Source organism: Quercus suber, unplaced genomic scaffold (genome assembly GCF_002906115.3).
Source record: "Quercus suber isolate HL8 unplaced genomic scaffold, Cork oak 2.0 scaffold_51, whole genome shotgun sequence".
NCBI lineage: Eukaryota > Viridiplantae > Streptophyta > Magnoliopsida > Fagales > Fagaceae > Quercus > Quercus suber.
The window spans coordinates 1,486,111-1,558,199 of NW_027069516.1; the positions used below are offsets into that span (position 1 = coordinate 1,486,111).

General features: G+C 34.0%; 4 protein-coding genes across 6 annotated transcripts; 1 reads left to right on the forward strand and 3 right to left on the reverse strand.

The window, feature by feature from the left end:
- The first annotated feature begins 246 nt into the window (after positions 1-246).
- Positions 247-5,834, forward strand: LOC112020306 (transcription factor HY5-like). The gene is made up of 4 exons (XM_024052868.2): positions 247-455; positions 576-774; positions 5,315-5,471; positions 5,589-5,834. Exons 1-4 carry the CDS (start codon positions 374-376, stop codon positions 5,658-5,660), a joined length of 510 nt encoding a protein of 169 aa, XP_023908636.1. The 5' UTR covers positions 247-373; the 3' UTR covers positions 5,661-5,834.
- Positions 5,835-11,768: 5,934 nt separating this feature from the next.
- Positions 11,769-23,022, reverse strand: LOC112020206 (pectin acetylesterase 10). Its single transcript, XM_024052770.2, has 12 exons — positions 22,655-23,022; positions 20,551-20,633; positions 18,568-18,697; positions 18,373-18,446; positions 17,092-17,178; positions 16,882-17,006; positions 16,738-16,798; positions 14,006-14,059; positions 13,812-13,889; positions 13,176-13,281; positions 12,875-13,020; positions 11,769-12,026 (listed from the first exon to the last, which is right to left on the reverse strand). The coding sequence occupies exons 1-12, from the start codon at positions 22,899-22,901 to the stop codon at positions 11,919-11,921; spliced, it is 1,299 nt and encodes a 432-aa protein (XP_023908538.1). The 5' UTR covers positions 22,902-23,022; the 3' UTR covers positions 11,769-11,918.
- Positions 23,023-28,347: 5,325 nt separating this feature from the next.
- Positions 28,348-31,455, reverse strand: LOC111992106 (thioredoxin-like 3-2, chloroplastic). Its single transcript, XM_024023916.2, has 5 exons — positions 30,915-31,455; positions 30,282-30,356; positions 29,212-29,278; positions 28,542-28,559; positions 28,348-28,458 (listed from the first exon to the last, which is right to left on the reverse strand). The coding sequence occupies exons 1-5, from the start codon at positions 31,265-31,267 to the stop codon at positions 28,354-28,356; spliced, it is 618 nt and encodes a 205-aa protein (XP_023879684.1). The 5' UTR covers positions 31,268-31,455; the 3' UTR covers positions 28,348-28,353.
- An 18,873-nt stretch (positions 31,456-50,328) lies between these two features.
- Positions 50,329-62,867, reverse strand: LOC111992087 (amino acid transporter AVT1C). 3 transcript variants are annotated; one of them, XM_065771939.1, is made up of 13 exons: positions 62,704-62,867; positions 61,676-61,904; positions 59,182-59,489; positions 57,427-57,641; positions 56,630-56,653; positions 54,483-54,663; positions 53,598-53,817; positions 53,061-53,196; positions 52,491-52,514; positions 51,604-51,745; positions 51,252-51,295; positions 51,062-51,124; positions 50,329-50,699 (listed from the first exon to the last, which is right to left on the reverse strand). In XM_065771939.1, the coding sequence occupies exons 2-13, from the start codon at positions 61,864-61,866 to the stop codon at positions 50,601-50,603; spliced, it is 1,647 nt and encodes a 548-aa protein (XP_065628011.1). In that variant the 5' UTR covers positions 61,867-61,904; positions 62,704-62,867; the 3' UTR covers positions 50,329-50,600. The 3 variants fall into 3 exon arrangements, with proteins under 3 accessions (XP_065628011.1, XP_065628010.1, XP_065628012.1); XM_065771938.1 differs by having other exon boundaries at positions 61,676-61,912; XM_065771940.1 differs by lacking the exon at positions 62,704-62,867 and having other exon boundaries at positions 61,676-62,065.
- Positions 62,868-72,089: the final 9,222 nt, after the last annotated feature.

The following is a 72,089-nucleotide window of genomic DNA, read 5'->3' on the forward strand; positions in this document are numbered from 1 at the left end:
CCACACAGCCTCCGGATGAGCTACATTAAACTTCTTTTTTAATATAATCAAATTAAGTGAGCTAAAATTCACAATTTCACACACAAAATTTATATTAATTTTCTCACAATTAGGGCAGCACGTGCCTTGCACGTGATTCATTTAAGCCCTAAGAAAAGTACAATCAATAGTATTTAATTCACATATTAATATGAAAAGGAAAAAAGTGGCGGCTTTCTATATATCAACGTGTTCGTTTATGAACCAAAACTTTGCCTTTCCAAGATGACAAAAAAGTCCAAGCAAAGACGAGAGAGAGAGAGAGTTCAATGCTACTACAACACACTCATTTCTGATTGAGTCAGGCCATCGCTGAGATCATTGAGAGCTAAAGATGTCTCTTCCAAGAGCTTCAGATAGCAATAACAGCAACCCTTTCCCCCATTCTCTCTTTCCACACAAGCAGAGCAAAGTAGGTTAGTGCATATAATGTATATATTTTTCATCAATATTTGTTTATATTCAAGTCCTTAATTAATTATTATAGAATATATATATATTTATATTTTTTAGCATTGGTTAATTTTGATTTTCAGAAGAGAGTGATGAAGATTTGTTCACAGTTCCAGACGTGGAAACTCCACCAACTATGAATTCTTCTGACATCTCTAATGTTTTTGGTAATAATAAGGAAAATAATAGTGCAGAGACTCAGCACCACAGTACTTCTGGGTTATCTGGTAAGCGTCGCAGGGGAAGAAACCCTGTTGATAAAGAATACAGACGTCTCAAGAGGTATCTTAATCTTCTTTTTCTGTTTAATTTTTGGATGAATAAACCCATTTATAAATATATATCAGATTATAATTATATAGCTAGCTTTTATTGTACATGTTTTTCTTTTTCTTTTTTTATAGCATTTAACCTTAAAAAAAAGGGAAAATCATACGATTGCTTTTAGTATTGCAATGGATTAATTTTATGGTTCATTTGGATTTTTTTTTTTTTTTTTTTTTCTGGCTAAACGATGGCAAAAATACAATTATTGTTAAAAAAAAAAAGTGAAGTTTTAAAAAATTATACATATAAAAATAAGTTAACGAGGCAATCTAAGACCCTTATACCACAAGAATCCCTGGATTAGAAGAACAACTATAAAAATGTCTAAGCCTAATTAGGAGGAGATTAACATATGAAAGCTCAATAGTAAAACAACTAGAACTTGTTTAGATCCACAATTTTAATTGCGTCTTGATTAATTTTAAGCATAACACACTTAATGTGGAACATACGTGATTAGCAAATTAATTAATCAAAGCATTCAACAATTGCATGAATGAACCAATTAGTGCAAGGCAAATATGTAAAGGGCAGTAGGGAAAAGATACTCAAACCCAAAATAACATGGCGATGTGTTATCGAAGAAGAAAACTGAAGAAATCGGCGACCCTCCAAGCCCAACTGATCCACTAGTGAATAAGTTAGAGTACAAGGATAACCAAAAAAAAACTTTTCAAGCCTAATCTATGCAAAGTACTTGAGCTCTCCAAACTCCAGCTACTAACGGACCTCTCAGACTCTTGTCTTCACTAGCATTCCAGATCTCACAATACTGTCCGATTGCACTACCAAGCCTCACCGACTTATTTTGGCAAAGACCCAATGCTTCCCAAACTCCAAAACATTCTTTACACTTTGAGTGGGTGTGGGTTGTGTTTGAGTACAAATCTCTTCTTAATGTATGATAATAGGAGAGGGAAAGGAGAAGAGACTACAAGGATTTCTCATTTAAGGATGAGTAGCTCTCTCTAAAAGGTGGGTGTTGTGGAAACCTCTCTAGGGTTTTCTTCTAAATAACTTGCTTACAATTTTGTGGTAATGAGCATATATTTAGTATGAGTGAAGGGTATAAGAATCACACTTAAAATCCCAATTGTTAGGTTATCTTGCGGGTCATCTCGCGGGTTGGCCAAGTTGCAAGATGCACCTACTCTTGAACTTCCACATGTGCTCCTCACATGACCTTTCGCGAGTGCTGCAGTTGCAAGCCAAGTCATGAGATCAACTTCTTCAGCAATTTTCACCAACTTAATACTAAACTCATTACAATTGAATCCCACAAAATACAAGGAAATAAATTAATGCAATTACAACATTTTTTGTCATGAAATAAAGCCAACATAAATGTTACATAAAAATCTTAACTTTACAACATATAAATCTGATGCAGGGAATGTGATGGGTTGTTTGTGTATGGTTTAGAAACAATAAAATGGCTGAGTTGCTTAGAACACATTGATAGGTGGATAAGTACCCCTGCAAGAACACACAGTTCCAAATAGCACACAAAGTCTAACAATTCATTTACATACAAAAATTGATATACAAAAAGCTTACATTCTACTACTTACATTGGTTGTTTGGCATTGGCAGCCTTTAGATGGTTGACAAGTGTCTAAATCCTATCGGCTAATGCTTAGGAGATCATGTGACTAACTAACTAATTAGTTACAAGAGGATTAGGATATAGCTACTTGAAATTCCTTGCATCAAAATCGATTTGAGGTAGTCCGGTATATGAGTATCAGACAACCTAAAGGACATCAGTAATTATATGTCATTTTCAGTCTATGTCATAACTACCATTAGATATTTTGTAGAAAATCAAGATTAATCTCCCCAGATTTTTATTATGAGTCTCAACAGTGTGTTTGTTGCAAGAACAAAACACACATCATCCACAACCTAAATACTTTGATGAAATTGATGAGAAAGAGAGAGAGAGATGTTTCTCAATGTGTTGTTCTCTATAACACCACACATGTGAAAATCCTATAAGTTGCACAAATAAGCCTCACCCTCCTCTATATAGACAACCAAAGGATACGAAGTCAAGAGATACAAACTCTTGGGCAATAGATTGGATTGAGCCCACTACTGGGCATACTCTAATTGTTTTCAGTTTGACCCAATATTTCTAACACATTTATTAGAAGCTTTTTGAGAGTGCAATGCCTAAATAATTAAGTACTATTTTAGACTCCAAATTTTAATTACCGTTTAATCAGTTTTAAGCTAATTACAATTGTACATGGTATTGATTTGGTACGGCACTAGATTTCTATCACGGCATTTACACACCAATTAAACTTGGTGCTTAATAATGAGAAAGTAAAGTTGCAGAAATTGACAGTGCAAGAGAAATATATGTAGATTTTTTTAACGTGGAAACCCTCTATATTTGGAGAGGGAGAAAACCACGGGCACAAGTCATTTGAATATTCCACTATATTTAGAAAATAGTTACAATGGGGTATTATGCTACAATGGAGAAAGAGTGAGGATAAACAATAAAGATAAGAGAGAAAGAGAAGGTGAGAAAAGGCTTCCACGGTAGAGAGAGAGAGAGAGCTGGTCATTTGTTCTCCTTTTCTTCCTTGAGCCCTCCATTCTTTTATAGCGGTGGAGGTGGGTATGTGTCACTTTGCTAATGGGTAAGGTGTTGCCTTCTCATCGGAGAAGGACAAGGTAGAATCTTGACAAAATAGGACAACTTGCATTTGGTGCTTCTTTGACAGGAGTGCTTGTGCTTGTGCTTGTACTGCACGCAATAATGGTGCTTTGACAAGCTGGCCTTCTACTATAATATGGCCAAAACTAGTAGCAGGCTGGGATTTGTTGTGCAACTGTAATAGTCCTTGACTGATTTTGTCATTATTTTTACCCGCTATCTTGGACTTGTGGACAATAACCAATGGCTATATACTTTTTCATTTATATATATATATATATATCTATTTATCTTTCTTTTCTTATTATCTGCTATGCCTTGGACACGTGGTGATGGTGGATTGGCTCATTATTACCAACCTAACACCACCCCGTACAACAATTAAATCGGAATTTACACAATTAACCAAATTAGCTAAGCATGGAACTCAACAATTACATGAATAAACATAATTAAACAATGCAATATGTAAAGGGTAGAATGTAAAGATAAGCAAACCCAAGATAACACCTAATGTGTTTTTGAAGAGGAACCCCAGAGTACTTAGAATGAAAACCTCTCCGTGGTCTCCCGAGTAGGAAGTGATTTACTAGTGAATAAGTTAGAGTACAAGAATACATAAAAACCTTCTAAGCCTAAGCTATCCAATGCACTTGAGACCTCCAAGTTCCAGCTACCAACATAAATCTTTGAGTCTTGTCTTTAACTAACTTTCTAGATCCTGCAACCAAACCTAATTGCACCTTCAAGCCTCAATGGCTGAAAATGCGTTTCTCTAATGTTTCCCAACAATCAATTCACTCACAGCACTTAATTGATGGTGATGTTTGTAATTGGGTTAATCTCCTCTCAAAGGTATCGCAATGGTGAGAGGTAAGAGAGTTGATTAAAATTCTCTCAACTCTCAAGTGGGTGTCTCTAGGTCAAAATAGTGAGAAATGAGTGTATATATATGTGGTATAAAAAGGTACAACATGTGATCCAAAAATAATAGAATTCTTTCTAGTGCCAAGCCACTCATGAGACAGGCTGTCTCACGAATTTCCTATTGATTGCTTTCTGAAACTTCTCACGTGTAAGTCACATGCACCACTCATGAGTTACTTGGTTTGGCGAGTCATTTCACCAGTTAGCACGACTAGCTGCTCTTCTTGTAATTTCTAACCCAACCCAATTACAAATAAAGCCCACAAAATACATAAACATTAAGCATGAAAATACAAGGAAATAGGCACGGAATAAAACCAACACAAAACAAGGAATTTACAACTCAACACTTTTCTATAATTCTATAATTTTGTGGTTAAAATTGTGGAAATAGGATGAGACACTTTTAGTGGTTATGATATTGATTCTCAAGAAAAAAGGTTGGTAAGAACACGAATTAGGATGTGAGACAATACTTATAATAGCTCATTTCTTATCAAATGGAGTCATAGATCTATATTAATGTCGTGACTTGTGTAAATGATTTAATGAGTCAAAACACTAAGTATATGCTAACAAGATAATTTTTAATAGACAATTATATAATATATTTAATAGTTATGTGAGCTGTTTAAATCATTTAATAAGTCATGTAATTGAAGTGTATATGGAAGTCTTTTGAATGGCCATGTAATACATTGAAGAACATTCCTTCAAATTGAAGGAAACTTTATCTTGTAAAACAAGTGCTAAGAAGATGGTAAATAGGCCATCATATTCTTTGTCGAAATGCAAATGGTTTCTTAAATACAATAATCATTCAACACGATCAGATAAGTGTATTGGCCTTGCTGAAAGTATGGTGAGTGATCCAAAGCATAATCTCCCTCTTAATAGGTTGCTAAGGAACAGGGTGTCTGCTCAACAAGCCCGAGAAAGGAAGAAGGTATATGTCACTGACCTGGAATCAAGAGCCAAAGACTTACAGGACAGGAACTCGAAATTAGAAGAGAAGATCTCAACTCTGGTCAATGAAAATATCATGCTTAGGAAGGTGAATATCTCGTACCTGTCTGAGAGCTTTATTTACACACACACACACACACACACACACACTTGTATAGAATCTGTGTCATGTTTGCATATATAATTTAAATCCATTCTTCAACAGGTTCTTATGAACACAAGGCCTAAGAATGATGAAAGTGTTGAGCCGAAGCAGGATCAGTTTAGCAAGAGCTGAGAAGCATAAGGTGTTTGTTACTTTAGGCCTTTCGAGTTAATAAATTTTTATTAAGGATTCTCATAGACCCTTTAATTTAGACAAATGTAAATCATCATATTTCCTAAACCATATATGTATAAATGCAAGACACAGTTTATTAATAAGATCAGTGGGTTGGAGTATTTCTCTAAATTTATTTGGTGGTTAAGATAAAGCATGTTTTGTTTCTGGGATAAATAAGATTTTTTCAACTAGAAAAGGAGAAAAAATTTCAAATAATTTCTATGGATGAATAACTAATAATAAGTTCAAGTAGGAATTTTTTTTTTGTTGAATAAATAGCTAATGATGAAGCAGTTGATTAGATTATGGGCTGATTAGATGATTGCATGACAAAAGTAGAAAAGAGGCCTGAGTAGTGCAGGGATGGATCCACGGGGGGCCGAAGAAAAAAAAAATGGAAATAAATTGGGCCCCCTAGCCCAAAGGAAAAATAAAAAAAAAAGTTTGTTAATGATTATATATTTTTTATTTCTAGAATTGTGCCTCACTCTTCCCAAAACTTAGACTTCCTCTCTTTTAATTAGTCTAACCCAACTAGAAACTACCCAACTAAAAAACTTATCAAAACAAAATTAAAAAAAAAAAAAAAAAATCTCAGTCAATCCAATATTAGAGTACTACTATTAAGTGTTCTAAATAGTAAATATTTAGTATTTAGAACACCAAATATCAAAAACACTATGGTATTAGATATTTCAAATGCTATATTAAAGTAGCAAAAGTAAGTCTTGGTTTGTGAAAATTATTATTACTATTTTTTTTTGTAACAATTGATACTTTAAGGAAAAAATATTATTTTGTATTTTTTTTTGTCTTTATTGGTAAATGATTGCATTTTAATTAAGAAATAATGATTTTGTGTATTTATCTTGGTTTATAGTTTGTTAGTACTATATGGATACTTATTTGGATTTTTTTTCTTCTTCCTATACTTCACCCCCCTAGCTTGAAATCCTAGGTCCGCCCCTGAGTAGCACCAACATAATAACTTCAAATGATGCGCTATAAGAGTGATAAATACATTGAAAGTAGGGGGCATCTTTCATAGCTGTTATCAACTAGAATGACACAATTTTTATTTTTCTGGGAGAAAGAGTTATCCAATTTATAAGGCTTCTTATTGGAATAATTTGAGAGAGACACTCAATTTTACATTCTGAAAGTTGAAATGTGTGATTGGGAGTGTTGGACACTTTTTGCCCACCCTTATTTACATAAATCCACTACTTTTAGTCAATCACTCATAGTTACACAAATTAACAAGTTATGAAATTGAATGTGAAAATGCATGGATATGTACCTAGTACTATTGATTGTTTACATTATTTCCGTGGTTCGGCTTGTAACCACATGTTTTCAAAATGGAGAATATTAATATGAGTCAGACTTAAATACAGTACTTAGGTGCTGTTTTTTAGGTTCCCTTTTTAAGATTCTACCATGTGGATTTTTTCTCATGGGATAGAAGTATATTTTTTAGTTAAGTAGCAACATAGCTGAATTTTAAGAGGGGAACCTAAAAAACAGTACTTAAGGTCATGTACCTAAGTGCCCGTTTGGTTGGGCTTTTAGAGCCAACTTTTACCATTTATGCGCATTTTACAAATGCTGAGAAACTTTTTGCGTTTGGCTCAGCCCAAAACGCAACTTTTTGAAAAAAGTCGCGTTTTGGGCCAAGGCAAAAAACTAATCCATGAACGCGCAACAATATGGAGCATCAGAGGTCCATAAGCAAAGGCAAACGCGCATATGTATCCGTTAGGTCTGCCTGTTTACCAAATTACCCTTGCAATATATATACCTCAGTTCTCTCACACTTCATGCTTTCTCTTGTCTCTTCTCTGCTCTGCCGTGCTCTCAGCTCTCTCACTCTCACGCTCATCTCCTCTGCTCTGCCCTCTCCGTGGTAAGTGAGCCATGAACCCGGTCTACCACCACAATCAACAAAATCAACAAAACCCATTTCAAACCCAACTCAAAATCAAACCCAAAATCCACAGAAAATCAACTCAAAATTAAACCATTAATTAAAAATCCATAACCCAAACCCAAAATCAAATAAAAAAAAAAATACAAATCCAATGTTTCAATCATCTTCATCATCATCATCATCATCATCATCTTCTCTGGAGGAAGTGAAAGAGCAGCTTTCGAATTGTCAAAAAAAAAAAAATAAATAAAAGAGCTCAGCGGTGGAACAACGTTCTGGAGGAAAAGAGAAAGAGCAGCTTTCGAATTGTCAAAAAAAAAATAAATAAAAGAGCTCAGCGGTGGAACAACGTTCTGGAGGGAAAGAGAAAGGGAAAAAGGAGAAAAGAAAAAGAGATGAAGAAAAAAGTGAAAGTGGAATGTTCTGGAGGCTAGGGAGTGGTAGGGAAAAAGGGAAAAGAAGGAAAAAGAAAAAGAAAAAGAAAAAAGAGAAGGCTACGTGGGTGGAGGAGAAAAAAAGAGGGGAAAAAAAAGAAAAAAAAAGAAGAAAGGGGAAATGTTATCACAATATTTGTATAATATTTTCACAATAAATTTTAAAAGGTAGGTTATTATTAGCTAATATTAGTGAGAAAAAAATAATTTTTTTAGAAAGAGAAAAAAATAATTTTAATAGTACGTTAAAATTAAAATCTGTATTAATTTTTATCACAATATTTTTACAATAAATTTTAAATGGTAGGTTATTATTAGCTAATATTGGAGAGAAAAAAATAATTTTTTTAGAAAGAGAAAAAAATAATTTTAATAGTATGTTAAAATTAAAATCAGTATCAATTATCACAATAATTTTACAATATTTTCACAATAAATTTTAAGTGGTAGGTTATTATTAGCTAATATTGATGAGAAAAAATTAATTTTTTTAGAAAGAGAAAAATTGATTTAAGTATATGAAGTAGTTGATTTAAGTATGAAATAAACTCACATAAAAAAAAAAAAAAAGTATGAAATAAACTTCCTTATATATACATTGTCCTTTTTGGTAATTTATCCCTTAAACTGCTACTTTTATAAGTGCTAGTCAAACACTCAGTTTTTTCAAAAAGCACTTTTTAACAGCTTTTACCAAACACTCAGCTTTTTGAAACTCCACTTTTTCATTATGCACTTTTTGAAAACTCCACTTTTTCATTATGCACTTTTACAAAAAGCTGAAACAAACTCACCCTAAGTTTTGTCCTATTAATATTCTTTAGATTTTGTACTTAAGCCTCAGTGCTTGGTCATAACCTCAGGATGCATCTTGGTCGAGGTGTTCCTAGTTAGACTTTTACTTGCTCGGTTCTTTAGTTAGTCGATTTGTCTTATAAGGTTCGAGTGATGATATGTCCACTGTACTTTTCTAATTGTGGTATGTTAGTATTCTGAGGTGAAGTGAATAAATCACTATTATTTATTCCTTGGTTATCATAGATTTTCATTGGTCGCAATGACAGCCCATGCATAGCAACACGATTTCATGGCTTCAAGTTTCAACAAGAAACATTGCCACATTTTTATAAACATAATGAAACATAGCATAGTTAATAGCCTTGTAATTTAATGGTATTGGTTGCTCAAGACTCTTAAAGCAAATAATTAGAGTACGCTTGAACTAGGCTCAATGAATGATAACGTTGTCGTATTACCTTTCCTTCTTTTTATTTATTGATTTATTAAATGAATCATCTTATTGCTTGTACAAGGACTGTAATTTACTTTAGTTTTGAATAAAGCTTTTTTTTAGACCTCTAATACGTTGGATGGTAAAACTGGTAAAAATTTCCCAACCCTCTTTACTTATTTTATCTCACTTGAGTTTTTTCATCTCGAAAAAAGGTGATTGAGCAAGGACAAGTTTTGCTTGCCCTTTCTACCCTGAATTTCTATAGTATATGTTTATAATTTATTTCATATTTATAGATACTCTATTATCAACCACGGTTACAAACTTTTTAGCTTTACAACGCGCCCAAAAAGTCCTATAATAGAACTTCATACAAAAAAAGGTGGACATCTATTGTAAACAACTTCATGTTCTTCGTATATCCTCTCTAATTTACCAAAGGTTTATGTGGGGCCAGAAAAACAAGTGGCCTTGGCCCACTCCAAACCAGGCCCAAGGGCCCACGCCGAGGAGGCATGAGAGGTCCGAGGATGAAAGCGCGAGGACCAACTCCCGAGGAACATATCCGAGGATGACCCCGTCCTCAGACGTCCGAGACCTCGGGAGAACACGAGGAACACCCCACCAAAGGAGACTCCTTGAATATCCGAGGAGGAGGGGTCCCGTGCCACGTGTCGGCGAAGGAGCAAGCCTTAGGCGAGCTGCCACCTCTGCATTGAATGCGCTCACCTAATCCCCCTGGCCGCATTAATGGGGATGTAACCCCTTGACAGGGCAACATTGATCATGGTGAGCCACTTGAGTACGGACAAGACCTATGATGGGACGGACGGTCAGAAAAAGGCCAATGGATGATCAATAGAAGGAAGAAGGGGATAGGAAAAAGAGAACTATATAAGAAAGAGGAGCAAAACAATTAAAGGGAGGATGGAAGAGAATGACAGAGAAGGACTTAGAGGTCATGTTAGTTTCAGGGAGAGGGACCTCTTCGGACGAGTGCCGAGGAGCTACCCTTAGTTGTAAACTGGGCTCACTCCCCTTCAATGGAGGAAGGCGGGCTTGTATTCCGTTGCTAGTCTGTTAGGGCCTAAACTTTCGATCCACTCTCTAAAAATGTATTGTTGGGGAACCCTTCTAAACTGAGTCCCTACAGTTTATATAAGTGTTACCTACACAGTACGTGTGACGAGGTAGTCCCCTTCATGTTGGTCGAATAAACTCCTTGTAATTATTTAGCAGAATCATAAATAACAGGGAGCATTAAATGTTAAATTAAGACAAAACTAATGAGAATCAGTTTTGAACATGATGTTAGGCTGTTAGTGGCCCATGACAGTTGAAACCCATCACTGACTGCAGTTCAGCTTGAACATTCGTTGTGACACCAAGGTTTAAGCTTTTTGGCATCTGAAATTTACATCTTGACCCTTATTATTGGAAAAAAAAAAAAAGTATAGTGAGGTCACATCTTCTTTTACAATACAAATTAATCTCATACATCAAGAATTTTAAATTTCAAAAGCAATTATACAAAGAGTGATTCTTGGAGAATGGAATGTGATTGCTTCCTTAGAGGGACTCCAATAGTAATGGCGGTTGACTAGTACCAGATTTGATTACATTGTAGTCATGAACTCTCTACTCCTAGCATTTCCCTATTCTGAGTGTTTGTGACATTGTGTCCCTGAAAGAAAGAAGAAGGTTAAAAATGTTAGTAGCAACAAAAGCAGCAGGTGCAAACCTTAAATTGGGCTTGGCAGTACCACTCTTGGATCAAGTAATCATGGGATGGTAGGATATAGTCAAGGAGGGTCAGGGTCAATTAGAATGGGGTTTGTTCAAGCGGGTATTAAGCAAGGCACAAGCGAGTTTGCTTTGTGAATATTGTGCAATGATTGCACAAACTTTCAAAGTGGGGGTGCGGTGTGTGTGTGTCGCCAGGGACGTAGTGTTTTTCAAGAGAAACCCACACATCGCAAGATGATCAGTCAGGCAACTGTATAAAGAACACCCAATGTGCAAGTTGAATTGATCTAGCTTAGCAAAGTTCGATCTTATTGTTCCCACTCTAAGAATTCAGGACCGATGTCAGTTGTGGGTTTATCCTCTGCATCAACAAGGAATTTGGTTGACCAAATTGTTACTTTATAGAAATAGAAGAAATTGTGCAAGACATAGGACGTAGTTTTCAATGAGGTTAGATCAATGCCATTCATATTTTTTTCCCTTGTCAATTTTGCCTTTTAGAGATATATTAGCCCAATGTAAGGGCTCAAGCCCAATCCTTTTAGTCTAGAATTTAGACTTATATATATATATATGTTATTTATACATTGCCTCTTGGTTTTACTTCTTTTTTGTTAGTTTTGGGCCTTTTGGCAATCCGGTGCGCTGTGCTCACTATAACAGTTTTCTGAGAAAAGGTAGAAAGAACTATATAGATGTTTATATGAATAAATTGAATATAAGAGAAACATGAAAACATGAATTAAGCTTGCCGATCAGCCTTGATACTTCTCAGCAGGTCTTATTATCGTTACAATTGAATTATGCATTTCATTGCAATATAATTTATGAGAAGAGTAACAATAGATAATGATATTCTAGCTATTCTCTCACTTAAACACTAGATTATGGCAGGTTTTGTCACAAGGGAAAGGGCAATCAACAGCCTTAATGTCAGCTCGGTCAAAATACCAATTTCCAACAGATTCTGCAACCCCCTGCAAGTTAATCACCAACAGTGAGTGAAAATAGGCTTGTGACAAAATACTGGAAATATATTTAACATTTGGTTAGAGTGGATTTGTGACCTCAGTGGTAGCTATTAAGACAAAAGGATGGCACCTAAATCCTTCATTTCTTTTATTAGAGAAACTTAAAAGAGTACAATGCACTAGATTTCGGTTCATAGTTTCTTTTTAAAGGTAACGTTTTGCTATGCCAGCCATACGGACTATAAATTGTATTCCCTCTTGTGGTTAAGAAGAGCAATGGCCAAAAGAAATCCTTTTACTAGGTCTTACTTGATTGCACTAAAAGGAGACTGCAGCCAAATACATGATTGATTAGGAACAAAATATCATATGCTCAAGGTAATTTCTGGGTAATAATCCTGAGTTAGGTTATTTGCAAACATAAGACACTCAATATCTGCAACTCAGAGAGCCTCAGATTAAATCACCTATCAGAAAGAGGAAAGTCTAGAACGGGATATTTTCACTCTAAGACTAGAATTTAAACCTATTACTAGGTAAAAATAGACCACAGAATCACTAATAGAATAATGTAAAAGCACATTGAATACAAGAGTAAGTTACTTTGCTACAAAGATTTTTCCCAAGCAAATGTCAGCTAGTAGAATCAAAATCATCTTCTACCTAGGATTTGCACCCAGCGATGGTTCAAATTTTCCAAGACATTGCTGGGCTCCTCCACAAAATTGGTTGAAAGCCAATAAAGACGAGGCTTTTGACAAGGGCAAGAGTTTTTTTTTTTTTTCATTGTTTAGATATTTTCTGTACAAAAATTATAAGAAAAAGGAAGTAGTAGTAATTGAGATTAGACATGCCTTGTTTCCTATATGGGGAGACTTCTGAGCAAACCATGTATCCTGTCTCTCAGTCTGGCAATGGGCAAAACATGAATTTATGAATAACCCATTTTTATTGGAGCTTGAGAAGCCTTTTACGGCATTCAGCATTTGATTTCGGAAACCTATTTTATTCAAGACAGGCAACACAGATAAATGTTAATATTGCAGTTGAAGGTAATATAGAAGCAAAAAAATATAGAGTAATGAATTGGTTAACACTGACATTTGAAACTAAAAGCATAAAGAGGCTAAAAGAAAAAGAATCTAATGAAATCACCCTGGAAAAATTGAATCTGCGATAGAGTGCAATGTGCATAATTTTTTCTGCATGCATGCCAATGGCCATGAGGATCAGCTGATGGTGGAACTAAACTGGCCTGGATCTGATTAAGGGGACAAAATACTCAAGTAAGTAATATATATATATATACATATATATATATATATCAATAATTTCAAGTTTTCAACAATGGGGGAGGCAGGATTCAACCCTGATTCTCCTTATAAAGTAGAGGAGGCAATGCTATTGAGATACAAGGCTCCTGGCAATAGATCATTTTTAAATAAGACAAGTGGACGCCATGCAGCATGCAAATAGAGGCTTCAAACTTATGCAAAATCTGTGTACCACAGAAAAGACAAGGGACTGGCTACAACAATTTCTTTGCCAACATGCAAATTTTTTATAAGTGATATGAAGAGTCCAATATGATGATTCTAAAAATGTGAAGGACATATTCTTTCCCAATTTTGGACAATTACGCTACATCATGAAACCTAAGGATATATGTAAACAAGATCCACTTGACATATTCATCTGCAATTTTTATAATACTGTTGGAATAGTAGAAATTCTGAATCTTGACTAATTACTTCCTATATGGTTGAAGGATAAATTAAATGTAGGACATACCTGCCACATATCATAAGCCGCATTGACAAGAAAAAGTGGGGTTTTAATATCGGCAATTAAGTGCTGAGGGAAGAAACACTGAAAATTGAAGAAGAAAATAAAAGATAATTATTAAGATTACCAGACATAAGGGCAACTTAAATTTCCTGTGGTTCTACTAATCTAATGATTGGATTTAAATAAGAACGAATTACCAAGGTTGGATTGAGGTGGTTGGCACAACTCCATGGAAGACTTTTCTTCACTCCCTGCAAGTTATACATTTTTGAAAACTCAATGTCATGGCCATCATTAAATTAGTTGGTCATTAACACTGAACTTATGTTGTCTAAGATAGCCTAAAATAATAAAATATAGAAGATGGTAAGTCCAGCCCATGATGGGACAAATTTAAAGAATTCTTTATCAGTATTGGGATCTCACATCGGCTAGAATAATGATTTGGAGGTGCACTAATCTATTAAAGATAGTAGTCCCAATTGAAAATAAAATAAGTAGGGATGCATTTTAGTCCCTATAAATAGAGTGGTGGTATAGCTTTGTTGCGTATGTGTGAGAGTAAGAAACAAAGTTTTGTCTAGTGAGAAAGTTAAAAAGTAAGTTTTGTCTAGCGTGTTAATGTGAGGGCACATTTGGATGTGTTGGGTTTTTTGGTTAGTTTATATTTGAGAGTTTTTATGAGAACTTATGTGATTGTAATTCCAATTTTATCTCAGATGAGAAACATAAACATCATACAACAAGATTTTCATCATAGTAGAGATTTTATGAACTCTGATTTAGTTACTTAGTAATTGAGTTTTTTTTTTCCATGTTTGAGAAGCATGAGTCTTCTGATTTCTTTTATTATTTTCTGTTTGTATGAATTGTAGGGAGATTGATGGGAATTGTAGGGAAATTGACTTAATTCGAGATAGTCACCCTTTATAGAGAAATAGAGAGATTAAGAGAGAGAGAGAGAGAGAGAGAAATGCACTAATGCACTAATGCACTAAGAAATTGGTTTATTCTTCCATTTATCTCTAATTTTGAATTACAATCATGTATTTATAAGAGACTAGCTTTAATGTCATTGGCCCACATGGCTCAAGATAATTGGCTAGTTAATTCAACATGTACTCTATGAATTAAGCCATGTGTTAAATGAGTTACATGTGCTCAAATCCTAACTAACTCATAATAATCTCAACCAACTACCTAACTACCTAACTAAAGGGATTACAACAATTATTTCATATTCCTAACATTTCCCTCCCCTTGAAAACACCTTACCTACAAGGTGTTGTTGTGAAATGATACCTTCTTTAAAGGAGATCTTCCAATGGACCAATACCTTAGTGACATTTTGATCACCATATTCATGCATTTCTCTTTGACAAGTGGTCCTGTGCACATGAACGTTTCTTCTTTGTAGATCTTCAAACTATGCTTGAGTTCTTGAGCCATCAATGGTTCTTCAATCTTCAAGGTCTCATTGGTTCTTTGAACCTTAGAATGTTCTTATATACTCAAGACCTCATTTGATTCTAGAACCATTAAAATTGTTAGCGCTTGCATCACCGACTCTTGGATTACCAACTCTTGGATTGCCAATTCTTGAATCATAGACTCTTGAATGCAAGCCTCCATTGGTACATCAAGAATTGGTTCTTGGAAGATCATTATCACCTTCTTTGTTGGTTCTTTGGACTGAACTTCAAGAGCAGTGTGTACATGGATATCACCATCTACTTTAACACAAAAATCAACGTCTCCACTTGCAACTACAGCAGTAGATTCTTGGAATTTAATTTGTTCTTTGATTCCATTGAATCAAGAGATTATAACTCCTTTTCCATCATATTCTCAAGATCCTTTTACAATCTTGAGAGCTCTTCTTTCATGGCCATTTTAGATTCAATCAAGGCCTTGACTTTCTCTGAAACATCCTCGACATCCTCTTAAACTTTGTTCACCATTTGCCGTATTTCTTTCCGAAGTTCTCTTCGGTCACATTCGCTTGTCTCAAGATCGACGGTTCTGATACCAAATGTTAGGAACCTAGAGGTTTTTAGTGGGGATGGGTATGAATTGTAGGGGAATTGATGGAATTGTAGGGAAATTGACTTAATTCGAGGGAGTCACCTTCCATAGAGAAATAGAGATTAAGAGAAAGAGAGAGAGAGATGTACTAATGCACTAAGAAATTGGTTTATTCTTCCATTCATATCTAATGTTGAATTACAATCATGTATTTATAGGAGACTAGTTCTAATGACATTGACCCACATGGCTTAAGATAATTGGCTAGTTAATTCAACATGTACTCTATGAATTAAGCCATGTGTTACATGAGCTACATGTGCTCAAATCCTAACTAACTCATTATAATTTTAACCAACTACCTAACTACCTAATTAAAGGGATTACGACAATTATTTCATATTCCTAACAATTGCACCCTCAGAAGTATAATCAGTCAACAGCTCACTACTTTGGAAGCTGATTATTACTACCATCATCAAAATTCATATCTGTATACTTGGTACATTTTCAAAGACAACAAGGTGATTACCATCAACTGCATTTTGGTGTATGGGGGGATGTAGGAAAATATATGTTCAGATTTCCTAATTACATTGTCAGCAAAACAACAACAATAACAACCAAGAATTAGTCCTAAAACTTTGGTGCAAGCTATGGATCCTCAACAGACTAATGAACATGTTTCTTAACATCCTAATATTCTCATTTCAGCTATAATCATTTTATGAACATGTTTCTTAACAAGCCAACCATATTGTCAAGAAAGTTTGCCTTTATTTGCTTTTTTCTTTTTCTTTTTCTGATAATAGTGCATTGCATCATAGCTTCCTAGGACAAAACTCAAACCAACATCAAGAAGCATTTGCCCCCACCCCACAAAAAAAATAGAAGAAAAAAATACCTGTAACCAAACCACACCTCTGAACATACTTCTCAAAGTGCGCCTACCAGATACATCAATTCTGCAACTCCAGGCAAGACCATTATGATATGAGCAAAATAAAAGAATAGTAAGTCAAATGATGCCATGTTACAAGGTATATACGTATCAAGGAATAATCCACCATCACTCAGGCACTTGACTTTAGTGGTCCAAGGAAATAGTCCCCGAAATTCATCACAGTGTAGTATAGATGCCAAACCACCAGCAGAGCATCCAGATAGAAGAGCCTAAACAACAAATATAAAATGTATAAAGTAACATACAAATCTGAAAATGAAACTAAATCTGTTTTAAAATTGATAGAACACAAACCTGAGAAGCATGGCGCATTCCCTTTGACATCAAATCTTCCATAGCAGCCAACCATATTCGTTGTCCTCGAAAATGCAATTGTCCTACCTGGGAAACAAAAATGAAGTCAATATTCATTCAACCACAAGCATGGCATCTTGTTGATCCAACCAACCTAATAATTGTTCATTTAAGAGGAAATCTTCTTTAGTAGCTTATGATTTGCAAAAATGCATGTCTTTTGCTGAGACAGGGGATTCATTGTCCCCTTACTTATTTGTAATCACCATGGAAGTTCTTTCAAGATTGTTGCATTGAGCAATCAAGAAGATAAGACTTTCAGATTTCATCCAAAATGCTCAAACCTCCCCTAAAAAATTTGTGCTTGGCATATGATTTGTTCGTATTCTTGACTGATGATAACAAGTCTGTAATATTAGTGAGGTGCTTTAGGAATTCAAGAGTATTGTTGGATTGGCAGCAAATTATCTGCAAAGTGCAGTGTTTTGTGCTGGACATTCTCAAGCTTAGAAGAAACAAAGTCTCAGCATTCATGGCTTTGAGGAGGGGCAGCTACCTGTCAGATATTTGGGTGCACCATTGGCACCTGAAAAACTAAGTGTGCTTGATTATAAACCCCTGGTAGACAGAATCATTTCAAAGATTGATTCATGGCTATCAAACAAATTTTCATTTGCTGGTATGGTCCCCCTTATTTCATCTGTCTTGTTTAGCATCCATTCCTATTGGGCGAGTCTTTTATTCTTCCTAAACTGTAAAAGCCATTGAGATGAAGTTCAATAGAAAAATCTGCCTTTGCAGCCAAAATAGATTGCGAGCTTGTATGTGTTCCGGAAGTGAAAGGGGGTTTGTCTTGAAAGGGATTGAGGATTGGAACAAAGCATCTATAATGAAGAACATTTGGAATCTATTCTGACAAACTAGTTTAATATGGATTGTTTGGGTAATAGAAAACCTATTGAAAGGAAAGTGTTTTATGATACTGCAGATTCCTCAAGAATGTATTTGAGGATGGAGGAAATTCCTGAAACTCAGAAGTATCGCAAGACCTTTAATAGGACTAATGATATAACAACCACAAAAAGAAAGAAAGCTACATTAGGATTAATAATTGCATTCATAACAAAATCTTTTGATTTTTATACACACTTTTTTTTATTAAATGCTTTATTTTATTTCTGCAAATTAAAAATAATAAGAATGATTTTTCATATACTTAAAGACTTCTTGGCCCCAAAAAATTTCATCATTGCCATTCTTCTTCAATCTATTTCCACTGACCTTATATTGACTGTCCCCACTAAAAGATGCACCATCACAATAACGAAGTTTGACTCTGTTCCAATTGAAAAAATCTGGGAGTATTCCAGTTGCATTCAGAAGATAAGATAATTTTAATGGCTAATTGAAGAAAAAACATGCAAGACAGCTAATTATTTAGATTTAGCTCTGCAATAATGTTGATAGAAATGTAACCTGGGTTTTCTTCTGCTTTGTTGCTTAATATCCCAGAAAATTGTATCTGCCTTTCCATATATGTTGAGGAACCATGACGAGTATTTTTACGATAAACACAACTTCTAATTGAATCACACCACCCTCCTCCCTGTAAGAAAATGACAATCTCTTAGTCTTCTTTCAAGGAGATCACAGAAATCAATAGCAAAAGTCAAGAGAAAAAGTGAGAAGCTTGGAATTAGAAGCATGAAGTGGCAGCAGGAATCATAATCAAGAACATTGTATTTCATAGTAACAGCTTATAAAATGATTGATTAAGGTCTGGTTTTTGTTACCAAATTTACCAGAATGTGTTAAAGTAGGAAGCAGCTCCAAAAGCAGATACCAAAGCTACTTTTCACACTCAATAGCATCAACACAAAATCAGGATAATGGCACAAAGAATTCAAGAGAATATTCTACTCTTTGTTTCTGCCTATCCTAACTCAGTTTGGACCAATATCCAGAAAGGATGCAGAATTAAAACCAGCATTATTCCTTTGGGACAAGAACCGACTGGATCATTGCTAATACAAAACATATCTTGATGTCAAGATTGAAATTGTAAATAATAGTCTCTCCTCTTGTATAAGATCAGGAAATACGTAGCCAGATTCCTTTGTAAAGAATTTATACCCTTGTGAATGTAATACCCAGCAATTGCAAGCTGTGGCTAAGATTCTAAAAAGTTCATAACCCAGGAAAGGGCCTGGCTTAAATGACATGATGATGATGATGATGATGATCAAACTAGCAAGGATTGCATTTGGTCAGGGAATTGAATGAATTAAGGAGAAAATTTGCGAGAAATGGATCAGCATGGCTCCAGACATTGGACTACTTGAGAATTAGGGGAGGCTATACAGATGGTAGACATCTTCAAGTTCAAGAAGACAGGTTGCTTACGAGCCCCCAATTTCAACACATAAGACTTCTTCTTAGCACCCCCAGTTCCTGACAAATACTAGGGGTAGACAACCTGTGCTGCACCAATTCTCCAATTCTTGACATCTGTGCGGGGTTACTTTGTCCCAAAAGCTTTCACAATTTCTCAAAATTTTAAAATTTATCAAACTGGTGTTTCATATTCAATCAAATTAATAATATCTAATTCAAGAAGCCTCAGGTACTAGACACACATTATGTCAAATGTTCCAAACCCAATAATGAGTTGATAGAAGTACTTTACCTCACTAAAATATGTAGCCTCTTTCCTTGAAGGCAAAGCACTAATCCGTTTCATCCCCCATGATAAAAAAATACCGCCAATGGGGAAGGTTTAGGCAAATCGACTTTTGAGTGTTGAAGATGGTACATGGAAATATGGATGGCTGTGGAGGAATTGGGCTGGGTCCAATGCGCTGTACATAGTGTTGAAGGTAGTAAAATGGAGAGAGCCACATACAGCTTACGTAGTTTGTTCCATTTGAAATTGAAAGTCATCTGACAATCAGATTTATAAAGGAACTCCAAGCTAAAGTACTTATATTTATTTTAAGGATTGTGATTGCTAACTATCAGATTGTAAAGCAAATTTGTGCTGATGATGAGAAATTCAGCAAAATTCAGACTGGAGAGAAGATGGTCCAAAATTACATTTATTTATCTAATCAGCCTGTGGCACTTTATATTATAAAAATATGTAGTTTTTCAAGCAAACAGGGTTCTCATTTCATGCTACGTAATGCATAAAAGCGAAATCTTTAAACTGCAAAACCAATTTAATTTCAAAAGCATGCTTAAACAAAACATGAGAAGATAAGTGAAAGCAACTATAACTAATGATAATGGTTGCATATTTAGGTCATGCAACAAAAGTGCCCAATGGAACTAGACATGACGACTGTTGGTTATGGACAAGGAACTGATGATGAGGATGATGATGATGATGACAACAACAGGTGTCATATTGCCGTGTATTAAGTGTATGCTACATCAAAAAGATTTGGTGTGGCTACATACCTCCAACTGAATGAGCCAACTTTTTGCTCCTGATCCATATCCTCGGTGGAGATGGTAGCCTGGTAATGTTCCATCCAGGCAGACTGCACATACAGGAGAGAAAGAGTCATGAAATTGTAATGATTTTCCAGATTCTTGTATCACATATTACAATGGTTTGCAGCAGAGTAGACCTGTTTCACTATAACTGAGATACTATACAAGCCCTGCTAAGCAGTAAAAACAGCAAACCAGCAGATATACAGCAACTCAAAACAACTGAAAATGCCAGGCAAATCCAACTGACACTTAAGCTCCTAACAAACCAGTTATAAGATGAACCAAAAATAACAAGGTATTGAACTGAATATGCTGCAAATCCATGGACAGAAACGGAAACCAATCACTCTGCAAAAACAGAATAAGGGATTCCTCCAACAACAGATATTATACAAGCCTTCTCTTTTTTAAGAATAATAATTGAGAAACTCATAAAATTGTGCAAGAGTTGAATGTAGGTACATTATAAGAAATCAGATAATTAATAACACATGCAGAAACTAGGAAATTTCTTTTGAGATATTTTGCAATCAGATAATTAACCAACCTTACTGTTTAACTCAATCCCAAGTAAAAAAACTATTTACATCTACACTATGCCCTAAAGGACTATTCTAGTCATAGCGTGGCTCCTTGTAGTTCTTTGTATTAACGTTATAAATACAGTTTCAGAATCTGTTTCAATTTGTTCATTGGAACGAAATATTTCCGGTCAATTTCGATTTAGAATTACTACTAAAATATATATTTATATATTATTATTATTATTACTATTATATAAAATAATAAATTTAATAAAGTTTTCTACAAAAAAAAAAGTGGGATTATTATTTTAAAAAAACATTTATTTATGGTTTTTTTTTAAAAATAAAACTCACATTTTGGTAATTGTACACAAGTGAGAAGTTTCATATTGACTACTTTTTCAGTTTTTCCTTTTCCCAACCCACCCACGTGAGTAGTGACAACCTGCTCAAATGCTGCTTCTTTCATTATTGCTAGTTTTTCTTCATCATTTCACCTTCTGAGCTATTTTCTCATCTTCTTCTTCTTCTTCTTCTCCCTTTTTGTTTCACAAGTCACATCATTTTTGCTTCATCTTGCTATTCAATTTTATTTTTAACTTCAATATCACGGTTGAGAGGGTCAGATAGTGAGAGATGATAGAGAGACAAGGAGCTACAAATGAGATACTGATGAGAGAATGAGAAGGATTTTTGGCGATCTAGCGAAAAAGATGCCGATCAAGTTCAGAAAGGGAAAATAAGAAGCCAAAATTCATACCAGCCGGAAAATAAATTTCGGCCGAACTTGGCCGGAACGGGAAGGTGGAATGGAGGGTATTACCATTCCGTTTTACACACCGGTACGATATATTCCGGCCGGAACGGAACGGAACCCATAACAATGGTTTATAAAGCCCAGATCACCCCAATATATGCCCAATGTGGGACTCAGCACACCCAATCAATTTGGGACATCACACCCACAATCGAGGATCCTGCTGACATTACCCTCCCAAGATTTGTCGCTCCCATCGGATAAGACTTAAGAGCTCCTCCAATGCTCACTCATGATTTTCGTTCTTTATCACACTACATGAACCTCACACCTTCCGTGAGGCTACCTTTGGCCCCTTATGGCAGGCAGCAAGCTATCAATATCATTCAACTATTGTATTGTAACTGTATTTTTGTACTACTTGTCCTACTCTATATGCGTATATAAAAGCACCTCTGGGTACAGGTCTATACACATGCACAAACACAGAAACATAGTCTTTTCAGCATGAAACATGTCAAGCAAAGAGAGGAATATTAAAAAAACAAAAAAACAAAGATAGTCACTATGAGATGAGAGATTCAAAGACCCCTTAGGGAAAAAATGATTCTAAAATAAAATGAGACATGAGTCCAATGAACAGTGTTAGCAGTGTAACTAGAAACAATTACAGGCAAAATGGAGCATAAAAAGAGCAAGTTATATTTTCATCCTATCACTTGTCATAAAGATTCAATGGAGATAAAATAGTAATAAACAAATGAAAGCCAACAAGAAGGAATACCAGCGCCTTTGGCAGCAGCTCCATTGATGAGAGTAAGACCCACCAGCAATGGCTTACTAGCGTAGGAGACTCCATAACTCTGGTCATAATAATAATGCTGCTCTGTCACATTCAAATCATCAAAACCATCTATCCATTTGCTGGAAACTAACCCCAGCAACCACAAAGCCCACACTAATAACCTCATCTTCATTTTCAATGCTGCTGACCCCTCACTCCCATTTACTACTTCGGCCATTGCTCTCATTTCAGTTGTGGTCTAATGAGTGTGTGGTTTTGCACCATGTTTTTATAGTAGCAAACAGTATTACCAGCAGATCACTGTTAGTAATAAATAAGAATATTAATCAAGAGTTTAATATTTAAAAAATATAATCAAGGAAGGGTGTCAGGACTCGCGAGGTCAACATATATATAGGCCGGTTAATATGTATGTTATATATGAGTTCAGCTTGTACCCAGCAAAAATTTTTACCAAACACATTGAATTTTGGACACGTTGTGTTTAGTAAAAATTTTTACTGTATATGTTAACCATCTATTAAATATCAAAATTTTTTAAAATTTTATAAGAAATTTTATAAGAAAGTCCACTATATAATTATGGGAATGATCATTACACGCTTCGAGTTGCACACTCACTTGATATTGCCCTCTCACGTAGTGTGATGTAAACTAAAATGGATAAAGTTTTAGAAACACAATCTTAAAGTGAATAAATATTAAATACGCAATAATAAATATATAACAAGATTTTTCATATATCATATGTGGCTTATGTTAGCCTATTGTAATGGCACTTAGAAAAGTCATATAAAATGTGGTATATATTTGTGTATATTTTACAAAGCTCCCAAAGTCTAACCTCACATGATAAGAAAACAAAAAATCCCTACCGACATACCAACTTGGGAGTCGGGAAAGAGTGAGCTGCTAGCTAGCTGTATCACACTCATTCGTAAGTGACGGACAGGAAGATGACCCACCGCAAATTCTACAACCATTATTACATCATGACAACGTGATGACTATTTTGCAGTACTTGTGTACTTTTTCACGCTAACAAGAGCAGTACTTCTGTACTCTGTCCAGACCTCTAACCTCTCCATTTCAAGAAGGTAAATACTAAATACTATACATTCAATTCAGTGCCAAACTAATGAATACAAAGAAAAATATTTTCATGAATGCCAAACTCCCAAGTGATTAGAAAGATACGACTTCATGATTGTGGTACAAGTGGTGGAATTTTGGTGAGTGGTTGGATTTTTGTAGTGGGTTTGTGGGTGGTGAGTTTGTGGTGTTGGTTAGTAATGTTTGAGTTTGGTCATGGTGGCTATTAGTATTGTGTTGACTATTGGGTGCGATTGGGTTTTGGTATTGTGGTGGCCAGTAGTGCTGTAGTGCGTAGGATTATTGGGTTGAGAAAGAGAGAGAGACAGAGATAATAGAGGAAGAATAAAAAAATATTAAAAAAAGGAATAAAAAATAATATTTAAATGAAGTGATAAAAAAATTAAAGTTTTGATGTTAAGTGTATTGTAATGTGAAGTGTTAAATAATATAAAGTGGATTTTTGAATTGCTAAGTGCTAAAATTTTTAAAATCCTTGATGTGAATGCTCTTAATTTCCATTAATTACTACAACTTCAAATTTGCATGAGAAAGTACTTTATTAATTTATAAAGCATACACATTATCAAAACTAGTCGCAACCCCGCATGATGCGTGGAAATATTTAATTATTTTTTAATGAAATATAATATGAACACCCTTACTTAATATCATTAATATTACTACATATTTTGAAAATCTAACCTTTAGATTGCATGTTCTTTATGCACTTAATATACATGTAAAATTTTGTGTCAATAAGATATTATTTACTATATGATCTGTGGGGGTAAAAGCCTAGAATTATGTATTGGGCCTAGGGCCCTATTCAAAGACTAGGGCATATCCGAAGAGGAGAAAATGATTGAGAAGGAACTCAGGTGGGAAAAATATACCTGGAAATTATCGAAGAGTACAGTTCGAAGAGAGCGATAGTAGTCCAAAGAGTGTGATCTCCTTGGATATGGAGAGTCTCGATCAAGCAAGTACTTGGGAGGTTCAAGTGGCCTTCCTGACGGTTCCAATAATAAGGATAAACTTCAGACATGTATGGAGATGATAAGAACGGATAAATATCTAGAGGAAAAGCTGCTACTACCTCATTAAATGCACTGCAGCAACTTTTGTGGCCGCATTAATGTGGAGAAAACCCCTGAACAGTGCACTCTCAACCACCACCACTCATAGAGAACCAAAATAGAGGCCTGATGGGATATATACTCAAGTAAATGCTCAGATGACTAACAAGTATACGATCAAGATGATCCAAAAGACAGTATATAATGTAAAAGATCCCCCATAAGAAGGGGATCGAGAAAAAATAGAGAGAGGGGGAAGAAGACAAACTGTAGCATAAAAGATTGTTAGAGTTCAAAAACAAGATTCTAATTTATAAATTATCTCCTCAGATGTCTATTCAGTCAGACTTTACGAGTGTTTTTATGTTTATTTATTTTTGAATCCCATGCGAGCCGTTGTTTAATTCATATCCAACCCAGCTCTTTCACCCACTCTCTACAAATTCATTGTCTTGGGTTCATTGGGCTCATACTCCAGATCTTTTGGGCTTGGACCACAAATCTTGACCTTACATGATCTATAAGCTTATATTTCATGCATAATTTTAAATTATAAAAACTTGCAATTTAAATAATTTATTGATAATATAGCTATTAATCTTTAATTTTCTAAAAAATTTACAAAATAGAGAATAACAAAAAAAAAAAAAAATTTTGAGAAGGAAAAAAAAATAGTTAATTAAATGAATTAGTCAAATACTAAAATAATCATAAGCTATAGCTAATAAAACATTTATCCCACTTGTTTAAATCAATTAAGGGTCTGTTTGGATATCGCTTATTACTGAAAACTAAAAACAATGTAACAAAATAATTTTTACATGTGTAAATAGTGTTGTGGGATTCAAATTTATATTAAAATCTATGTTTGAATGACTTTTGTGGGTCCGTGAACAGTGCCGTAAGACTCACTTTTTCAGCAAAACGCACAAATACAAACATGTTCTCTATTTCAGAGCAATCCAAACACTCACTAAGTACATGTCTAACTAACTTATAATTCAATTATGCGCAACAACCTTGTCATTGCTTGCCATTCTTTCCATCAAGATTTCCTTCTTTTTCCAAAATCAACTTTGGGGTCACTTCGGCTTTTTGTTTGGGGCTTAAGACACTTTGATTATTTTGTTTCTCCATCTTGTGTCCACACCTTTCGATAGAAAATCCAAAAGAAGTCTCAACACTCCTTACTCAAGGAGGATACAAGTGTTGCACCATCTTGTTCAAGGCAACAACTTACCTTCTCAATTGCTCAATCTAATTTTCTTGAAGTCGAGGTTGATTAGTGTCTTTTAGTTCCATGTGAGGAGAAAATTTATACATCTTAGTTGGAATTGATAATCCACTCCAACAAGTTATGCTTCAAGTTCTTTGATAATCCACTCCAGAACACTCGGAATTAGATAGAGGATATAAGCGTAACAGTGTGGTCAACAAACAAACTGGAGTATAATTTGCCGACAAGTGCTTAATCCCACCTAAAAAAGAAAAAATGGTATGCTAATATTCAATGACAAGTTCAAGTGTTGACTTGGTGTTACATTTAGTTAGGATATTTGCCAGCACCATAAATGATTAGTTGATAGTCAACCAATAATCAGCTAACTGATGTGAGTTTTTAACTAGTCTGAGGGATGCTTTAGTTGCTTACTCAACAATTAAATCAATTAGCCTATGCAGAAATAACCTAAACATAATAAACAATGAATAGTCATTGAACTCTTCGCTTATTTCCTGATGTAATGGTTTTCCCAAATCATAAAATTTTGGCCATACAGAGTAGCCAGACAATTTGGTAGCATCAAGAGAGTTTTTTGCTTTTGTGCCTCGCATTCTCTGTTATTTCACTTCCACGCAATGCACACACACACACATTGAATGATGTGGCCCAGCAAAATGCATGGAAACTTTGTAGCTTCATATTGTTTTTCTCCCACTAGTCAGATAGTTTAATCCGGCAGTGGCATCAATGTGAAAGCAACGTGGCTAATACCACCACACCCTAAACTCCAATTCATTGGGGCCATGGTTTTATGTTAAAGACTCTTACAATATTGTCAACTGTGAAAAGGTGGAAGGACAAGGAATGAGCATCTTGGGGGTTCTGATATTGGGATAGATTCCTGCAACAAAAGCTTAGAAAGTGACAAAATCATCTGCCACTAACAGTTTAACGGATACCGATTACCAAGAGCCAGAGTCCCCCGAATAGGTTTATTCTTATTCTTTAGGATAAGAACCAGTTCACACACCCTGTTATACACAGTTACACACTTGAAAACTATAACTTCAAGTCATGATTTTTGTGTAGTTTGTGTGTGTGTGTGTGTGTGTGTACGGATACCGATTACCAAGAGCCAGAGTCCCCCGAATAGGTTTATTCTTATTCTTTAGGATAAGAACCAGTTCACACACCCTGTTATACACAGTTACACACTTGAAAACTATAACTTCAAGTCATGATTTTTGTGTAGTTTGAGTGTGTGTGTGTGTGTGTGTGTGTGTGTGATAAACACCACCCTATTCTTTAACCACCAAGACTCAAGCAAGGAAAGTGACAAATTCATCTGCCACTGATATTTGCATTTGGCTACTTGTTTTATAGGGTCAAGTTTGGGTCCAGTTCACCTGTTTGTTTTATAGAGCAAAGCTTGGATCTAGTGCTTCAGCACAAGTCCTGTTTTATATCACAACTATTTGTTTATTTCTCACATGAATGAACACACAAGTATGTGAATCCAAACGTTTAAGGAAATGCTGACAGCCTGAAACTCCATATATAAGTGCTCATTTATGATTAGAATCTAAGGCCTCAGCAGGTCAATGCAAAAGTTTATTATATTCGTGATACTGCCATTCACAGGGTTCTGCTTCTTGAAATGTTTGATGTCCATTAAAACTTTCATCACAGTAGAGAGAATAAAGTGACAATTGGCTTTCAACTTTGAAGTATAGGAATCAATCAACAAATAAATAAATTGCATCTTTTTCTCTCCATTTTTTTTTCTTTGATAGTTGGTTTTTAGGGCAGCGTTCCTTCGCAACTATCGTGCTCGCATTCGGCAAACTAGCCCTGGATAGCAACATACATACATAAAACAAGCTTTTCTTTTTCATAAGTAACATACACACAACAAGCTTTGGTGTCCTTATTCAGGGAAAGGAATGATAGAATAAACCACAATCATGGTCTAAACCTATTTAGGTAGGAAATCAAAGGAAATCTCCATACCATATATGATATACATCCAAAACACCTCCTGTTGAATGCACTTTACATAGAGCAAGTAGCAGCAAACACCAAGTCAATTTCCTTTATTTTTTTACTGAAAAAATTATAACAGAACAAAATTTATGAGGGCAAAAAAAGGATTACAAATTTGACTTTTTGTTTTTTTGGTTTTGTTTTTTTATGTAAGTGGGTTACAAATTTTATTTTTTATCAACATGAAACTTTAAAATGAAGAGAGTGAGAGAGGGGTTGCCTACTTTACTACTTACTATGACTTATACAGCACCCTCATTTTCAATCATTTGGCGGACTTCACTGATGACTAAATACGCTTTGTGGCCACCAGTCACTTCAGCTTGAATCTTGCCATCCCTCCACAGCTGTGACATAATCATTGTTTATTACTAGGGAAGAAAGAACATACCAAGTTCCTCGGAGACATTCAATTGTAAGGGAAAATTACCTGTATGGTAGGCATCTTCTACATATATTTGGATCCCCAACGCACACATATGCATGAAAAAGATAAAATAATTAAGTCAACAGTCTGCACAAATGTATGACAGACCCAACACAGAACAACGGTATTGATAAGATTGATGAGTGCTCCCATTTAGACAGACAAATACACCCAAAGGAAAGAAGAGAAAGGAGGAAGAGGCAAGCATATTCATATTTGATAGTTGCAATCAAGTCTTTCTAGTTGCCGTTTAGATAATACAAATTTTGGCATTTTTGCTTTGGCTGACAGAGTTCAGAGTTCAAAACCCTGACATATTTTTCAACCCCCCCCTCCCCCCCCCCCCCCCCCTCCCAAAAACAAAGGAGAGAAAGGAAGTCCAGCTTCTCTTTTCTCTCTCAGTGTGCTATAAACTCATCAAAACAAGTCAACACAGCAAACATATGAAGAATGTGGATCACTCAATTGACAAATGAACCAAGTATTGCTTGGGTAGATACTCCTTGTAAGGCAAACCTTTGAAGCCTACACAGTCAATTATTGCTAATATACATTCAGTTTCTGCAGATGGTGCAACAATCAAACACACTCAAGTCATTTCTCATTTTACTCTTAGTTTGCCTCTACACCTTTCTAAAACACCAAAATTATTGGAGCCTCATGAGAAACTTACAGTTACTCCAGCACGAGTGACAAGCTTGTGTGGAACAGTATTGACATCAACACAGTAGAACTTCAATCTACATCAAATCAGTTCTCAAAATTAATCTTAATTATGTAGTAACTATGCCAGCCTGTATGATACTATACACTTCAATTATAACACATAAAGGCACAAACACACTGAGGAAAATACACAACCAGTGCTTGACCGGTCTCACTTTACTGTCTTTACTCTAAATTTTTTTTCATAATTATTATTTTTATAATTACTATAATTTTCTAGTATACAGCTGCACATGTATTGTTAGATGTTTATTGCTTTGGTCTTCAGATTTTTCATATTATTTTGTGTGTAAGACATATATAGCATGCGGGGCAACAAATGATATTGGTGAAACAAAACGCATAATGAGAACAAGAAGCATGATTTGGAGAGGAAAGTGGGAAGCCTAGTCTTATTCATATATATATATATATATAAAGTAAAGTGGACAAGTATTCTAAATGAAAATAGTTTGCATATAATAAAGAAAAATGGAAAAAGATTCTGAATGAAAATAATATGCATAAATATCCAAACATTCAATATAAGCATTTTCCCCTTTTCAGTCCAGCTCTAGCTCATGCCTTATGTAGTGAAACGAAAATTTTGTTTTCCTACAAAAGGCTCTCTCAGGACTTGGGAGACCATTGAAAAGCATAATGTGTCCACACACACAAAAAAGACAAGGAATATGAATGAAAATAGGTCGGATCTAGATGATCAAAGTGCTTTCACTCTCAGCCTAGGCTCTAGCTGGAAAAGTAAATGAGGAAAATGGACAAGGAATATGTTATAATTGATGCGACCAAACTACCCAAATTGCAGTATCGTATTTGTTGGAACTTCAAGAAAACAAAGGAAAAGAAAAACTTAAGCAGCTGAAGGAACAAATCCATATATCCGAAAGACTACAGTCAGATATGAATTTTCAAAGTTTTTTATTTATTTTTTGGGTGGGGAGATTCTTCCAATGTGACATTATCAATTTGATCATGTTAGATAGTCATTAAAAAAAGAAAAAAAAAAGGGGGTCTAACCTTGGATAGTAATCTGCAGCCAGCTTTTCCAGTTTTGGTTTCAAATATATGCATTTTCTGCACCAGCTTGCCATCCTACAAGTTCATATATCTCACTTTAAAAACTCATTTAAATTAAATGTTTCATATGTAGAAAGGAAAGAAAATGCAGGATTTCCAATTGCATCTTTTCATATATGCACAAATCAAACTGTAACGCTCAAAATTTAACTATTTAACAAGGAAAGTAGAGACTCAATTTACAATATCAATTCTTTACAACAAAAACCGAGAATATGAAGCTCATGACCTTCACTCCACAATATTAATCCCATCACCTTAACCAAACCAATATTACATTAACCAATAAATCAAAACCTTTCCTAAAACAACCCACAAAGAGAAAGTATAAACCTTGATAAGCTTCAACAACATATAGACTTGTAAATTATAGACTCAAGTTTCAATCTTTTGCGTCCAGAAAATGAAAAAAACCAACCTAGCATTTTAGTAACCTAAACATTCCATTTTCTTTTCCCACACTTTAAACCGCAACTCAACCCAAAACCAGCAAATGGAACCAAAATCCTCATATAAATGGAACAATAAAAAATTAAAAAAAAAAAAAAAAAAAACCCAGATTCAGAAACGTACCAAACGATGATTAGGGAGTCCTCGAGCTGTTGAGCCTCGGCGAGGACCCGATCGAAGTGGGTATCGGTGGAAATGGTGTGGAGGTCAACGGACACGGGCGAGTCATGGAGGTCCTGCAATGAGGCCTCTTGGGTCCAAGCGCTTAGCTTTGAAGTTGAAGATGAAGACGAAGATGAAGATGAGGATGATTCACTTCTGATTACATGAATTTTCTCGGGAAAATGTTTTGTGGGCAGAGAATTAAGTACGAGGTTGGAAGTACGAGGTAGTAGCCGGAAGTCACGTGACGTGCCACGTGGGGTCCCAAGTCTCAGGGGTCTGGGAGTTGGTCGGAACCGTAGAACCTCTGACATGTCGAGAACACCGACAATGAGAGAGAGAGAGAGAGAGAGGTGTTTGGTTGATTGAGACGTGTGAGAAAATAAGAAACAGTGTTTTTAGTATGAGAAGAACAAGTTTCGAAACGTTGATGGAGGGCGTTGATTCTTGATTGTTGAAGTGGTGGTTCCCATATTAACAATGTTGAATATTTGCAGCCACCAGCGTTGATTTGAATGAATGAAATGCTATGAGAATTAGGGTCGTTCAATAGATGAGTTTAAACACATGTTTTTTAGTTTTTAAATAAAATTATATGTATTTTTATATATTTTTTACTTATATGTATTTTTTAAAAAAATTAAAAACTGTTGTTTAATTATATGTACCAAACAAACCCTTATAGACAAAAGTAACAATGAGTCAGTTTTGCTAGTTATTAAACATGGCCTGAACATTAACTCGATCTATGAGTTGGATCACTGGTTCAATTAGTGGGTTACCGATCGGATTGCATGGTCAAATAAAAAAATTATATATATATATATATATATATATATGTGGGGCCTGTTAGTTAAAAAGGTGTAGTAATCCTCAGAAGTGGACTCGGGGCCTAATAGCCCAATCCGAGGACACTTAGTTATCCGAGGACAGCCTAAAAAAGTTTTATTCTTACCAAATGGGTAATATAGGAGGAACGAGTAGATATTATATACAGCGGCATAACACACGTCCGAGGACACCAAAGTTCGAGGTAAATGCAACTTTCATGTTAGTGGAGAGACTCTGCCAAGTTGTATCTGAACTGGAAATTGGATATAGCTTAAGGAGGCGTCGGGGAAGGTAGCAAATATCTTTTAAGGCCATCACCTCCACATTAAATGCTTTCCAGCTAACAGTTTGGCCGCATTAATGTGGAGATGATACCTGAACAGTAACTAAGCAGCTTTATGGCCACTAAGCTGAAGGTTTCGGTAGGTACTAGATGGGACAGAAAGGAGCTCCCAAGATAAGAACTACACGTGTACGATGGAAACGGAGGGAAAACGGAGTATAAAACATAGGAACGAAGGAAGTAAGGGGGACGGCTTCTGGCAGAAAAAAGAAAGAACGAAGAGAGAGAGGCTGACTGAAAAAGAGCCGAGGAGAGTTTTTTTTTTAGGAATAAACCAAAAGTATCCCTTGTTACTGGAGGAGTAGAACCTTTCCTGTCACACAGTACTAGTTCTTGAACCCATACTCTAAAAATTTATTGTTTGGGCTTGATTGGGCTGAAAACTCATTCGTACTCAGGGTCAATCCAAATTGAGTCCCTACAATATATATGCCTAAATTAAGAAGTGAGTCTTGGAGGTAGGTAGAAAGACAAAGAAATGCTTTTTTTTTTTTTTTTTCTTTTTAATTCTTTAAGTTTTCTCTTCTTCAAATTACCATATTATAACCATGGTTTTAAAAACTAGTATGGTAAAGGAACCGAAAAATGACCTAATTACTAGTTTTCTAGTCGGACCAGAGTCCGATCGATGGTTAAACCGATGATGTCATAAATAATTTAATTATTATTTATTTAAATTATATAAATAATTAATAATTTTTTAATATACTAAAAAACTAACAAACCAATAGTCATAAATATGTTTCCTTAAAAAACATACAAAACAACCATCCTTAATATAATAAACTTTCAACAAAACCAAATAAATAAGTTCATTAGTCATTACATTTACATCCAAATGGCAAATAGCAAACAAGTTCATTACATCCAAATAGCAAATAAGTTATAAACGAAGAACTAAATAAATAAGTTCATTACATCCAAATAGCAAATAAGTTTCAAATAGAAAACTAAATAAATAAGTTCATTACATTCAAATAACAAAAAAGTTTCAAACAAACAACTATTAAGTTTTAAGGTTCATTTGATAACACAAGCCTCATTTGTCATGAAGAAAATTAAAATCAATATCCTCATGTGAACCAAATACTCTGCCTAAAAAAGTTTTATTCTTACCAAATGGGTAATATAGGAGGAACGAGTAGATATTATATACAGCGGCATAACACACGTCCGAGGACACCAAAGTCCGAGGTAAATGCAACTTTCATGTTAGTGGAGAGACTCCGCCAAGTTGTATCTGAACTGGAAATTGGATATAGCTTAAGGAGGCGTCGGGGAAGGTAGCAAATATCTTTTAAGGCCATCACCTCCACATTAAATGCTTTCCAGCTAACAGTCTGGCCGCATTAATGTGGAGGTGATACCTGAACAGTAACTAAGCAGCTTTATGGCCACTAAGATGAAGGTTTCGGTAGGTACTGGATGGGACAGAAAGGAGCTCCCAAGATAAGAACTACACGTGTACGATGGAAACGGGGGGAAAACGGAGTATAAAACATAGGAACGAAGGAAGTAAGGGGGACGGCTTCTGGCAGAAAAAAGAAAGAACGAAGAGAGAGAGGCTGACTGAAAAAGAGCCGAGGAGAGTTTTTTTTTAGGAATAAACCAAAAGTATCCCTTGTTACTGGAGGAGTAGAACCTTTCCTGTCACACAGTACTAGTTCTTGAACCCATACTCTAAAAATTTATTGTTTGGGCTTGATTGGGCTGAAAACTCATTCGTACTCAGGGTCAATCCAAATTGAGTCCCTACAATATATATGCCTAAATTAAGAAGTGAGTCTTGGAGGTAGGTAGAAAGACAAAGAAATGCTTTTTTTTTTTTCTTTTTAATTCTTTAAGTTTTTTCTTCTTCAAATTACCATATTATAACCATGGTTTTAAAAACTGGTATGGTAAAGGAACCGAAAAATGACCTAATTACTAGTTTTCTAGTCGGACCAGAGTCCGATCGATGGTTAAACCGATGATGTCATAAATAATTTAATTATTATTTATTTAAATTATATAAATAATTAATAATTTTTTAATATACTAAAAAACTAACAAACCAATAGTCATAAATATGTTTCCTTAAAAAACATACAAAACAACCATCCTTAATATAATAAACTTTCAACAAAACCAAATAAATAAGTTCATTAGTCATTACATTTACATCCAAATGGCAAATAGCAAACAAGTTCATTACATCCAAATAGCAAATAAGTTATAAACGAAGAACTAAATAAATAAGTTCATTACATCCAAATAGCAAATAAGTTTCAAATAGAAAACTAAATAAATAAGTTCATTACATTCAAATAACAAAAAAGTTTCAAACAAACAACTATTAAGTTTTAAGGTTCATTTGATAACACAAGCCTCATTTGTCATGAAGAAAATTAAAATCAATATCCTCATGTGAACCAAATACTCCACCACTAGCATCATTATCATCATCCTCATCCTCATCTTCTTCATCTTCAACTTGAATAAGATGTTTTTTATCTCTAAATCTGGGAGGAGCATCAAGTTCATCACCAAATGATTCCAAATTGATGTCATCATCATCCTCCATCACTTCATTGTCCATATTGTTGGAAAAACTGATTTTGCATCTCATACAAAATAGATAGCGAAAGCAACAAATACAAATCTATTTCATTCAAGAGAGAGAAGATGTAATCTTAAATTTTAGAATAAAGAATAGAAAGCGTACCTTGATACAGTGAAATTCAAAAACAATACATGAGAATACCTCTAATTAACATCTCAATTTCACATGATGCCCAAGAAGAGTGGTCTCTCAATATGTCTTTTATGTACGTTGTTTCTCAAAAAAAGTTATTCTTCTTCTCATTGTAGAGAAAAACTGTTTTCTTTTCTTTTCATCATACGTACATTCTTAACTACCTTTTTAGTTACTTTATTTAATAACTCTTATTAAATAAAAACTAATTTTCTAATTGAGTTAGCCTTTTGGGCCTACCCAATTGGGATTTAGTTTTTGCCTTGAGATAGAACCAAAGGGAACAAATAAGACTCTAGCTCCACTGGGCCTTGGACTTATCTTTCAACTCTTGACAAGTCCAAAGTTACAATTAATTATATTTAATACCACTATATGAATATAATTGCATTGTAGGCCTTATTAATAAATTATATCCCAAGACTTTAATGATATCATTTGACCCCTCCATGAAATATCCATAGTGAACAAAGTTATAATGAACTGTCACTTAGTAAACAATTATTTTATCTAAAGGGGATATTTCGTGTCTCTATAAAAATAGATTATGGATTTCATCTTGAGAATATATGTTCCCTCAACACTACGTGTGGTTACCCAATACACTGAGGTTTTGACCGTAAATATTAGATCTCACTTCTGATATATCAAAGTAACCTACATTTCATGATCGGGTTCACTATCCTCTCAGGATTGAGAGTCTATAAAATTAGAAGTCATGAGATTAATTATTCAGGTGACAGTTGTTGATTGAATAATAAATCTCACAACGGTCATGTTCAATATGTCTTAACACTTAAGACACATCAACACAATAACTAGAAGTCTCCACTTTCATGGTCAAGACAAACCATCTTAGTTAATGCGTTATAGTCTTCGCAGATTAAATGCTCCTTCTAATCTATCAATCTCATTTTCTTGTAAACCTATTTGAACACAATAGGTTTAATGCCACTAGGCGCCTCTACAAGTTATAGACTTTAAATAGAATCTAATTCTATCCAGTAATCCATATTCATATCATCTATTGCCTTTACATAGGATCGAGAAGTAAATTCATATCCTTATGGAATGACTTCAAAAGTTTATCTCAAATGTATGAATTTATTTGGTAATTGATAATCCTCCCACTACGATATTGTACCGATATAATAGTAATCTTTAGAACAATGTCTTGTGATGTATCTAATACAACCATCTTATTTTTAAATGTATTTTATAGTTATTCTACAACAAATTTTGACATTTTCTTCTAGAACAATCTACCTTTAAAAGAGCTCTATTCCTCTTTTATGTATGCACTGACTTAAAGAAGTTATTGGAACTTTATTCCTTTACAAAAGGAGCCCTAAATCATATTATCCTCTAAATAGAATTCATAGACTGGGAATATAACAAAATAATGGTTCTAAAAGCCCATCTTTCATCAATCTTGAATGTCATTTAGGTTAATAAGATCTAGACATAAGTGTCAAAACATACAATACCAAAGGATGGAAACTTTCTCTTTAAAAAGTAAAACATGTAAAATTTCCATCTAGAAAACAATCATGGACAATGCTTAGCTTTACCAAAATAAAAGCACTTTCCTTTTAGTCATACTTTTGAGTCTAATTTCCTTTTGGCAACTACTAGGGCAACTAGCTTGTCCAACTGTTTGGTATTATAATTCCTCTTCTTACCACCCTTACCTTTCGGTTCAAGCTAAGAATTTGAATTAAATCATATTGATCCTAGCCTTAGCTTTTAGAATTTCTTCTGTTGCGTAGAACTCACTTATCAACTCAAATAATATAAAAAGAATTTATTTTCAAAACAATCTAAATTGATCAAATGATTCTAACAAGGACTTGTGAATCATATTCATATGAGATTTAACATTTAATCTCTACATCCAAGAATTCCAATTCATTTAAAAATAAAATATTTTTATAAAATGATATAGAATTGAAACTCCTTAAGCCTTTCTTAGCACTCAATATGATTTATATCAAACATCCCATCTAGACTTAATATAAAGTTCAAGTCTAGTACTAACTCTTACATCTCATGCTGTAGGACAATTGAGATAGAAGCCAAAGTAACATTTTAGCATTTCAATTGAGACTATGATCACATCATAAGCTATTTTCTATAAATGCATCATGTATAGGAAATTATGACAATGCTGAATCGAAACATATTTTATGTACTTCAGCTCCTTTTAAGCACCATGTCCAAAATTATTTCTTAGTTAATGTGATTCAATTAAAATAGTAGTTAGAGAACAAAAATTTATAACAACTTTATTTTGAGACTATGAACATAAATATAAGAACATTATAATTTTGCATCCATAACCATATAATATGGAACCCAAAAACCATACTATACTAGGTGCAACGACAACCTAATCCCGCAATTAATATTCCTTAGCATAAAGTGAATACCAACCACTATGATCAGACAAGAACTATTCTCATTATTAATGCTATCATGGTAATTCTTACCAAACAAAAATAATTTGCTACTCTTCCTTTAGCCTCTAAGTAATAATGACATAACTCCTTTGAGAGGTTAACATTACATTTAGTCTAGTGTACACCATTATCTAGAATCATGTGTAGCCACATTTCATCTCCCTTATAATGTTTAAACTTGTGGTACCATAAAACAAAACACCCTCCTTTGGGATCACAAAGCATATACGCCAAGACAAGGTGCTTGTTCACATTACTTTAAACAGGTAAGTTCAATCTTGTAGTACTATGAAGTAAACACCCTCCTTTGGGATCGCGAGGCATATACACCAAGACGAGGTGCTTATCCACATTACTATGAATTGATAATGGAGGCCGTGAGATTCAACCTTTGTATCTCTCTCCCATTAGAAATTTTAAAACAAGTGGATTTTCTTGAAAACATTGTGATTTTATCACAATTTTAACCCTACACATCAAATGTGTTTAATTGTTTAAATTTGATGTGATCTGACTAAGTCATGTCACAGTAACGTAAAGAACATTCGCGTAATTACAAAGAAATTTAATCATGTAATCCGTGAAGTAAATACCCTCCGCATGGAATGCAAGGCTCGAGGCCGAGACAAGGTATCTATTCACATTACAATAAACTTAACAAAAGGGTTATTTCAGCACTCCCACTCATTATTTGGGTTTTTCTTTAAATAATTGTGATCCCATCACAACTAATAATCTTGCACTTGTTGAAGACTCTAATCTCATTAGAATCACTAACTAAAATGGAAGTCCTAAACTATTTAGGATTCCATATACTAATAGATCAAAAATTAGTTATAAAGAACTTAATCCTTAATTTACTAGATAAAGTATTCTAATCCCATTAGAAACTATATAACTTTAATTAGAATGTTTCTTAAAGACAAGTCCTAAACTATTTAGGACTAAGAGTTCTATTTAACTAATATTTTTGATCTCATTAGGTCTTTTAGTTAGATAGTGATTAATATATGTCCTTAACTTTTAAGGACTATAAAATTAATCACTTTATATAGAATCATGTGTAATCTCATCACACACAACCTTGCCTTTTATCAAAGTCTTAACACTTAATCAAAAAGCAAGTGAAAATTCAAAATTTAGTGCCTTTGATCGGTCGAACCTTTTTCTCGATTGATCGAAAAAATGAAGAAATTCATCACAAAGCCACTGCCTCATTCGATCGATTCTCGATTCTTGTTCGATCAATCGAGAAAAGGAATTCTCGATCGATTGAGACAATGAAGAATTTCATCATATAGTTTCTACCTGAATTGATCGGTTCTCGATTCCTCTTTGATCAATCGAAAAGAACATTCGATCGATCAAAAGGAATTCTTGATCGATCGAAACTCGCAAAACTAAATTTTTCTTAGAATTTTCTAGTAACCATTTTTGACATTTTTTTTATTTTCCATCAAAAAACACCTTTTGATTTTATGAATGAAGACTCACAGATCAAATATTAAGGTTTTCAAAATCATTATCAAAAACCCTAATAATGCTAGACATCTTGAAAACATAATCCTAATATTATTAGGAATAAATTTCATTAAAGGATTTTAACCAGTAACCAAAAAATTTTAATTCTAGCATTAGCATACTGTTTGATCAATATCAATAATTTATCTCATTACCGAAAAGAGAATCCTTGAATGTATACATAGTTAACTTTCTCAAAGTCACATCATGCATATATTAATATATACTATCATATCAAGGATACAATCTCATCATAATGAAGTCAGACCATCAATCATTTATGAACATTGACTGTGTACCTCACTAATACAAAAACTAGCAAAGGTGGCACCGTAACTAACCATGGTCCACTTCGAAAAACTGAATCCAACTTATATATCTCATATATAAAACATAGCATATGGATTCAAAGACACAATTATGTAAAAACTTTACTACGAAAAATAAAAACACCAAGAAAACGGTTTTTCTTTAATTCTAAAACTCAATCACATGTTATACAACCATAATATTGAAGACCGCTCTATACCAATTGTTGGAAAAACTGATTTTGCATCTCATACAAAACACACAACGGAAGCAACAAATACAGATCTACTTAATTCAAGAGAGATAACATGTAACCTTAAATTCTAGAACAAAGAATAGAAAGTGTACCTTGTAGAGAACAACTGTTTTTTCTTTTCTTTTCATCATACGTACATTCTTAACTACCTTTTTAGCTACTTTATTTAATAACTCTTATTAAATAAAAACTAATTATCTAATTGAGTTAGCCTTTTGGGTCTGCCCAATTGGGCTTTAGTTTGTGACTTGAGATGTGACCAAATGGAACAAATAAGACTCTAGCTCCAATAGGCCTTGGGCTTATCTGTCAACTCTTGACAAATCCAAAATTACAATTAATTATATTTAATATCACTATATAAATATAATTGCATTCTAGATCTTATTAATAAATTATATTCCAAGACTATAATGATATCATTTGACTCCTCATGAAATATCCATAGTGAACAAAGTCATAATGAGATGTGACCAAATAAAACAAATAAGACTCTAACTCCAATATGCCTTAGACTTATCTGTCAACTCTTGACAAATCCAAAATTACAATTAATTATATTTAATATCACTATATAAATATAATTGAATTCTAGGCCTTATTAATAAATTATATTCCAAGACTATAATGATAGCATTTGACTCCTCATAAAATATCCATAGTGAACAAAGTTATAATGAATTGTCACTTTGTAAACAACTATTTTATCCTAGAGTACCCAGTTTAATCTTTTAGTTATTCATATTTAATAAAATCTGATTTCAATAATATATAAACTTTGGTAACTCCTTACTAAAGTGGGTGCCCTGAATAACTACTTCCCATTAAACTTATCTCAAGGGGATATTTCGTGTCTCTATAAAAAGAGATTATGAATTCCATCTTGACAATATATGTTCCCTCAACACTACGTGTGGGTACTCAACATACTAAGATTTTGCCCGTGAATATTAGATCTCACTCTTGATATAACAAAGTAACCTACATTTCATGATCGGGTTTACTATCCTCTCAGGATTAAGAGTCTATAAAATTAGAAGTCGTGAGATTAATTATTTAGGTGATATTTGTTGATTGAATAATTAATCTCACAGCGGTCCTGTTCAATATGTCTTAATACTTAAGACATATCAACACATCAATTAAAAGTCTCCACTTCCATGATCAAGACAAACTATCTTAGTTGATGTGTTATAATCTTTACAGATGAAACGCCCAATTTCATCACTGACTACGAACTATATTTTGAGTTTATAAGAAACTTATGATTTATATTTTCTAGTGAATAAATACATAAATCACATACAATGCATTTTTTTTTATTTTCCATCAAAAAACACCTTTTGATTTTATGAATGAAGACTCACAGATCAAATATTAAGGTTTTCAAAATCATTATCAAAAACCCTAATAATGCTAGACATCTTGAAAACATAATCCTAATATTATTAGGAATAAATTTCATTAAAGGATTTTAACCAGTAACCAAAAAATTTTAATTCTAGCATTAGCATACTGTTTGATCAATATCAATAATTTATCTCATTACCGAAAAGAGAATCCTTGAATGTATACATAGTTAACTTTCTCAAAGTCACATCATGCATATATTAATATATACTATCATATCAAGGATACAATCTCATCATAATGAAGTCAGACCATCAATCATTTATGAACATTGACTGTGTACCTCACTAATACAAAAACTAGCAAAGGTGGCACCGTAACTAACCATGGTCCACTTCGAAAAACTGAATCCAACTTATATATCTCATATATAAAACATAGCATATGGATTCAAAGACACAATTATGTAAAAACTTTACTACGAAAAATAAAAACACCAAGAAAACGGTTTTTCTTTAATTCTAAAACTCAATCACATGTTATACAACCATAATATTGAAGACCGCTCTATACCAATTGTTGGAAAAACTGATTTTGCATCTCATACAAAACACACAACGGAAGCAACAAATACAGATCTACTTAATTCAAGAGAGATAACATGTAACCTTAAATTCTAGAACAAAGAATAGAAAGTGTACCTTGTAGAGAACAACTGTTTTTTCTTTTCTTTTCATCATACGTACATTCTTAACTACCTTTTTAGCTACTTTATTTAATAACTCTTATTAAATAAAAACTAATTATCTAATTGAGTTAGCCTTTTGGGTCTGCCCAATTGGGCTTTAGTTTGTGACTTGAGATGTGACCAAATGGAACAAATAAGACTCTAGCTCCAATAGGCCTTGGGCTTATCTGTCAACTCTTGACAAATCCAAAATTACAATTAATTATATTTAATATCACTATATAAATATAATTGCATTCTAGATCTTATTAATAAATTATATTCCAAGACTATAATGATATCATTTGACTCCTCATGAAATATCCATAGTGAACAAAGTCATAATGAGATGTGACCAAATAAAACAAATAAGACTCTAACTCCAATATGCCTTAGACTTATCTGTCAACTCTTGACAAATCCAAAATTACAATTAATTATATTTAATATCACTATATAAATATAATTGAATTCTAGGCCTTATTAATAAATTATATTCCAAGACTATAATGATATCATTTGACTTCTCATAAAATATCCATAGTGAACAAAGTTATAATGAATTGTCACTTTGTAAACAACTATTTTATCCTAGAGTACCCAGTTTAATCTTTTAGTTATTCATATTTAATAAAATCCGATTTCAATAATATATAAACTTTGGTAACTCCTTACTAAAGTGGGTGCCCTGAATAACTACTTCCCATTAAACTTATCTCAAGGGGATATTTCGTGTCTCTATAAAAAGAGATTATGAATTCCATCTTGACAATATATGTTCCCTCAACACTACGTGTGGGTACTCAACATACTAAGATTTTGCCCGTGAATATTAGATCTCACTCTTGATATAACAAAGTAACCTACATTTCATGATCGGGTTTACTATCCTCTCAGGATTAAGAGTCTATAAAATTAGAAGTCGTGAGATTAATTATTTAGGTGATATTTGTTGATTGAATAATTAATCTCACAGCGGTCCTGTTCAATATGTCTTAATACTTAAGACATATCAACACATCAATTAAAAGTCTCCACTTCCATGATCAAGACAAACTATCTTAGTTGATGTGTTATAATCTTTACAGATGAAACGCTCAATTTCATCACTGACTACGAACTATATTTTGAGTTTATAAGAAACTTATGATTTATATTTTCTAGTGAATAAATACATAAATCACATACAATGCATCTCAAGGACTATGATAATGTCTCATTAGTTCATTTATAAATAGTCTTATATAATTAAACAATTTAATTATTTATGATATGCCAATAAATTGGATTTTAGGGCATAAACCCCAACATATATATATATATATATATATACAAATTTCAAAACCAAAGAACAATAAATGAAATAACAATTCTAATAATTATTTCTCATAAATCATATATAGTTTAATTAAAATATGTAACTAGGCAAAGAATTATTATAAGCTAACCTCCTTGTACATGGTTAGAAGACCCTTCTTCGATTGGATAAGCTCCCTCTTCATATAATGCAATCTCTAGCTCCTCATGATTAAGAAATGGAGGTTCCTCATCTTCTACTACCCAAAATTCAATTTTATCGATACTTGCATAATCAATAGGATCAAAATTGAACTTCTTCCTTTTGACTCTATATCATAAGATGAACATAATGAATAATCAGTAACCAAATCACTTATATTTCACAATCACAAAGATCCCACTTGACCAAATCAGTGAATCATTCATTTTTCCCCACAAAAAGCAAAATCAATGGAATAACAAAACCCATTATTCATTTCCAGATTTAGTGCACAGTGAGATTAAAAGAAAAATATTGAAACAACGAGATTACATAATATATACCTTTCTTTCAATCGGTAGTTATAATAAACATACACGACATCATTAAGTCGTTGAAACTCCAATCTATTTCTTCTTTCGGTATGTATTTGTTCAAAAACACTCCAATTCTGCTCACATCCCGAATAGGCGGCTATTTGGCTAAGGATTCGAATTACAAACTTTTGTAAGGTTGGAGCACAAGATCCAAACAACTTCCACCACTCATTTAAGTTCCATATACAACACAAAACAAAGATACAATGAATCAATAAACATAACTATACTTATCCTAAAAAAATAAAAATGAGTAAATAATATCTTACCCAGATGAGATGTCTTTGCTGATTCTTGAGCAAGTTTGATTCCAAAAGTTTGTTCATGCTCTCGAAACAACTTTAATTCCTCCACCAACTTCATTCAACCAACTGAAACCTTTGATTCAATAACATCTATCACAGCAGATTATGTCTCTAGCCTCTTATTAAGAGTGGATGGGTCATATTGGAATGCAGGATTTAATCAATAAGCAGCAGCATGAATATCTCTATAGAATTGAGTATCCCAACGATCCTTGATAATATTAACATAAGGCTCCCATAATCTCTTCTTGTCCTTAAAATTTTTTTTGATTCCGTCAATTGCTCTATACATGCCATCATATACATAACCCATAGCTGGTTTTTCATCAAAATCAACAATGCATAACAAATGAATCAATGGCGACACAATATGCAAAATTACATGACAATCATTCCAAAATTGATTATCAAGAATGATTTTCAACACTGCCTTTACTTTCTTATCTTTTGCATATCTTGATTCAACATAAAATTTTCTAGTCACCAATGCTTGTAAGTCATGCTTTGTTCCTTAAGGCTCCCTAAGGCAATGAAAGTAGTAGCAAACCTAGTTGGCCTTGGACGCACAATTTTCATCCAATTTTTTCTAGTCCTCAACCACGCTTGCAAAGCCACATGGTTATAGATGAACACTATGATCTTTGATGCATGCTTTGCAAGTTTATCTACTTGATCCATCTTCCCAATATCCTTTAAAATTAGGTTCAGGCAATGTGTTGCACAAGGTAACCAACTAATGTTCCTATATTTTCCACACAAAATTCTTCCAGCAGCTACATAATTTACAACATTGTCAGTGACCAAATGAACTATATTTGCAAGACCGACCCAATTAACAATTTCATCAAACAAGTTACTTAAAGTAATAGCATCCTTAACCAAGTCAGAAGCATCAATAGAACGTATAAAAATAATTCCTTTAGGGCAATAGACAAGGAAATTAATCAATGTTCTATGCCTAATATCAGTCCACCCATCAGCCATTATTATACAACAAGTGTCAACCCAATATGAACGATAAGAATCAACAATCAATTAAACTTCTCTTTTTGCTTCTCTCAACAAAGGCACTTGAATGACATGATAATTTGGGCCTCTATATCCAGGACCATACGAAGCTACAACATTCAACGTAGGTTGATAATAACTAGAATTCACAACATTAATTGGAGTGCAACCATCATACATCCATCTTGCTACAGCCATATCAACCCTCCTCTTCTTTCCTTTGCTAGCAAGCACACTTTTAATATAAGGTTGAGCTCACGGTGTTGTTATAGGAGCAAAGTAATTACCAATGTCACGAACATTTCTCTTGCCAAGATTGGATCTTGGTGGCAAACTACTAGGACCACTTCTATTTCCCCTACCTAAGCCCCTACCTTTAGGAGTAACTTCTTAGACATCTTCAAATTCTGGTGAGTCCTCTAATGGCGAATAATTAGATGCTTCTTGATCATTTTTTGTTTGTTCTTTAGACTTAGAAATTTCCTTCAAAATTTTCACCATTTGAAACCTAACATCATAAGGTACACCTGCTCATGCAACCACATTGGCTTTAATTCTAGCTAGATTGTCTTTTCATCCTATTGATGCCCCCTCCTTTATAAACTTTCCCACAATGTATGCATCTATAACTACTTTTTTCCTCTTTCAACTCTTCAGTTACATGATCCTACGCGGGATCACATTTTGCTCTCACAGATGAAGAATTAGCATTAAACCCGAGTGTAGAAGCACGTTCATTAGATGGTACAGAGGTGGACTCCATTTTAATCAACAATTTCAAACTAGTAGCAACCATTTTATCAACAAATAAATCCATTAACATAACATACACAAATAATACTCCGTAAACCATATTTCACAAACAATAATGCTCTGTAAATCAAATCCACAACATACACAAAATCACAAATAAACTAAAATGCTATGCTAAACTAATAATTAAAAGAATAAATTGAATAATTAAGTTAATGATAGAAGTTACCAATGATGTCACTAAACTGATTGGAAATTTGAAGGCAAAGAACATGAACGGAGAACCTAAGATGAAGTCGAGAGAAATGAAAAAAAAAAAAAAAATAGAGAGCAGAGCTGAGAAAATGATCAAATGAAAGAAGAGAATCAATAATCAAAAGCAAAGGAAAAAGGATTCAATACCTGATGAAGCTGAGAGTAGAGTTGAAAGCACAAAGGGCGAGACTGAGACCAAAGAAAAAAAAAAAATCCAAAAGCAAAGGTTGTGACTTGTGAGGAGGAGAAGCTGATCAAACTTCAGAGTTCAGAGGCCGTGAGGGTAAGAAGGAAAAAAAAATTGAGAGTGAGAGAGATTCAAAGAGAGGCGTGAGCTTGAGTGAGGACTGAGGTGAGAGTGAGACAGAGAGGCATGAGAGTGAATCTGGTGTTTAGGGTTAAGATTTTTAGTTTTTAGGTTGCCTCTATCCAAAATGACGTAGTTTTAGGCTGGGAAAAAGTCAAAAAAACAATGTAATTTAGGTTTTCAACCCAACCGGCCATTAATTGATTCGACCATACCGGTTCCCAGTTTTTCAATTGAACTGGCTAGTTTCTCAATTTTTTCGGTTTTTGACTAATTTTCAGTTTTTACCTATAACTAGATCGGATTGAAGGCCAGTTCCCAGTTGAACCGGTCGGACTGGTCGGTCCGGTCCTTTTTAAAACCATGATTATAAAACATTAAACATTTAAAAAGTCAATAAAGTGGACTTGTATATGTAATAAACCCATTCGGGTTACTCGAGTCGTCACAAACCCGTCGGCTTTAATTGGGTTTGACTGGGTCATTTGCATAAATGACTATGAATGTAGGTGTACTATGTAATCCGCAATCCTCATATTTTATTTTAATTAAAAAAATTGCAATCTAGAGTTGTAATTCTAAAGATTCCAAGTTTTATTCATCATATTATCGATTATAAAGTTTTCAAAATATTTTATATTCTCAAATTTCATTAATCACATTATCGATTTATAAATTTTCAAAATATTTCATGAAAAGAAAGTGGAATAACCTAATCAAAAGGTTGAAGACCACTTTATATATATATATATATATATTACATTTAAATTTAAGTGTAAGAGATTTATTTATATATTTTTGGAAACATATCTTCTAAATTCTATAGTTAATAAGTTATATATGACTAAGAAAGCTGTATCCCTGTAGCAAGATTTTTGTATTTGTGGAGTTGTCTTATCTTTTAATGCATGAACTCTTAGGTTTTTTCTGTAACAAATTATGCAATACTTCTACTCTCGTGGCTAACTTCTAGTTTCTAGTTTTAAACCCCCACCCCCACCCCCACCCAAAAAAAAAAAAATAAAAAAAAAAAGAAAAAAAAAGAAGAAGAAGAAGAAGAAGAAGAAGAAGGAGGGTGGCCAAGAAGTAAGATTCACACATTAATTTTTTATTTTTTTAAATAATACGTAGGGGTAGGGAGAAATTTGAAAACTCATGAGGCCATCTACCAATGTCAATAATAATTTATAAGCTACATCAATAATTATAAAAGCAGACTGTTACAACTCGACCAAAATGTCAATTATAATTTATAAGCTACATCAATAATTATAAAAGCAGATTGTTACAACTCGATTATTTGTGTTTACTCTCCAAAATGGAGAGTAAATTGACTTTGAAGACCCTATTGGAGAGGTTGTAATGCTTTTGCATGGTAAGAGAGAAAACACCATGTCTCTTTGTCACCATTACTTCTACAGAGATTGCATGGTCTATTAAGAAATTAGGATATGTTTGGTAAACTATAATAGTTATTCCTATATTTTAACTATTCTTTAATTTGGTTATGTTTTTGTTTTTTTAAAGAGTCTCAACCTATGGCATTCGCTTATGATGATAGTTATTTATCATCAGACCAAGACACTAATACCAATTAACTCAACTAGAACCCACATGTTTTTATTCTGTTATTAGAAATAATTATTACTTATGAATAGCTATTATTCAAAATGAGGAATAAATATTTCTCTCTAAAAAGGTTGTACTAGATATTTCTTAAAAAGCGCAATAATTTCTAAAATTAATATATTTTCAAATAAACAAACTTTCTATATACATGTAACAATTATAAAAATAAAAAATCATAAAAAATAACTCATATCTCTCTCAAATTTAAAAAATATTATCTTTAAGGAAATATAATTGTATGAGTAAGATATTTCCTAAAATAAATTTTAAGTTTTATTCTAATATTATAACTCACAACCAAACTCATGAATATGTTTAGTTATTACATTACAACACATTTTATTTCAAGTAATAAAGATTATATTTCCTGTCGTAATTCTCATTCAGTGTACCAAATGTGCCTTTAGATTAGAACATTTTGTGAAATGAATAATCGCCTTCCAATTAAATTAGAAAGTCATTCTTTTTTATTAGCATAATAAGACTGCAACTTGTAAACTATATATTTTGTTTATTTTTTTTTAAATCTTTTTTAGGTAGATAATGAAAGAGTATAAGGTGGAATTCAATCCATAAACATGGGACACCAATGCCACAAATAATGCTATTTCTTCTAAGCTACTTGAATCCCGAGTTTGAACCAAAGATATAAGACATCACAAAGGAAGACATTGTCACAATATTTTCCAAATGTGTAAACAACTTAGTGAACCAAGATCGGCTTGAAACTGTTGGATTGTTTTATGCCATTAAAGTAGGCTTTCACATTGGGTTCACAGTTCTGGACTGGATTCACCCCCATCCAGCAGAACTGGATCCGTACGCCGTAGCAGCACTGGACTTACCCGGCAACAATTTAGGAAGTTCACATTCCAATTCAATTCTTTTCCAACCACAACAAAATCTCACAAAAAATTGGCAACACACTGAAAAGTCAACTCACCATAAGTCAAAATAAAATAAAAAGGATTACGCCCAGAAAAACAGTATAAGTTGTGACCATCTTACTTTCAGTTCTTTTAGATCACAACCAAAATCTCACAAAATTTTTGCAACAAACTGAAAAGTCAGCCCACCCTAAGTCAAAATAAAATTAAAAAGATTACACCCGGACTAACAATACAAGCCATGACCATCTTACCTTGGATCAAAAAATAAAAATGACCATCTTACCTTAGCATGGTTGATAACTTGATAGTAACTACAAACTCCTCTACCTATTGAAGAACTAATACTTGAGGCCCCTACAGGTGCCCATTACAGGACTTAGGAGTTTAATTATGCAATTGATATATATATATATATATATATATGTGGGGCCTATGAGCCTCACAGCCTCGGCCCATCACGAAACGGGCCCAAGGCCCAGGCCGAGGAGCATATGCCATTTTTGGTTGGTGTTGCTAGGCTAACTTGGGGGAAGCCTCTGTTCCCAATCCACACCGAGGACCACCTCATCCTGGGCTTGACGAGGGGGATTTTAGAGAGAGAGACTAACCCCAAAGTAAGCTGTCATTCTCGCATTTAATGCATTCAACTAACTCCACCTGGCCGCATTAATGGGGAGGTAACCCCTTAGCAGGATAACGTTGATCAGAGTGAATCACTTGAGTACCGATAAGACCTCTGATGGGACGGATGGCCAGATAAGAAGGCAAATAGATGATCAACAGATGGAAAGAGGGGATAGGAAGATGAAAACTATAAAAGAAAAGGTAGAAAAGAGGAAAAGGGAGAGGAGAACAATAAGGCCTCCTCGGCCTGTGGCCGAGGAGCATCTCCCCCCTCGAAAGAGAAACTCTTAGCACTTTTCTTAGTTGCAAGATAATTCATGCTTGGTGATCGACGGCCAGCACCTAAACCTTTCACCCCACTCTCTATAAATTTATTGTTTGGGCTTATTGGGCTGAAAACCCATCACTCAGGGTCAATCCAATTTGAGTCCCCACAATTGGCGCCGTCTGTGGGGAGGAATTAGGGTGCTAGCCGGTGCACCAGGTAGATGTTCTAAATTCTAAGTATTTGTTTTACAGTAGATTGAAAAAGATAATGTTCTAAATTCTAAGTATTTGTTTTACAGTAGATTGAAAAAGATAATGTTCTAAGTTCTAAGTATTTGTTTTATTTGTTTTACAGTAGATTGAAAAAGATAATGTTCTAAGTTCTAAGTATTTATTTTACAGTAGATTGAATAAGATAAGAGTTCTAAGTTCTAAGTATTCATCTTTAAAAAAAAAAAAAAAAAAAAAAAAAAATATATATATATATATATTTATTTATTATGTGATATTTTTATTAGAGGTCTCAAGTTCAACATTTCATCTTCCCTATGTCAATGACACACCACATTAAGCTATTAAGCACCTTATCCGATAGTTGCTAGCAAGAGAAGAAACAATGCAAAGCTTATCCTACTGTCGATGAAATTTGAAGCACAAGAAGTAGATCCTGACTTTCCAATTGGATTTTTAAGCCCTTTTTACGCTTAAAATGGATAGAAGGAAAAAAAAAATTTGTTCTCAAATGGGTCAGAATTACAAGCATGACAAAGATGAGAGGTAAATGCAACTCCTGTATTAGATAGGAAACTAAATTTGTGGCATAAAGACGATAGAAAATGTTCACCTGTACTATAAATGTTATGATTATGGAGTTACAGTAATTAGACCATGAAAGAATCAAGATGCTAAGATTGGTGTTTCTGAGTTATGACTAACTGCAACATCCCCCTTATGTAATGATCTCTTTATAATAAGGTTGTTCATAATACATAGCCAATAAGGACAAACTGCTAAAGTCATTTGATGAATTGTATTTGTAGTAGATTTTTTAGTAGTAACAAAAGGTACTCTCATTGGAAAATACATAAACACGAAACAGAAGAGTGATGCAAATCCAAAATTGGGAAGGGAGAATGAAGAAATATCATACGAATCCAGAGTTCATGTTTCGAGTTTCTCTTGCTGTTGGAATGTCCCAAAAATTTCAACGCTTCAAACTCTCAACAATTTTGGAGAGGGCTGAATATGTCCCAAAGGAACATGATACAGCACCTACTGAAATAATTATAATACAAAGTGCTCCCTGAAAGAAGAAGAACAATATAAGTAACGGAAGTGAGAAGTAAATATGATAACCAAGCTGTCAGTATTGCCCACAAGACCATAACAGCTTTGATATTAATTAGCAATGTAATGATTGAACTTCTAGTTTAAGCTCCATAAACCACTTGCATGCATTTATAAATCCTATTACCCTTCAACCCCCAATGCAAGGAGGTGTTCAAATTCAAACAGAGTGATTCAACATCACAGTGGTATAAAGGAGATTGTTAGCTATTGGCTTCAAACAAATTCCAAAATGGTTAGAGCTGGAAAACCATGATTTACAAAGGACATACATAGCTATAGTTGTAAATCAATAATAATAATATGTAGATGCCATACCTGCAACCGGGTTATTTTCCCTCTCACAATGCTCAGGAAACAAGCACAAGGAAGTATCAAGGTCTGCCATAGAAATAAGTGTTAATATAATAAAACAGACATACTGCTTCAGAATTATATATCCTTGAACCAAATGCAACATCACTACCACAGAAGGGGCAGACAGATGAGTTTGCAGAAAAAAACTTACTACAAGCATTGTGAGCAAAGATCCAATCAATGACATTACCAGACCTGAAATAAGATTAACAAAATATAACGATAATGTAACACTGTGCAACATTTAACAAGAGAACTTCCAACTTTCATATAATGCTACAGCAATGAAGCATTGAAGCCACACTATAAAATTAAAAAATGGGGTTTCTACTGGAAGTTTCACTTGAATAAATTTTTTTGAGAATTTCAGTATTTAAAACTCTTTTACCTGCTTCTTCCTTTCTGTGGTCCATATGGTTGCCAACAGACAAAGAAAGGATGGAAGACAGTTCTCTTGGAATTGAAACAAACAAATAAATAAAGAAAGAGAGAGAGAGACTTACCGAAGAAGGGGACACTGAGACCCACAATCAAGGTAGATACCACCAGTGCTGTTCTAATCAAGATGGAATATATATACGACTTGCTGTGATTTGATGGTATCAACTCCTCCAAACACATCGCAACAGGAGACATAGTTAATGCATATGTGGGTCTAATTAAGGAAAACCGTCTTTATTTATCTTGAGCAATATGGGCTCTAAAGTATTGAGATAATCAAGCTCCATATACTTTGAAGTTGTTATCAGTAGAGAAGAGAAGGGAGTTCCAATTTGGAACTATGGATCGCCTATCAAAATGGAAATGGTGCTATTCTGCTTTATGTTATATATCTTAGTGATTTCTCAAAATTTCTTTCATGGTCCTATTTGAAACAATGAATTGGGACTTCAAATTCTATGGAAGTATAATGGGGGCACTCAATTTTGATGGACATCTAAACAGATCTTAAAGAAATGAAATTAATTTCATATATCTTGTTTGTTTTCAGAAAGGAAAGTAAGGCTGAGGACATTTGTCAACTCAATGTTCACTGATTTTTTCAGTTGAAAATAGAGAGGCATAGTGCAAATTAAGAAAACCAAGTTCATTATGCTTTGAGAGCATGGTACCCCAATACATCTTTCATCTTTGCATGAGTAGTATCGTTGAAGTAACACTTTTAAATTTCCAAATTGAATTCGGCAGGACTTTCACCTTTTCCACCAATTTATCCTTTCTCTTTAAGTTTTCACAATGGTAAACGAATATTAAATTGAAAAGTCAATTCTTGAAAAATCCAGCTCCAAACAGAATGTCCACAAAGAAAAAAGAGCCATCCATCCATTTTGTAAGAGATTTTAATTCAACACATGCTAGACTGTTTGCACATTACCTACTTATTAAAAGGATATTTGGTAAAAGGGTTAACTACCTGCAAAAGGACCACAAAAATAATTTCAGCAATTAGCTTGTATTTTAAATGGATGAAAGAAAGAATCACAATACTCAGAAACTTGAAGTTTGAAGTGGGCAAGGAAAAACAATTGAGCCAAATTCAACCTGGCTATTGGGTAGCTCTAGCAGCCGGGGACTGTGTCCCCAATTATTTCAAGGCTGAATCAAATTGAGCTAAAGGTTGCTCAACCAAGGTTGAACTCAACAACTTCCTATGAAACCAGCTAACATGCCAGTTGACAGAAATAGACTTGTCAACTACCTATGCTTGACAATGAGTCTCCTAGATATATAGGGGCACCAGAAACATCTGAAGAGAGTTGACTTAGATTCCTGTGCAGGAGGATGCTCTGGAGTGACATTCTGTTGTACTAAATGAGATATACTAGATAAAAACAATAAAAGGACACTATTGTTACCTGTCAAAAATACAACTAGGTGTTGAACCCTGATGAATGCAAACTAAAAGAAACAAAGCTAACTCATTAAAAGGAGATTCATACTGAAATTATAGCAAACATACCGTTGTCCACACAGCAATCTTAGTGGCAACCAAATCCTGGGGCAAGTTAAGAGTGAACTGTGACTGTATTGATTCTCCAAACATTTTGTACCCCATAACAGCAACCCCGGCATACAACAAAGTACAAATACCAAAACTGCATAGATAACAGATCAAGTTATATAAAACTAGGGATATCTACAATTATTGGGGATTTCTATTTACAACAAAGATGAGGTATGTAAATAGCAATTATGATTTACTCTTCCATGGATTTAGGCTTGGTGAATGCTTAGTGGCAGGATGCAGTATGCACCACTGCTCTTCACCTGGGATTATAATGTTTTTCTTATTCAGTGATAATTAATGTGGGATGTTCACTCTATTAAGATATTCCTGTAGGTCTTATTAGACATGATTAAAATATTTTGAAATTTCAAATAATATCAAAATGTAAAAAAGAGTCAAGAATGCACATGACTTCCTTGGCCTACTGTTTGATTAAATTAGACAACTTGGGAATCTTTGTGATAGGATGGTAGAGCACTGCGAGTTTACCATGTTAAGAGGACAGCAGGAAACTGGTTTGGTCTTGCCATTGATGTATATATGTTGGGGAAAACAGCATGTCCTGAGTAGCAGTAACCATAGAGACCAACAGCAACAGGAAGAGTTCCAAGGTTCAGTGTTGTCCCTTTGTGATGAAAGCCAACCCCATCTACCAGACCAACCCAAAACAAGCAAAGGACCACCAAGACTGACGCAATAACTCCACCAGCTGGAGGAGAGAGCATGATATAAAATTCACTCAAAAGACCATGGATTTGGAATGATATTGTAATCATTGTGCCTTGCAATGCACACCAGCGACTTAAAAGAGGAAACACAAAACAGATTTAATACAAATCAACCATCGAGCTGTTTGTCAAGTGTCAGCCACCAACACTCCAAGATTTTGTGGCTGCATATCTATCTTTATATTTCATAAAACACCATTCGTGATTATAGAGAAAAAAAATTTCAATTAAACTTATACAATTCCAGCCTGCAGAGTGCAAATAACTTCAGTCATGATTATTATATTGTTCAGTTAATCGAAATGCAAAGAATGATTCCATTTCTTTGGTACCTCAATATCAGTGCTGTGTGGCCAAAAGAATGGCATGGATCACCAATCAGGTTTAGCAATATATGTCCAACAGAGACATCGGCCAAACATACTATGTTTTTTGGGTTATGCATTATCAAACCACACCTTTTCAAAATACAGTTTTTTTTTTTTTTTTTTTTTAAGTGCAACTTTTTCAAACCCCATTTTCAAAAAGCTGAAAAATAAGTTGTACCAAACGAGCACTAAGACAAAGTGCTACTTGATTTACAAATTGTTTAAAAATGATAAAGGAAAATTTTGTATCTGACTTGCAGAAAGTATAAGTTACTTACCAGATATATAACTAAGAACTCTGAGGTCCCGAAGCCAAACAGTAGGAAGAACAGCCAGGGTTGTCATCAATGCAAACAGAACATGCGATTTTAACTCAAACCCACCCAAATTTATATGTGCATTTGGAAACAGTGAGGATAAGTTGTCGCTCTCCAAAATTATATATTCAATGCAACAAGCCTGTATGGGGAGAAACTTTCACTAAATCACCTGAGTGTTATAGAAGTTGAGTGATGCAGTGTAGGCATGAAGAGGCAATATCTTTTTTTTTTTTTGATAAGTAAGAAGCAATATCTGAAACACACAATAATTATAACTCTTCCACAAAACCTAAGTTCTACGAGAACTCTAAGCTAGCATGCAAAAGAATAAATAAAAACTGTCAAAATAAACTTTTATAGAAACTTTCATAGAAAGTTTTTTAATTTTTTTTTACTTATAAAAATAAAACTAAAAAAAAAAATTATTATGATCACTTTTTGTTAAATAGTAATTATCATAAGTATTTATAGGGAGAGATTTTCTCTTACTCCTTTAGGAAAAAGAAATAACAAAGTCCCACACTTCAATTAGAGAAAGGAAAACAACTTATATTTTTCATAATTGATCTGCATAATAGAGGAGTAGAGATAGTTCTCAAATTCTCTAGGAAGCAGCTAAATGTTGAATGGTGTGCTCAGTACCTTGGCTATAGATCAAGATTAAAGGATGTTTTTAGCAACCATTTGAAGAGGGAAAAAAAAGAATAGAGATACATGATATAAAAACAAAAGTTCATGGATATGTTAAATCAAATGGCATTTCCCAAAGTTCTTCCCATTTAATCCTCATCTGAGATCTTTCAAATATTTTATGTTCATATATATAAGTAGTTTTGGTATCCAAGTGGATAACATCTTCCTGTCATATAAGACTCATAGCATAGACTGATATGGTCATGTTTGTAATGGTGATATGAGCAGTACACATGATACTATGCAGTCAGACTGTAAACATTGAAAATATGAGCCAGAAAAATTTATTCAGTGTCTCAATGCAGTGTAACTAACTTAAGACTCAAAATTGAAGCTCAATAACCCTAACGAGGAAAACTCTGTCATGAGCTAAACAATCATTCGCTAATGCCATTTTAGGCAGTGACTCTAAAAACGAAATGCATCTTCATAACACAGCAAACATTTTGCAAATGGAAGAAAATGCAAGCTTGGGTAAAATATAAAAAGGTCACCACATTTAGGAGAAGATTACTCATTGAAGAGGACTACACAATCAGTAAAGTGTTTCAGATTTCTTCAATGGTTTGTGATGCTAATATGAATAAAAAACTTATTCCATATTGAAGGATTGATTATAGTAAAAGAAGATGATATTTCAGAATCTTATATTTATTACATTAAAGCCCTTAATGGTGGATCATGCAGTGTATGCTAAGAGTGATGAGGTTTGTAATCTTGTTTCTCCTCTACTTTGCACTAAACTTCTATAATGTTAGTATGAGGACAAAATTAGGAGCCATATCTACTCCCTCTCTCTCAAATCCATGATTAAATTTGGCACAAACTTGGTGCACAGAAGATCAAGTTGAGATAATTTCTTATGCACTTGAATAATGTTATAGTATTGGATGATATTGAGTCCACAAAAAAAGAGGGGGGAGGGGACCCAACAAGACAACAATACAAAGTGAGGAGAGCTGTAAGTTAGATACCAGTGGGAACTGGGATACAAAACCAAATGAGACTACCAATATTAATGCAGCATGTAGACAAGTGGGAACTGTAGTGATCTGGTATTATGGTAAAGAAGATAGTTGGCACCTTGTCTTTGGTCATTTGTTGTCTACTGTAGTGATATGGTATTATGGGAAAGAAGATAGTTGGCACCTTGTCTTTGGTCATTTCACTAATGGACCAGTCAAATAAACAAGAAGGGCTCAGTCAATAAGTTCCAAAATGTGGACACAGAACAATTGCGCATCAATCAATGAAATCTGTATCTTTCTCAATAATATATAGGTGGGCCCCACTGGAATCTAGTTTATTGTTTCCATTAATCTATTTTCATCAATTCTACATAACTATGGTTGGAAAAATTACACAAACACCAAAAAAAGGAAAACTCACTCAATTAAATCAGCTGTACTTACATATAGTTCCACGTACAATATTATCTGCACCCACAAAAAGAAATTGCATAAAGCAGTGTTAGCAATCAATCAATTTTGTGCAATAGTGCTTTAATAATTTATTATTTATAATTACTATATTATTAGTTTTACCAGCTTTGCTAAATCCACAAAAACAAAATTATTCAAACTTACACGAGTATAAGACAATATATAAAGAAAGCTATATACAACTTGTAGAGGGAATAAGTATCGATTATATGAAAATAGAAGCCTTTAGAGATATAGGAGTATCTAGCTGTTTTATCAAACCTTTGCATATATAAAGTTTAGGCTAAAATACAAATTACAAATTGTCATTTTCATTTTCATTCTTTAGGTTTCATTGTAGTCCTAGAAGTTTACGTATGTTGTTAACGTTAACCCTTCCAATATAAACTCCATAAACTATTAAAAAAATGTTTTTTTTTTAATATTAAAAATATTTTTTTAATGAGATTCAATAAACTTAAAAGGTATAAATTGTATTTTTGCAAAAATAAAAATAAATATATTACTTTTTTAATATTAAAAATAATTTTTTTTAATTCTTAATGTAGTTTATGGATGGAATGACTAAGGTTGACAACAATTATAAAATTTTAAGGACTAAATGAAAAAAATGAAACTTAAAGGACAAAAATGACAAAACACCAAACTTAAAGAGTGTAATATGTATTTCAGCTTAAAGTTTAAGACCCTTACTTATTTTGTGCTATATTTCATTGGGAGAATTAACTTTAGGAAAAGAAAATAAATAAAAATTCAACTAGACATACCGAGATGGCAACCCGGCCAAAATTACCAAATGCAGCTTGACCAATGTCTGGGTATGTCTCAAGCCCAGGTGCACTATCCAAGCAGTAGCGCAGGAGAATTCCAGTATAAAAGGAAAGAGCTGCAAATATGAACAAAATAGAGAGCCCAGCCCATCCTCCTTCTTTGGCAGCATAAGAAGTTGAAAGGATTCCAACTCCGCATAGAACATTTATACCTGTATAATTGGAATTGATCAGAAAATTTTGATTAAGATCAGGTAAAACTTCAAAAATGCTTTTGTATACACTGTTTTCAATTACCAAAAAGTTACTTAAATTCATTATTGTCGACAATCCCCCCCACACACACACACACATGTATGTATGTATACACTTGTAAAAACAGTTTTACAGTTAATAAAGTGTAAGTTTGTCAGGCCCATAGTCTTCTTAATTTGTTGATCTTTTCATGTGCAACATGTGCAATTGGAACAAAGCAACCAAATGTTGTTTCATGTCAAAGATAGGAATTTTTGTTTGATAGTTCATTAGAAACTATACTAATTAGCTACAGACAAAGGCAATGAGGCAGATCTGTATACAAATATAATATTTACAGATATAGAGTTATAGACAACAAGTGAATTGTCTGTCAAGTTTGAAGACAGTTTCGATTTTTAGAGGATACTACACATCCAAGTAATATTTTATTATCCAAAATAATATGCAACAACATGTTAGCCACGTTAGCTGAAATAAGAGGTGTCTATATTCATCTTATTGGAGTAAGAATAAGAGTCACACATTCTGTCCATGAATTGATACAAAGGCAATAACAAGCAGGTGTACAGATCAGATTGAACTGAATTCTGAGCTATGTGAGGGAGTGAAGGTGACAAAGTGATACTAACTACTTGTGTTTGTTCATGAGAACAGGCAAGCAGATTTAAAACTACCTGATTGCCTGATTGGCCTATGTGGTCCCTGAACACGAAATGTTGACTTATGATATGTTCCATGGTCGTAACTAGCAACCCTAAAATGACTGATGGCAAAGCAAACAGATAGGACAATTTTTATACTCAAATAGGCCACAAGTAACCTCTCTCCATTTCCCTAGGTTCCACCTACTGCTTTCCTGTACCGTTTAATGTGTTTTGTTTCTTCCATATGGAAACATAATGCCACTAGTTCAGTTGAACTGTTATTAGTCTTAGCATACAGAATGTGACTACAGGCTAAAAATCAAACAACCAATCCATTTCAGTATAGTGCTACATAATGATAGATTTGCAAGTAAAACAGGTTTGAAGTTTCACTTCACAAACATACACAAAGGCACCCTGATTACATTTTCATGATTCAATTTTAAAACTAAAGGCAAATGCAGTCAATTCAGCTAAAAACAGAGGTGGATGCAGGATGTTTATACAGAAAGGGATAATGGAAGACCTAATGTGTGAGTAATCTCTAGAAAGTAATTGTTTGAGGTTAATACAGATTATCTGAAGAGAGAATTTAGGATAACTAAACAGAATGTTTTAGGATTTCTAGAGGATACAACTACAGGATTAAAGCATATATGTCATGCCTGCGTGTCTCTATCACAGATTGTGAGTCCTTTACACATGCATATTCACATTATGTGAACCAAACCATGTGAACTATAAATATAGAGGATGAGCACGTTCCTTATTTCTCTTCTTTTTTCTTTTTTTTTTGGGGGGGGGGTGGGGGGAGGGTTTTGTGGGGGTGGGGTAGAGTGTGTTAACATACCATTTAGCACAGCTTGCCCAAATGAGCACTGGCAAGAAAGTGGGAGTTCATGTGCAACCAATGGTTTCTCATCTTTCCTTATGGAATATCTCCTCGTTGGAAGAGGAGGAAGCAAAGCATGTGAACTACGTCTCTGTTGCTGCTGTTGCTCATCTAACAAAGGTTTTGTGACAGTTGGTAATGTTTCAGGAGTGTATCTTCTCGTTAGGGATGAGGAAAGAAATGAACTGCCTAATCTTGACAGTGTAGGAGTGCCCAGAAACCCAATGCTTGGAGATTGTACACTACTATATAAATCGATAGACTGCCTGAAAAATTGATTAAATAGCAATGAGTATTTTAAACCAAACACACAAGAAATGCATAAAAATAACAAATAAATACATGAAGGCTTTCATCCCTTAAATAAACCATTGACAGTGTGCATTCACATGGATTGTTACAGTCCTGTACTGAGAGTCGATTTTACATCAACTACTCCCCTATTATGTACAAGCTAACAATATGGACATTTCTTTTCAAGAAGGCAGGTAGTTTTGTTGAAATTAAACATCATAAAACCTGTTTGAAGGCAAGTGCAATTATAACGTATCAATGTAAGCTCTCATCTCTTAACAATTTCATTTATAGCTTTCATTCACATGGAATATACCAATAGTCGATTTTACGTCACCTACCTCACCTATTATGTACAAGCTAACAGTCTGCACATTACTTGTTAAGAAGGCAGGACCGCAGGAAATTTTGTTGAAACCCACCATCAAAAACCTTTTCTAAGGCAGATGCAATTATTACAAGGAAATTTTTGGTGCTTGACCAAGCCAATTTTTTTGTTTTTTAGAAATTACAATTTTGGTACCTGATTAGATTGAACTCCCAGAATTGGATGAACAAATTAATAACTAGTAGACTAAATAATCCAAATCCCAAGTTAATAAACAGACTAATCAATCTGAAATTCTGGATGTTCCATTTGTAGGTCCCAGGTAAGAGATATGTCACAAAATCATCAGAACATTATCCAACACTTCAAAAAAAGAACACAAAAGCCATGGTCATGTAGACCAATCTCTATTGATGTTATGGTCCATAATTATCCAACGTTCAACATTTTTGGCCCACAATAATGGTCAGAAAGAAAGATCAATGAGCACATCTCAATAGATCCTAAGGCCTGACTAGATTGAACTCCCAAGATAGGATGAACAAACTAATAACTAGTAGACTAAATAATCCAAATCCCAAGTTAGACTAAATCTGAAATTATGAATGTTCCATTTGTAGGTCCCTTGTAAGAGATCTGTCACAAAATCATCACAACATTATCCAACAACTAGAAGAGAACACAAAAGCAATGGTCATGTATACACACCTTTATTGATGTTATGGTCCAGCGTTATCCAACATTCAACATTTTTGGACCAAAATAATGGTCAGAGAGAAAGATCAATGAGCACATAACAATACATCTACAGTGCTTTATCCTTCTTTAGAAAATTGATTAAAGCCACCCCACACTCCTTCAGTAACCTTCCATGGAATTCTCTAAAAGTAAAAATCACTCTCACACTTCAAATTTCAAAACATTGATTCCCATCGTTCCCGCAAAACCAAAAAAGTAAAACAAAATATAATTGTCCTGGCCTACTGCCCAGCCTGGAAATTGTACTTTTTCACTTTATATGAACTAACCTATATATGCGTCCAAAACATATTACTTATAAAGCTAACCAAGTGTGCGTTTGAAGAATCATTATAAGCTAGCCCTTGATCCTCCAAAAAAAAATAAAAAATTATAAGCTAGCTCTTTGCTTATTTTATGTATTATTTGCGGGTCTTACACAACTTTTTGTTTCAAGTTTATTTTAAATAATCTAACTTTTTGTTTTTAAAAGTTAACTAGTTTTTTGTATCACTAATAAGATATAAGAAATAAGCAACTCCCATACAAACATCAAGTTGGACAAAAACATAATAAGTTATTTGAGATTTGCTTATTTTGCTAAAATTAAAAAAAATTTGCTGAAAATATTGTAGATAAAAGTAAAAGTTAACTGAAATATTATAATAAGACTTATGAATAATATCAAAAAGTACAATGAAATTCATAAATAATAGCAAAAATAAACTAAATAGTAAAATAAATTGACTTTTTAATTTGAAACCAAACGCGCACAATATACTCCAACTGTAAAATGAGATATCCCTGCAGTATACGTGTTCAATTGGTACCTGCAATTTCCTGTAACTTATTTATTTTCAAAAAAAAGTTAATTTTGAGCTTTTAAAAAAAGAAAAAAGAGAGAGACAAAAAGCGAAATAACTTAACAAATAACCCCATTTTCAAAAGGCTAAAATAAGCTGACCAAGCGGGCACATATTATTTTGAGGAAAATAAACTAACCCATCAAGGAAAATCAATAAACAAACAGCTAAAAGAAATCCATGAAACCAAACAAAGTTGAACAGAGAAAGAGAGAGAGAGGCTAAAAACCTGTAACTTTGAGGCCAAGAGGTATTGTAAGAACCGGGTTTGATTTGTTGCTGGTGATCAGCCGAAGAATCCGACGAATCCGAAGCGTTTCCATCGTTGTTTTCTTCAGCTTTATCGAATTCCTTTTCAACTTCCTCTTCTTCTTCATCGCTCTCAATGTAAAAACTGTGATCCGAGACAGAGTTCTTCATCTTCCTCTGTTTTCCTCAGCCTCTCTCTCTCTCTCTCTCTCTCTCTCTGCAAAACTCACAAACCTCACTGTAAAGACCAAAACTTTCTCACAAAAATAACCCAAATAAAAACAAAAACAAGAAAATCTTTAGGAAAACGATAAAAATTCTGGGTTTTGGTAATGGAAGCTGTTGCCCGTTGGAACATAACAAAATAGGCAGGCTTACATTAAAAACCAAAAAAACTAAATAAATCACTTTCTTTGTACGGAGTGAGCAAAACATGAACCTGAAAAAACATACGGGTTACGTGAAATTCGGCGGTGAAAATGTTTGTTTTTGGTTTTGGTTTAAATCTGGATTCATCAAAATTAGAAAAAAAAAAAAGATTTACGTGTACTGCCCAAATTTTTTTACATTTGTTTCAGCAAAGAAATGGAATAAGAATCTTACTGAGTTTTAATGGCTTATAAAGATTGACTAGAATTTTGAATGAGAAACGATTCTACTTTCAAAGACTTTGTTTACGCTCTATTTGGTTATTGAGAAAGTACCCGGAAAGGAAAAAAATAAAATATGAATTCCAAAAACTTTAACTTATTTGTAACGTTAACGGGTACCTAATAAAGGAAATTGAATTCTCAAGTAAGCAAGCTAAAAACGACGAGCTAAACACAACACAGATAAGCCAAAGGCCATTACATGTGAAATTTTCTTTCTGGGCAGTCAAACAGAACGTATTGGAAGTGAAACAAAGTACGAGTTAAATCATAAAACAAACACACAGACACACAGTACATAGAGAAAGAGAAATGGGAAACGTTGTTATGAGTGCTGAAGTACAAAAAAGCATCATACCAGAAGTGCAAAACAGTCTGGGATTGAAGATCCAAGGGAGACTGTGTTCTTTGGAACCAAACCAGCGAGAAAACAGTGGGAAAATTTTTTGTCAGTGAACTTGTTTATCTGTGTACTTATCCAGTGACCACTTAGCAAAAATTTGTACAGCTTTATCAGCTATTTATACACCTCTCTCTCTCTCTCTCTCTCTCTCTCAGTTTTCACGATGAGTAAGTGACTGTGCTGGCTTCATAATTGATAATACGAAGCATACACGCGCGCAGGCGCGTGTGGATGGATGGCATCAGTCTTGGTTCTTTCTTTAGTTTCTTTTATTCTATGGAGGTAATTAGAAATTGTAGGAAAAATGGACAGAGACATTATTTCTACTTTTACTATATTTTTCAACAAATTTTAATTAATAAATTATTATAAATTTTTAATTTGAATTCACAAAATATTACTAGTGGGTAAGAAAATAATTTCAGTCCTAGATTCAAATAAAACACCTATAACAACTTGTCAATTAAAATTTATTATGAAAATATTATGGACGTAGTATTTTTCAAATAAATACGGTAGGCCTCCACTTATTTGCTAAATTATATAGCTATTTTTTAGGATAATTTTTTTTAAAGATCTATTATTATCTTTTTCTCAAAAAAAAAAATTTATTATTATTTAAACAAAATACTGCAAATATTATTAAGAAAAGTTACAAAATTGAGATGCCGGCGAAACATTTGTTTACACAGTTAAAACCATTATCATGTTTAGCCGAGTTATGAATTAAAGAGTTAGTTTTATTGGAAAAAATAACAACACATAAGGCCTTTATAAGAGATTTCGTTTAAGCAGCCAAGTGACCAAAAGAAGTAAACGACTCTTCCTTGCTATAAAGAGCTTTACATACCCCATTAGAATCACCCTCAAGGATGATAGAGGAGAAACCACATTCACTAGCAAATTTAAGAGCATGTATAGTTGCCAAACATTCCACAGCTGTAGCAGAAAATGGACGAGCACAAAAACTCTAATTATATGAAGTTCGGTAGTTTATTTGTTGTTTGAAAAATGTTAAAAGTTGTTATAAACTAGTTTGTAATCTTATACATATATAAGGATGTATTTAAGAATATTAATGTTACGTTGATTGTAGTTACCATTTAAGGGCCCCTTAAAAAAAGAGTTGTCTAATTGTCTTAAAATAAATGAAAATTTTAAAAATTAAATTTCAATTTGCAATAAATTTTTATATTTAAGAAAGAAAAAGAAAAAAAAATATTATTGAATGTGGTGTTATATTTAATATAAAAATAATCAATTTCTCGATTTTTGCAATGAGTAATAAATATAAATTAAGATATTGAATTGACAAAGTATAAAATTAGAGTTCAATTGAAATTCAATTTGAAATTTGATTGAATTTTCTCTCTCGCGCGCGCGTGTGTGTGTAGGGATAAGTTCAAATTATAGCTAGTATAACTTTAAACAATGTTACACCACTCAATATTTTTTAATTGGATGCGAATTTTGACAAATCTACCGTTAGATTACATTATCTTCATATATTCTCCATACTTGCAAAATTTCAAAGTGATCAAAGCTTAATATTTATGTCATCAATCAATTGTTTAAATTCTAGTTTTTGTAATTTAAAATAATGCATAAAATATCAGTTTATGGATCCAATGATAAATAACATCCAATTGACATGAAAATTAGCATTAATGTTTAAAACATATAAAACATATAATTCAACGGTGAGATTTTCAAAATATGAATTATATAACAAGTTATTAGATGGTGTAACATTATTTAGAGTTACACCTAATGTAACTTAAACTCAACCCATATATATACACACACACGCACATACATATAATTTTACTACTATTAAAAAAACTACACTTTTTTTCAATAATATAATTGATGCCAATTCAATAATATGGTAAATAAATGTTTGAATTTTTTTTTTTTGGGTAATTAATGACACATTGGTTTATAAGATTTGTATCTTCTAAAAAAAATTATAAGATTTGTATGGTCAAATTTGATCCACCCTTGACATTATTGTTGTTGTTGTGTTAGGAAAATGTGAAACAAATAGTAAAAACACTTTTTTCCAAATGAAATTAATATGATCAATTTCAGAAAACTGCTTAAAGTTGCAATGTAAAATATAAATAGCGGTGCTATTATCCCCCCAAGGGATTTTTCTCCATAATAACTTGGTGTGTGTGGGGGTAAAGGGAACAAGACGATAGCATATACTTGAAAGAATAACCATATACAAAAAAATGTCTAGATAGTAGATACCCCTCGTTTGTAAAAGAAGAAGAAAAAAAATACTTGTAATTATACTACAAAGTGTTTGGAAGGCTAAAATTATTCTATATGTCATTGAGTGTTTGAAATCTGCATATTATATGAATTAATGTTTGTTTTAAGTATTAATGGGATATTGCAAAAATAGGAATACAGTTAATGGCCATTATTCATTTATTATTATAATGATTACAGTATTATACTATTATCATTTATCACGTTTATTAATAATCCTATATCTTATAAATAGTTTTCTTCTCTTTTAAATAGATCTATGATTTGATTTTCATAACTGTAGATTTATAATAACTAGTATGTAACCCATGTTTATGCACGAGAATGATGAATTGTAGTGGTATTATTAATGTTAGCTTGGGTTATAAAATATATAGGATATTAGTTCTGTGGGGGTAAAAACCCAGAACTACTTAATGGGCCCGGGGCACCATGTTGAGGAGTATTATATTTCCAAAGAGTAATAATTGGTTGGGACAGTCCATCTGAAGGCAGGAAGCCCAGAAGTAGAAGGGGAATACCGTCCGAAGAGGTCACTACTGGCCCGAAGATGTCTTACTCCTCTGTTACAAAAAGCCTTGATCAATCAGACGTATGGAAGGTCTGAATGATCTTCCTAGCAATCCCAATGATAATGATAAGTTTTGGGTAAGTCTGTAGATGATCAGAACGAAGAAATATCTAAAGGAAAAGCTGCTACCACCGTATTTAATGCACTGCAACAGTTTTTCTGGCCACATTTATGTAGAGAAGACCCCTGAATAGTGTAACCTCAGCTACCGTCACTCACAAAGAACTAAAGTAGACACATGACGTGATATGTACTTAAGTAGATACACAGATGAAGAACATGTGGACGATGGAGATGATGGAGATGATGGGAAAGGGTGCTATATAAAAAAGAAGGGTCCCTGATAAGAGGGGGAGGAAGGAAAAAGAGAAGAGAGAAGAAAAAAAAACTTTACTGTAACTCTGAACGTTGTAATTACTGTTCACTCAATAAAATATCTCTTTGGACATTCACTCATGGAGTTGTTCAAGCATTATTTCATGTTATCACTATCTTAAGTACCTTAGCCAACCATTGTTTAATTCATAACCTGCCCAGTGCTTTCGCCCACTCTTTACAAATTCATTGTCCTGGGTTCGTTGGGCCTTTAACCCATACCTTTTGGGCTTGGGCTACGAAAACTGACCCCACAAGTTCGATCAAAACATTTGGAGGTACTAAAATAGTTTTTCTTGCAATTTTCATGATATTGGTTACACCAAGTTTCTCATTACACTGCTATTATTTATATAATTTTGAAAATCACTATTGGATACTACATATACAATATCAATTCACAATTACTATTCATGAAATTCTACTAAATACATCATAAAATAAAAAAAAATAAATTGGTCCAATAGTATCTCCTAAATTGAATGAGGATAAATGCATGAGATCGTTCAGCTCAATTACAATTAGTTAGATCCTAGTATACAAAATATCTAAATAGAAATAATATAAAAAATATGTTTATTAGTTTAGAGAAAAAAAATAACAACAAAAATCTAAACAATTTAATTTGTATGGAAAGCTAACAAAAGCAAAATTCAATTTCGAATCTAATTAAATTTTCTCTAAGCATTGGTTTTATTTATATATATATATATATATATATTTATTTATTTGTATTACCTAGTTAGTAATAGACCGTATATAGTCAGAGTGTGTATATATATATATATATGACTAGGTTTTTTATGATTTATTTATATTGAACTCCTCGTTTTCTACATTAAATTAACTTACTTGGCATAAAAATTAAAAAAAATTATATTAAATGAGATATATGGTGCAAAATTAAACTCTAATTGAATTTCAATTTTTACACTAAATTAACTAACTTAACACAAAAATTTTAAAACTTAAATTAGATAGGATACGTGGTAAACAATTAGACTCTAATTGAATTCCAATTTAAAATCTAATTAGATTTTATTTTAACTTTACTTATATATATATATATATATAGATTATAGTAACCTGCCATGTTCAAATAATGATAAATAAAACTTTGCATTCTTACATAAGTGAAAGTGTTGCAGTAAGAAATTCTTTAAGAGAAAGTTGCTTTGATTTTTAAATTAAATGGGCAACAAAGAAACAATACGAGCGAGTGGGGTGTCTAGCATTTGAAGAAGTATCATCATTTCATGTAAAAGTGGTTGTTTTTATTTATTTTTTGCTGAAGTGCAAGTAGTTGTTTTTAACTAGCAAGAATAATCACTAACCTATATATATATATATATAACCGAAACCTCTGAACCTCTCACAATTTTCTTCTTCAGCAAAATATTTAAATGAAATTATCATTTTATTTAAATAAAATTATTTTTGTTTAGTCCAAATTTAATAAGGAGTGAAACTCTATCTCTCTAACAAATCCAACTTAAACTCAAACTCATTATTATCATTTTTTTTAAACAATTTTTTTTTTTGTTTAATCCAAACTTAGCAAGGAGTGAAACTCTATCTCTCTAACAAATCCAACTTAAACTTAAACTCAAACGTTGGTAATCTATATATATATATATATATATAACCGAAATTAGCATTGCTCCAGACCTTGCTTACGTGAAATCTTCTATTGATACTCTTGCTTCCACAAGATTGCCCATATGGATTACAAAACTTGATATTGCAAGTGCATTTGGTCAACAAGTAATTAAGATGCTCAAGAGGCAAAAGTATGGAACTTTTTTTTTATTTTCAAAATATCATTTGCAGTATAATTAAAACCAAAGACATTTACTTTTTATTAAATCTATAAAACTTCACCACAAATTTTTTAAGCTTTACAGTTTTTCATATTTATATATATATATATATTTTTTTTTTTTTATTGTACATGGCAAATAAAACATCTCCATTTTTTTTTTTTGACAAAATCAAAGTTGCAACCTATGTCTTCTAGCCTAGTGAACGATAAATTTTTATTTGGTATCTTATATATAAATTTGTTGAATTTGGTTTGGATTTTAAGTAGAATTTAGGGATTCTATAAACTTTGAAGTTTTAAGTTTTGGAGTTTTTGGTATTTGCGTCTTAGTAGGTTGATCTTAATTCTTCCCCTTAAATACTTTTTTTAGGGATAAGGGGTCCAAGAATGGCCTTGGGCCTTATTTGAGGACGCTTGGTGGTCCAAGGACAAATAAATAGTAATGAAGATGTAAGACTCAGAATTTCATGAGCAAGCTACGAATGAGAGGGCTAAACAAAGCAGAGATCAGAAAGTATGTTTTGTCATCCAAAGTGACATTCTAGGAAGTTCTATTGATAATGATATGTATTATGAACGTACTGGACAAATGGGAGCTGAGAAATATTTAAAAGAAATCTGCTACCACCGCATTGAATACTGCAGCTAACTCTCTAGCCGCATTAATGAGAAAGTGATACATGAACAGTAGTTTTCAGCCTTACAGCTACTCCCCAAAGACTTTAGAAAGGTGTTGATGTGACAAGGATCAACACCAACAATCTAATCTACACGTGAAAGGAAAAGATGAAAGGAAAAAGACAGTATAAAATAGAAGGGTGGCCCTGAGAGAAAGGAATCGAAAATTTGAGAAAAGAATACTGTAGCACTAAGAATTGTACTTGTAATCAAATTCTAGAAATATATACAAAAACTAATCTTCTCAAATTATGTTGAGGATGGTTTTTCTTTAGATATCCTAGCCTTGGTCACCAATTTGACTGGGCCCTTTTGAAACCTTGGAAGGAGGAAGAGAGGCATGGGTGATAAGGGGCTACTCAGGAGAGACTGATGCAAGGGCAGCGGGAGGTGTTATGGCCAGGACTTCACGAATGTCCGGAAGGTAGTAGGAATTCTCAGGCTGCCTCCACTCCGAGTCAGTAGGGACTCCTACAAGGTTGAGGGCCTCCACCCACACTTCCTTACAATAATCCCTGCAGACCTCGCCAATTCATCCACCAATCGAACCTCGGTTTCTTGCACCCCAAGTTCGTAGGATGCTTGTTTCAAGGCCTCCGCGGCTTCTTTAATTGTTCGAGCAGCGGCTTTAGCTTTCTTCAATTCTGCCTTCAGCTCCAGGACCTCTTACTTCATTGTGGCAAGCTCTATCTCAGTGTGATAGAGTTTTTTGCCTTGGTCCTCAGCCTAGTCTTGGGCATTCTACAAGCCAGCCTCAGCACTCTTTCACACCCTCTCCTCGATTGCCAGCTTAATGGTAAGCTCCTGAATTTTTTGATTGGCAACGCCCAAGGCCTTATTGGTCTCGACACGAAGGTTGGCCTCAATCCTAGCTTCATTTCAGGTATCCTTGACCCATTCCTCGGCCACAAAATCCTCTCGGATAGCTTGCACATAAGCAACAAAGGAGTTCATTAAAAAAGAAGAAGGGAGAAAAGAAGCGAAACCACTCTTGGTAAAGTATGCTAAGGAGCTCACTAGGGCTAGGTCCCTTTCAAGGGTAGAAATAGTTCTGGTTGCCTCATATACTTCAAAGCATTCATGTCCTTGAGCAGTAGAAGAGGATGCTTTAGAGCCTCGACCACATGGTAGGAGTAGCCTCTCTGGAACTCCCTTATGGAGGTGTTCCAGGGTAATGTTGTGCCATCTAACTCCAACTAAGGATTCCAGGTTGGATGGTGCACATCGGCCAAGTGCTCGGCCTCCTTACTCTCCATAGAGGAGGCCTGCCCTCTATCTTTAGCTGTTTTCTGCTGTTTGGGCTCCTTGTGAAGGACTACCTCCCCTCCTCAGTGATCTCCTTCTCCTTTCTTTTCTTCTTCAGGTTGGAGATGGGGAGCAAGCCAGCTGCAGGAGGAGAAGGGGAAGGAGGAAAAGCAGGGAGAGGTTGAGATTTTGGGGCATCCTTAGATGCCAACCCATTGTTCCTCGCCATGAGGAGATCCTTTAAACATTTTCTTGGATTCAGGGCCATCTTCTCTTCCTCTTCAAAGCTATCATCTACCCGAGTAACTATGAGCTTAGGGGAGTGAGCAGCAGAGGATCTATCTAACTTGTCATCTGAGTTCGGGAGTTGGATTATGGGTCCTCACTGTTCCTCCCTGTCTTCTTGAAGGCGGAAATTGTCTGTCTCAGCCTCGAGTGACAAGCTTGAAAAGGCTGCCTTTGGAGCCGCGACCTCACGGGGGAACGGTGGGAGGGTAGCTCAATTGGCACTACGTCTTCTTGGGCGAGGAAACCAGGTACGAAAACATCTATTCTGCGTAGCCGAGGGTTGCCTGCCCTAATTGCGTGTCCCACGTCCTGAAAATTGTCCGATAATGGCTTGAAGTCTAGGATGAGGTGGACTGATCTCAGCTGCCTGTCTTCACTCACAAACACCTTGAACCTTAGGACTTTGTTGAGGTTAGCGACATTGACCAAATTAAGGCTGGGCGCTACGTGCCTTTTATCTGCAAAAATAGCTGAGGAGCAAAATCATGGCCAAATCGATAGAACCCATCATTAAAAAGAAATTAATTGCTAAATGCAAGAATAGCAAAACTAAAGAACTAAATCTCGTGTCAAGGGATCTAACCCTAGGGCACCCCACCTGGCTCTCCCTTCCATGTTGGGCAGTGAAGACAATCATGCCATTCCCCAAAGGTGATTAGGTAGTCATCTTTCATGCCCTTATTGGACTTAGGAAGACACAATACCAACCTAATAATTAAGGACCTAGACTTGAGGTAATACCCCGAGTCAGCAAGCGAATGGCATTCGTACATATAGGTGACGTTGTGCCAGGTGAGTCTCAAACCCATTTGCTCGTTAAGAGCATTGACGCTACCTAAGACCATAAATAGGTTAGGCTCGCATTGGTGAGGACATAGCCTATAGGCAATTAAGTAATCTCTAGTTACCCTACTCATGGGAAACGTCATTCCTCCTTTTATGAAGGTGATTATAGAAATGACAACCTCGTCTTTGTTCTTATGTGTAAGCACCTAGTTTGGAGCACAATACCACAGGCAAACTCCCTGAGGAATATGGTACTTAGCTCTAAAGCCCTCTATATCAGCAGAAGAGTCTACAAGGTGCTTGAATCTACCCATTTAAGTAAGCTAAGGGGAAGTAAGGGAAATGTTTTTGAAAAGGAACTGAAGGTTAGAAGGTTGAGGAGGTCGGCCGAGAAGAAAAGAACTTAAAAAGGTAAAGACTTACGAAAATAAAAACAGGTGACACTTCAGGAGCTTCTTGAGAGTTGGGAGATTTGGGAAGTCTTGAAAGCTTGAGTGTTTGAAAAGTCTTAAGAGTTTGCAAATTTGTGAAGTAAAAAAGTAAACCTACCAGGCACCTTATATAGGAGGTGGAATTAAGTGGGAGTTATCCCACTCAAAATTTAAGGAGAAATGCCAGCCGTAAGATCTACATCTCACCATAAGATGCAGGGAACAAAACGCCGCTTGGAGCATTTAATGAGACATCACAGGCTTCGAAGCATTAGGATCAGTTACGGGACATGCAAAGCAATATTCTCATGTGTGGATATCAAAGAAACAAATGAAATTAATTATCCAAAGTCAAAACTCCATTTTTTATCCTTGAACAAGAGGGAAAAAACTGGAGTTTTGAGGGACTATTGTAGAGATAAGGAGCCCAAGAATATATGTTGGGCCTTGGGCTTTGTTTGAGAACGCTTGGTGGTCCAAGGACAAATAAACAGTAATGAAGATGTAAGACTCAAAATTTCATGAACAAGCTACGAATGAGAGGGCTGGGGGAGGTAGGTCGAGGAGGAGTATCTCCTCAGCTAAACAAAGCAGAGATCAAAAAGTGTGTTCTATCATCCAGAGTGACATTTTAGGAAGTTCTATTGATAAGGATATATATTATGAACATACAGGACAAATGGGAGCTAGGAAATATCTAAGGAAAAGTTGTTACCACCATATTGAATGCTCTGCAACTAACTCTCTAACCGCATTAATGATAAAGTGATACCTGAACAATAGTTTTCAGCCTTTCAGCTACTCCCCAAAGATTTTAGGAAGGTACTAATGTGACAAGGATCAATACCAACAATCTAATCTACAC

Excerpts from the sequence above, each read along its gene's own strand:
- LOC111992106 (XM_024023916.2), bottom strand. The coding sequence starts at position 31,267 with ATGTCAGAGGTTCTACGGTTCCGACCAACTCCCAGACCCCTGAGACTT. Across the intron at positions 30,357-30,914 it reads GACTCCCTAATCATCGTTTG|GATGGCAAGCTGGTGCAGAA; the intron begins GTACGTTTCTGA and ends ATGAACTTGTAG. Across the intron at positions 29,279-30,281 it reads GCTGCAGATTACTATCCAAG|ATTGAAGTTCTACTGTGTTG; the intron begins GTTAGACCCCCT and ends GATTTGATGTAG.
- LOC112020306 (XM_024052868.2), top strand. The coding sequence starts at position 374 with ATGTCTCTTCCAAGAGCTTCAGATAGCAATAACAGCAACCCTTTCCCC. Across the intron at positions 456-575 it reads ACACAAGCAGAGCAAAGTAG|AAGAGAGTGATGAAGATTTG; the intron begins GTTAGTGCATAT and ends TTTGATTTTCAG. Across the intron at positions 775-5,314 it reads GAATACAGACGTCTCAAGAG|GTTGCTAAGGAACAGGGTGT; the intron begins GTATCTTAATCT and ends CCCTCTTAATAG.
- LOC112020206 (XM_024052770.2), bottom strand. The coding sequence starts at position 22,901 with ATGAGAGCAATGGCCGAAGTAGTAAATGGGAGTGAGGGGTCAGCAGCA. Across the intron at positions 18,447-18,567 it reads CAAAGCAGAAGAAAACCCAG|ATTTTTTCAATTGGAACAGA; the intron begins GTTACATTTCTA and ends GAATACTCCCAG. Across the intron at positions 12,027-12,874 it reads CTCCCCATATAGGAAACAAG|GGGGTTGCAGAATCTGTTGG; the intron begins GCATGTCTAATC and ends ATTAACTTGCAG.
- LOC111992087 (XM_065771939.1), bottom strand. The coding sequence starts at position 61,866 with ATGAAGAACTCTGTCTCGGATCACAGTTTTTACATTGAGAGCGATGAA. Across the intron at positions 53,197-53,597 it reads CCTGCTGTCCTCTTAACATG|TTTTGGTATTTGTACTTTGT; the intron begins GTAAACTCGCAG and ends TTATCTATGCAG. Across the intron at positions 51,746-52,490 it reads TTAACCCTTTTACCAAATAT|GCATTAACTATGTCTCCTGT; the intron begins CCTTTTAATAAG and ends AGACCCACATAT.